The 72,089-nt window shown below is 37.0% G+C and overlaps 1 protein-coding gene across 2 annotated transcripts; it reads left to right on the top strand.

Annotated features, from left to right (window-relative positions):
• The first annotated feature begins 11,846 nt into the window (after positions 1-11,846).
• Positions 11,847-62,787, top strand: LOC113106314 (dachshund homolog 1-like). Of its 2 annotated transcripts, none has more exons than XM_026268088.1 (11): positions 11,847-12,841; positions 34,000-34,115; positions 38,058-38,183; positions 47,358-47,530; positions 48,374-48,509; positions 49,778-49,912; positions 57,474-57,619; positions 57,697-57,844; positions 60,766-60,885; positions 61,213-61,284; positions 61,900-62,787. In XM_026268088.1, the coding sequence occupies exons 1-11, from the start codon at positions 12,303-12,305 to the stop codon at positions 61,935-61,937; spliced, it is 1,749 nt and encodes a 582-aa protein (XP_026123873.1). In that variant the 5' UTR covers positions 11,847-12,302; the 3' UTR covers positions 61,938-62,787. The 2 variants fall into 2 exon arrangements, with proteins under 2 accessions (XP_026123873.1, XP_026123880.1); XM_026268095.1 differs by having other exon boundaries at positions 12,243-12,841; positions 60,766-60,909.
• Positions 62,788-72,089: the final 9,302 nt, after the last annotated feature.

Genomic DNA, 72,089 nt, shown 5'->3' with positions numbered 1-72,089 from the left:
TAAATGGCAGTATAAAAATAAAATAACTTATTTCACGATGCTGATCAACTGCGGGCGGCAGATCCTTTTCCTATTTGGCGCCTAAATTCTGGAAAAACCTACCTAACATTGTTCGGGAGGCAGACACACTCCTGCAGTTTAAATCTAGATTAAAGAACCATCTCTTTAACCTGGCTTACACATAACATACTAATATGCTTCTAATATCCAAATCCATTAAAGGATTTTTAGGCTGCCTTAATTAGGTAAACTGGAACCGGGAACACTTCCCATAACACCTGATGTACTTGCTACATCACTAGAAGAATGGCATCTACGCTAATCTCTGTCTGTTTCTCTCTTATTCTGAGGTCACCGTAGCCACCAGATCCAGTCTGTATCCAGATCAGAGGGTCACTGCAGTCACCCGGATCCAGTATGTATCCAGACCAGATGGTGGATCAGCACCTAGAAAGGACCTCTACATCCCTGAAAGACAGTGGAGACCAGGACAACTAGAGCCCCAGATACAGATCCCCTGTAAATACCTTGTCTCAGACGACCACCAGGACAAGACCACAGGAAACAGATGATTCTTCTGCACATTCTGACTTTTTCTCTGACATTTTGTTTAAAGCGCTATATAAATAAAGGTGACTTGACTTGACTTGATGCTGATCTATTCTAAAGTTAGTTCACACAAAAACGGTTTACTCACTCAGCGATCATATACAAAATCAATGTGAACAGAGAGCTTTAATCCAAGTCTTTTAAAGAGATATAATTGCCTTATATGATTAACAGATTTAATTTAGGCATTTATGTGAACGTTAATCAACACATGTATCATCAAATATGGTAGAAAGAAGCTAAAATGATGTGGAAGAAGAGGTTTAATACACCTGATCTGCCTTTTATTATTTTTGACATGCTCTATAAATGTCTAAATTATAAATTTGTTCATTATATAAAGCTATCGTAGTGGGTATTTTTCAGTAATGCCTTTTGTTATGCCATTATAGATGATGACAGGTGCCTGTTGTTATGAATGACTCAATGAATTGTTCACGCAAGTGATTCATTCATTAGAACTGTATTGATTGTGAAAATAGAGAAAGTATATGCCAGTATTGTATCTGAAATGTAGGTTTTGTAATATTAACTTATTTTTGATTGAGCTGTTGTGTAAATCCTGCTAAAACATCTTTACCCAGCCTAAGCTTTTTCTAAGGTTTAGCTGAACGACTGAAGACCAGATTAATCCAGTTAAAACCATTTTAAAACCATGTTTATTTATTTGAACTCTTTTTTTGGCTTTATTCAAAGTATTGTGAGATATCGTGTATCGAAACCAAATCGTGACATGAGGGTATACTGTCAAACCCCTATTAAACGAAAAAAAAAAAAAAATGAAATTAACCTGTTGGGTGCTTGCTGTTAAGATATGTTTCACTTTAAGTCAAGGAGTTTGTTTTTTAGAATAACCTATTCACTCTTTCCTCACGTATATTTAAAATTAAACTTGTTCATTTATAGTGACATGCTCAAAAAAGTTGAGTTTTCAACTCTTTGGGGAATATCTTGTTCTGCATAATTACCCAAATTTGATTGGAACTGAACTTGACTTCTTGAGATGACTTTTAATGAATGTAAATCAGGCATCTCACATCCCCACAATTAATTTGGTCTGTAACAAAAAAAAAAAAAAAAATCTTGTTAGAAAACAGAAAAAGAGTGTTAAAGCGCTGACAGAAGAATGCTGTCAGGCATCTCATCACCATGACTGGCACTCTAGAGATATTTTCCCCTCCCTGACTTTGATCATGGCAGTGATGTTCTAGAGGAAGCTGGAGTGAATTCCAATGTGGGCATCTCTTTAGCATACCTAAAGTAAATTGGGTGCCCCTCTTGGAACTTGGCTGAAAGTTTAAGCCTTAATTTCATGTGCATTCCTCAAGTAAACATATGTCCAATGTCCAAAACGAGGTCTCAGTGAAGAATGGGTGCATCAAATGTTTAGTCACACCCACAGTGAGGAAGAAAGGTCAGGTCACACAATAGTCTTTGATTAGTTTAATGGATAAAAGCTGCTGTGGATTTGTAGCTGTGATAAAAAATGCAAGCATGTAAATTAATCATAAAGGCATCTATTATAAACGAAAACCAAGTTGTCAAGTTCTCCAGAAGGCAGTAATTGATGGACAAGTTTAGTACCTTCAATAATTGATTAGTGTGATGCAGGTCCACAAATAGAAATGAAATAATTGTAAAACAAAACAAATATGTAAAACAATGTGTAAAACAGAACAATTCCCAAGTCTTCAAAAGAAACATATCAATCTTAATGGATGCAACAGGGACACACAGTAAATCTGTATCATATCAGTTCTACGCCAATATCTTAAAATTTATTTGACAACATTCTCTACAATATGATTTTTCTACATATTGGTATAGGCTGCCATATGATAAACACACAGCTTTGGGAAGTGCATGCTCATATCCAATATTTGTAGATATATTTTGAATTGGTTGTCAGCTTTTTGACTCAAAGGCCCACCGTCGTCCAACAGAATATTCATAGGTCCCCCTCCATATACACTACAATATTTCTTTGTAAACTTTTTTTATATTGAATTATATTATTGAATTAATTAACTTGATTAATAATATATTTTGAATTCTGTAAAGATACGTATATAAAACATATATATATATATATATATATATATATATATATATATATATATATATATATATATATATATATATATATATATATATATATATATTAATGTATAAATAATAATTTAATCAATCTCTCCCTAATAGTTTATATTTAACAACACTGCTGATTTAAAAATACCTTTAAAAGTATCATTATTAAAAATGAATCTTTGTTGTATTTTGCTTTTAGGAAGTTTAAATATTTCATTCGAAGGTGAAGAATAGGATTTTTAGCAGCGTGGTAAATTTATACAGTCAGATTATTCCCCTTTATCCTTGAAGCTGAGAACAAATCCATACATTCTAATCTAACGAAGGACACATTCAAAGCAGCTCCCCAAAACGCACATCCATCTTCAGGAAAACAGGACACTGGTGTTTCGGCAAAGCTTGAGTTATGACACCAAGCGCCAGTCCATTCTTTTCTGAAGGACCTTTGTGGAAATGGCATGATTAATCCATCAGGGGACGTGGCTATGCAGGATGTATATATGGCGTATGCATGGCAGGGGGAATCAAATTACAGGACTGTTGCAGGAAACATCCCAGCACAGTGCATTTGAAAGTGTGACAGCTTTAGCTGATGGATGTCACTGGTCTTACTAGGCTACTGGTGTGTGAATTGAGGCATTGACTCCCTCCCATTCTGTGTCCCACTCTGTGTCCTGTACATTGGTGTTAAATCTGACATGGGAGAAGAGAAAGTAAAACATGCATTTGTAGAGAGATAGATGCAAATGTGAGAGTGAGATTTGACTCAAGTGAATGTTCATGCTTATTAGCATTTGATGACGACCTCTTTGCATATCAATACAGTAGATGTATTAATTGACTGAATAGCGTAATTGAAACACCACTCAGATGAATTAATATAAGTCTGTGTATGTCCACAATGAATGGTCCTATTTTAAATGATATACACATGGTTGTCTCTCTTTATGCTGTTTTATAACAAAGTTCGGGAGGAACAGTCGCAGTTCATTAACCTGATTAACACAAGTGGAGACCAATCAGTAATCAACTCATGACAAGGTATAAATGACAGCAGAACCTATCTCTGTTCATTGACCGTTTTCAGCATCCCGGTTCGCGCTGTCTGTCTTCTCATCACAGACCCGATTTTCCTTCCAGCAAGGAGATCCATACCGGGGATTTTTTCAGAAATGCTACTTTTTCTGACACCCATGATCATTAAACACGGCAGTTGAGCACCATCAAACGTCATCGCGACAGTTGCTCTTCTCGCCAAACCACACGTCGTGGCCAATAGACCGTGCAAGCCGAGCTTACCTCGCTCGACACCACGCTCGATCCGATCAAGACCGGGCTCTCTTTGAGCGCTGGAATCGCAGCTCCAGCAGGCACCCAACCAGCCCGCTCCTCAGTTCCTACTGCAGCAGCAGCAGGCCTCTCTCACTTCCCGCCGCGGCTCAGCCCTTCACCGCGGCTTTTCCGGCCGAGGCGCAGTTTGAGGCCGCCTCCTCTAGCGGCACAGACCGTGCATCATAAATTAATACATTTTCAGGTGAAGACGCTAAATACAGGTTTTCGGCTAGAAAGTAGTGCGAGAGCCGCGTGGAGATTCGATCACATACGCATGTGGAATTTCAGATCCAAATTGAGTCTCGGATGCGTACAAATATTTACACTTCCACGATTAGACCGTGGGCGAACGCCCGACCGGATGTGATGTATTCTAATCCGATCTATCGGTGCGAGGTCAAAATTACCTATATCTTGTTAACTATTATTAAATGTATTTAAATTATAAATATTAGAAATAAAAAGGAAAATAATATATTACAATATATCACAATAATCGTAAGGGGGACCCTGTTAATTTTTACAAGCAGCATCTGAAAACATATTTTCTCTCTGTTATCTCGGTCAGTGTCATGTACTTGTCGAGGTACGGCCACGGCGACTCACTCCTCGGGATTAAATGTTCTCCGACCTCATCCTATGCCATCATTTCATCAAATAATTTTTTGCGTGACTGGCCAAGGAGTGGTACCATCCGGAGCAGAAGGTGGCGGTAATGCATCATAAAGATGATTGGTTGCTATCCACCTTAAACGCGAACAAGAGCGTCACTACTGATCCAGGATCAGCGATATTAGCAGTTGTATTTCCCGATTTGAGTTTGAGCTTCAGAAATGCTTGCGAAATGTAGCTTGTGTGGAAGCTACCGCACTACTTGGTAAAAGTAGCTTCGCTACTGAAAAGCTATTCGATTCAGAAAGTAGCGAAGCTACGACCAAGCTACTGAGAAATGTAGTCAAACTAGCTTCGCTGCTTGTAGCGACGCTACTGCCCAACACTGATTATTAATTTTACCATGTTGAACACGTCAAGGTAACAGTTGCTGCACGACCAGTATGCGACAATCGTTTCCAAATGCCGTGTGCTGTGGAAAGGAGGCTTAAAGTTGTTAAATGAGGCTATGACGTAGTCATCATCCACACGGAAATGTCCAAAGATATTACCTGCCTTACCGTGCACGTTTAAACCTCACTGAGGTTTTACAGACATAAGTTTCATTCAATTATTCTGGCAGGACCAATTTATTTAGGGGCATATTTCACCATCTACTGGCGTGATCACTACCCTCGTTTTGCCGCAGGACAGCAGTGTGAGTAAAATTCTGTTGTCTTTCTAGGACTGTAATATGAAAAGCATGCAAGTAAATATCTTTAGAATTGCTTGGAAGTGAATAGCACATAACTGCAATTAATGTTATTGCCATAATCATGTCTTGGTATGTTTTACAGACATAATGATATTCATTGTATAATGACATTCATAGTTTTCAGAAGCCTCTGTTTCCACAGTCTATACTACAACGTGAAACCAGTGTTCCAAATGTATCCATTAGGACTAGTGACGTGTCGTCCATGAACGAATCGTTCTTTTGAACAAATCTTTTAGCTGAACGAATCTTTTAGGTGAACGAATCGCTCATGTTATCCACTGACTCATATTTCTCGTTCAATGAAGTTTCTCCCTCCATAGCAGCGCGGCGCTATAAGCAGCGCATGCGCAGCTCAGTGAACCGGGTAACAACCATTTCATCCTGTCAAAGAATTACTCAACCTCGAGCCGATAGCCTTCGAGTATGAGGTGACAGAGTATGTGATTCGTTGAATGTAGTAACGAATACGCCCTTCAATGAACGAGTTTCATATGAGTCTGAACTAGATCTAGAGATCTTATCGTTCGTGAGTGAAATTACTGAACTGGCACACATGTCATTCGTGAACGAACTGAATGAACGGATACATGTCGTTCGTGAATGAAAATGAACTGGCACATAGCTTACCTTGTTCGTGAACGAAATTAGAGTAAACCGGGTTAGTCTGCTACTTAGCATGTCAATCTCGAAAATGCAAAGCGCAGTTATAGGTACAGTACTGTGCACATACGCTCGTTTTGATATTTAGCAACTCCACGTTTAATCCATAGACCGTAAAAGAAAGGTTTAATCCCCGATTTATGGATGTGAATTTATAATATACAAACTGTTTGACCAAACAATTAAAACGCTAATTAGGCAAGAAACCTTGTGCTTTGTTCATCTGAACAACTCAATTAGACTTTATATATTGAATGCGATTACACACACATTTTAATAAAGCCAGATCAGCTTTTGTAACAAGTGAACGCGTTCGTTGACTTAAGACATAATACACTCTTTTTTTTTTTTTCCGCCTGGTGGCACATTTTGCGTAAAACGAAGAAATCATCACTGGACGAATCTGAATGAATCATTTTGGTGAATGAACTGAAAATGAACGAATCTCTAGAAAGAATCATAATTTCCACCACTAATTAGTGCTGCAACGACGCGTCGACATCATCGTTTACGTCGACTACAAAATACATTGACGCGTGTGAAATGCGTGAACGCGTCACACTGTTTACATCTCGCATAATGGCATACTGCGAATAATAGAATGCAACTTTCTTCACAAACCGAGACCACTGTTATTAAAAGTATGAGAATACTTTAAACAGAGGACAAATAAAATGGCTCTTTGTTCCCTTTGCAAAACCGATATGGTGTACCACGGCAGCACAACTGCGATGAGCGAGCACCTCAGAGAAAACATCTAGGCGCTCTCCGGTGTCTCCATGCAGTTTAACTGGTTACCCTGTGATCTGGTGACCAACTTCCTGGTTCAGGTCTGATATTCTTGCGCTGCGGCATTCTGAAAAGTTGAGATATTTTCAACTCGATGCGGTGCGGACGCGCTGGAAAAAAAAAAAAAAAAAAAAAATAAAAAAAAAAAAAATAAATAAATAAATAAATAATAATAATAAAATAAATAAATAAATAAATATATATATTATACATATATTATCTGCTCTGTTTTCCCCCGCATGTCCAGCGAGCACAAGTTTGTCAGCAGACGCAGTAAATATTTATTCGTTTCCACTGCCCGTCCAGCGAGCACCAGTCTCTCAGCGGACGCAGTAAATATTTATCCGTTTCCACTGTCCGTCCAGCGAGCACCAGTCTCTCAGCGGACGCAGTAAATATTCATTCGTTTCCACTGTCCGTCCAGCGAGCACCAGTCTCTCAGCGGACGCAGTAAATATTCATTCGTTTCCACTGCCCGTCCAGCGAGCACCAGTCTCTCAGCGGACGCAGCAAATATTTATTCGTTTCCACTGTCCGTCCAGCGAGCACCAGTCTCTCAGCGGACGCAGCAAATATTCATTCGTTTCCACTGTCCGTCCAGCGAGCACCAGTCTCTCAGCGGACGCAGTAAATATTTATTCGTTTCCACTGCCCGTCCAGCGAGCACCAGTCTCTCAGCGGACGCAGTAAATATTTATTCGTTTCCACTGCCCGTCCAGCGAGCACCAGTCTCTCAGCGGACGCAGTAAATATTTATTCGTTTCCACTGCCCGTCCAGCGAGCACCAGTCTCTCAGCGGACGCAGCAAATATTTATTCGTTTCCACTGCCCGTCCAGCGAGCACCAGTCTCTCAGCGGACGCAGCAAATATTTATTCGTTTCCACTGCCCGTCCAGCGAGCACCAGTCTCTCAGCGGACGCAGCAAATATTTATTCGTTTCCACTGCCCGTCCAGCGAGCACCAGTCTCTCAGCGGACGCAGCAAATATTTATTCGTTTCCACTGCCCGTCCAGCGAGCACGAGTCTCTCAGCGGACGCAGTAAATATTTATTCGTTTCCACTGCCCGTCCAGCGAGCACCAGTCTCTCAGCGGACGCAGCAAATATTTATTCGTTTCCACTGCCCGTCCAGCGAGCACCAGTCTCTCAGCGGACGCAGCAAATATTTATTCGTTTCCACTGCCCGTCCAGCGAGCCTCAGTCTCTCAGCGGACGCAGCAAATATTTATTCGTTTCCACCGTCCGTCCAGCGAGCACCAGTCTCTCAGCGGACGCAGTAAATATTTATCCGTTTCCACTGCCCGTCCAGCGAGCACCAGTCTCTCAGCGGACGCAGTAAATATTTATTCGTTTCCACTGTCCGTCCAGCGAGCACCAGTCTCTCAGCGGACGCAGCAAATATTTATCCGTTTCCACTGTCCGTCCAGCGAGCACCAGTCTCTCAGCGGACGCAGTAAATATTTATTTGTTTCCACTGTCCGTCCAGCGAGCACCAGTCTCTCAGCGGACGCAGTAAATATTTATTCGTTTCCACTGCCCGTCCAGCGAGCACCAGTCTCTCAGCGGACGCAGTAAATATTTATTCGTTTCCACTGTCCGTCCAGCGAGCACCAGTCTCTCAGCGGACGCAGTAAATATTTATTTGTTTCCACTGTCCGTCCAGCGAGCACGAGTCTCTCAGCGGACGCAGTAAATATTTATTTGTTTCCACTGTCCGTCCAGCGAGCACCAGTCTCTCAGCGGACGCAGTAAATATTTATTTGTTTCCACTGTCCGTCCAGCGAGCACCAGTCTCTCAGCGGACACAGTAAATATTTATTTGTTTCCACTGTCCGTCCAGCGAGCACCAGTCTCTCAGCGGACGCAGTAAATATTGATCCGTTTCCACTGTCCGTCCAGCGAGCACCAGTCTCTCAGCGGACGCAGTAAATATTGATCCGTTTCCACTGTCCGTCCAGCGAGCACAAATCTCTCAGCGGACGCAGTAAATATCTATTTTCATTATTATTTTTCTTTCCTCTGTCTGTCCAGCTAGCCTCAGTCTCCCAGCGGACGCAGAAAATACCTATGTCTCTATCAGTCCGCGAGCACTAGTCTCACAGCGGACTCAATAACATCTATTTTTCCTCTGTTTGTCCAGTGGGCCTCAGTCTCCTAGCCTGGTAATACCAGACTCTGTCTACGAAGCAAAGTGAAGTAGCAGAGTCTGCAATGGCATAATAGAGAAGTGTTTTCTCTCTCGCTAGGGGGCACTTGTCTGAAGTTTAAAATCATTGGTTACCCGTAAGCCAATCAGATACGTTTAGTTATGACGTATGTTATGCGCCTGTACAGCCGCATCGAAGCACAGACATCATGCATCGAACTCAAATCTATGATTGCACTTCCACTGTAAATCTGTTGTTAAACACTCTTCTTGTTCTGGCTTCAGTTTGAAAAAGAGTTGAATGTTCTCCATAACAAAGCGAATTGCATCCCGTGTCTCGTTTCCCATTTCCGCGGTCGTTTCAGTTTTCGATTTCTCTAACCTACAATTTAAAACTCCGTGCTTAGCATCTACGTCACGGCTCTCAGCCCGCCCTCTGCTCGTTGATTGGCCCGGCTGTTTCCAGACCGGTGGCAAACCGAAAGCTCTGACGCTGTATCAGACTGAGTACAGAAGCGAAATAAAATTGAGCGGAAGTAGGAAGTCTGTCGTAGTCAGGCTATCAGTCTCCCAGCGGACACCGTAAATACCTATTTTTCCTCTGCCTGTCCAGCGAGCACTAGTCTCTCAGCGGACGCAGTATGCATCCATCTCTTCCTGTTCTTCGTCCAGCAAGCCCAGTCTTCCAGCGGACGCAGGGACATAATTCGTCTCCCATATCTGTCCAGCGAGCCTCAGTCTCCCAGCGGATGCAGTAATATCTATTAGTTTCCCCTGCCTGTCCAGCGAGCACTAGTCTCCCAGCGGACACAGAAATATCTATTGGTGTCCCATGTCTGTCCAGCGAGCGCTAGTCTCTCAGCGGACGCAGTAAATACCTATTCATTTCCTCTACCCGTCCAGCGAGCCTCAGTCTCCCAGTGGACGCAGGAATATAATTTGTTTCCTCTATCTGTCCAGCGAGCCTCAGCCTCCCAGAGGACACATTACGCATCTAGTCAATATATCATTACACCTCGCAGGCAGACGGTGGAGCTTGTCTTCCCGACATCGTAACCGCTTCTTCCTCAACTATTAACCAACAGGACCTGCCTGCTCCTCTACTTCTGCCAGAGGCATTGCGAGATCTCCTGGTCAACGACCATACTTCTAAAAACGTCAGCCCGCCAAATCTCTGCGTTTTGGGGGGTTCGTAGTCCGGCGGCTGTCCTTTTGCTCTCTTGTTTTGGGGGGAGTACTCTGGGTTCGGGCCACTTCCCGAGCTCGGAGCCCTCCACCCGGACAGCACGCCAAATACGCATAAACTTACGGTATTAATATACGTAGATGTGAACTCGTGAAATGCTGTTTTATAACAAAGTTCGGGAGGAACAGTCGCAGTTCATTAACCTGATTAACACAAGTGGAGACCAATCAGTAATCAACTCATGACAAGGTATAAATGACAGCAGAACCTATCTCTGTTCATTGACCGTTTTCAGCATCCCTCCTCCACCCCATTTCTCCTCACTTATAGATCCATCTACTCTTACCACAACCGGGGGGAGTACTCTGGGTTCGGGCCACTTCCCGAGCTCGGAGCCCTCCACCCGGACAGCACGCCAAATACGCATAAACTTACGGTATTAATATACGTAGATGTGAACTCGTGAAATACAGTACGGTCTGTAGTTGAACATATTGATCGCAGTTGTGCGAAGGATGTACATTATAACAAATGTTCTCTTTGCATTTACATTAGAGGAGTGACAAATGTGCCCGATCGATGAAGAGAAGGTCAGGGAATGGACTCTGGCCGCAGCTCTAATAGAGAAGTCAATGAGGAACCGCTGTAATCACTGTAGTGAATTCAATAAAGGAATGTGGAACTGAGGGATGCAGGCAGTTACTGCCAATTCCTTTAAAAGTAATAAGAAAACACCAGTGCTAAATTCCTCTCGAAATCCATAAAATGACTTTAAATTTAACAGTCATGAATATTGTAGAGATATGAATGCAAGGTTGTAACATGATAAAACAGAACACGGACAGATGACAAAGACCGTGAGGAATCAACATCAGCATGAAAGCAGGACTGAAGGTATAGGCTGATAACATTGTGTCTATAGATTTTCCTCTTCCATTGTCTGACTGAATTACACTTGTGTGAAATGTGCTGTGAAATCTCACTAAAACCAAGTGACAGACCTTGAGTGTTTGAGTCATAGCCATTTCAGATGAACTATTTCCACTTCCTAAATCCCTCACAATAGATGGCAGTATAAGCTTTATATCCTGTCTCTGCTATGCTCGACCTTAACAAAAATTTGGAAAATTCTTATTCTTTAAGCAATGTTGCAACTGCACACTAAGTTAAATGATTCTCTTTCCCAGTGTTGACCAGTCATATGCTGATACTCGTAATGTCCATAAGGGGATGACGTATAGTTGCTAAAGTCATTTCTTATTCAGATTTTCACCGTGCTTTCTAAGGCATATCAATTTTGTTAATACCATGTAATTAAAATATGTCAGTGCACTACAACGCTCGGGCTGTATTAATGACCGTGGAAATTGTTTTAATTAAATAGCCAATTATAGTAAAGCCCCAACCATGAGAACTGACATTTAAATGAGCTTTATTTAAATTGCCTTCAACATTGTTTCATCAGAACTTCTCACGCGGCGAATTAATGTGCATGTACAAAGCGCCGTTAACTATTGAAGTGCTGTTATTATTCATTTCAAGCATGAATTAATAGCTACAACATAAGTCTGTCCTTCCATAGACTTTGTGACTAGACTGTGACAACATATAAGTAAATAAATAAATAAATAAATAGAGCCTTTCACACAACGAATTTAACAGTCAATGGCTAAACAAACACGCCCTACTTGTGGTCTGTTGTTCTGTTTGTTTATCTTTACTGTGAGTATTATAAAAGGTACCTCGTTGCTCAACATCAGCAATAGCACGAGTTCTTGTGAAGTTCATTGTTCCAGATCTACCTGCTCTGAAAGAAAGCCACACACGCGCGCGCTGTGTCTCTTCCAAACTCTCTTTGTTTCTTGGCTCCTCCTCCGGACCACAATGTGACAGATTCAACTCGTCCGAGGCGAGCAGCTCAGCTCTTCACTTATTCCCACTGTCACTATCACGCTTTGATCGATGTCCTGACGCACAGACAACATCTCGGTTTTTTTTAGCCCCTTCATACCAAGCTGATTTTACTTTTCGATTAAAACGGAATTGTTTTGTTGTTTTATTAATTCTCCCGTGATTCATTACTTTTGTCCGATCACTTTCAAGAGATTTATTCAGTGCTGACCATGGCCACACCGGCTGCGCTGCTGCCCGCGACACCGATGTCCCACGCGTCTCCGATCTCGGTCGCCGCGGCGGTGAACTCCTCGACCCCGGCGACCCTCTCACCCTCTCCGTCCGTCACCCCATCCGGACCGAGCTTCTTCAGAACAGAACTGCTCTGCTCCGCGAGCCCGGGCATCCCCATCGGAAGTCTCCCGCACAAACCCGTGTATTCCACTCCTTCCCCAGTGGAGAACACCCCTCAAAACAACGAGTGTAAGATGGTCGAGGTCCGAGGCGCAAAGCTCGCGTCTTTCACTGTCAGCGGCAACGAGCTCATCTGCCTCCCGCAGGCGTTTGACCTGTTTCTCAAGCACCTGGTCGGTGGACTGCACACCGTATACACGAAACTCAAACGTCTGGAGATAACGCCCGTGGTGTGCAACGTGGAGCAGGTTCGCATCCTTCGTGGACTGGGCGCGATTCAGCCCGGAGTCAATCGCTGCAAACTCATATCGAGAAAAGACTTCGAGGTCCTCTATAACGACTGCACCAATGCAAGGTAAATGTAAGCCTTCTCGAAGCTACACGAGATCTATACTGTAAAGGATGCAGAAAAGAACTTTGAAAAGTTGCGCCAAACTAAAAAGAATTCAAGCACTGGGCACTATGCGGGTTTATTGAGCTCATATATTGCGCAGACGTTTCATAGACAAACTCATCTTTGCTGAGCACAGCACAATTATCTCTAGCCTTATGATCACAGTTTGGCCTTTGGTAATCATGCTCATATCAGGTCACTTTTATACTGGAATGCATCACATCGAACATACAGTATAGCCTACACTCACCTTTTTGGACACCATCAATCATGCAGTCAGAATAGGACTGAATGTAACTGTCTTTCTCTAAAATGTATCATGTGTGAACAAACACTTTTGTTTATAGATATGGAAGAGAGAGAGGGAGATCTGTCTGTTATCTCAACATTTAATGGGACCATTCCAGTTTTGTTAGGAGTTACACTGAATGTCAGCTCACAGGTTAGTCTGCAGTGGTCCCGTGGTCGGGTATCAGATGGACCACAAGTAGGCGATCACTTGTTAAACGTCATGTATATGGCTCACGTAGTTTCCGATTGCAGTTTTCACATGAAAAATACTTCAAATGTGTGGATGAACTCAAGGAATGTTAATACTGCTGTCTGAGTTATAACCTATAATGAATTTGCATGACTCAGTCACGTGGCATGATTAGGGTTATATCAGCCTAGATAGTTATTGAACCATATCATTTTAGACAACTAGTCATAAAAGCGCTATATTCTGTTGAGCTGTCATATGCAACTGACTCTGATGCCATAAAAGTTTGAATACTATGAAAACTTTGACACTTTATTACTGATAGCCTTTCCATAAGCTATATCGAGACTAATGTGGTATCGAAAATATCGCAAATGTATTATTTTTGTTTAGCTAGAAAATTGAACGTGCACAATATGCATTAGATTGACCAAATTAACTATGTTAGCAACTAGCTGTATAGGGTAGAACTTTTTTCCTGTCCATGTGATCAAACTCAAATGCTGCAAGACAAACTAATCAACAGCTTCTTCTCACTGCTGATGCTGCTCTCAAACAGGGCTGCGTTTCCTAAAATGATCATCTAAACCATTGCTGAGGCTGATGATAATATGGCTTAATGTTCCTGTTGCTCAGTGGTAGAGCATTGCGTTAGTAGCACTAAAGGTTGTGGGTTCGATTCCCAAGGAATACATGTTATTTATATATATATATATATATATATATATATATATATATATATATATATATATATATATATATATATATATATATATATGTGTGTGTGTGTGTGTGTATGTGCGTGTGTGTGTATTTGTAGGCCTACACGCTTTACAGTTGAAGAGAGTTAAAGTGAACAGAACAGTATGGGTTTACTTGTCTGTGATCAAATTAATGACACCAGTTCAGAGCTGTTTGCTTATTAAAGAGCGCATTTGGGCAGCCATTGGCACTGGTGAGGAGATGTTAAGCGCTTGTGACACAAGTTACTGGAACGAGATTAGAATCCCTGATTCCTGCCCGAGCGCTTGCTCCCCAGCGGAGTCTAATATAGAAATTGATTCTCCGCAGAAATTAATTAATTTTTCATATTGCCTAGAGCGGCAGTTTTAAAAGGGTACTCTCTAAAAGTCCTCCCGCCCTTTTTGTCACCACTTTGAATTATATCCTAATCGTATTAATTCTTTTTGCCTCAGGATTAATCAACAAATGTATAAATGCATTTTTATGCGTTATAAATTTGTATCAGAACCTATTTATACGTGAAGTAGACCATTCTCCTGACATCTAATTTGCTCATTTGTGCTCATTTTGTCGTGAAAAGGTGTTTTGAGAATCTAAACTCAGACCAACCCTAGTAAGAAGCTCAAAACCACTAATTTTAAATGTTCATATCTATATAATCTGTATCTATATATATATTTATATATCTATATATCTATAATGACTATTTAATCAATGTCTGGCCTCCTAATGTTTTAAATTTGGCAGAGCTGAATAGAGATCAGACTGCGTGGGCTAAATTCTTGGACGTCTGTCCCTTGAATTCTCTAAAGACGTAACTGAGAAGTTTAAATTGAGAGACTAAGGCCCGCACCCTCTTATGGCTAATTCTACTTTTAGCAAATTGGTGGCTAATTTCATTCTTATGGTTTGGTCATGTTTATCCCCAGCCCACTGATGGATGTGTTTAGCGGTGGACCTTCATAGATTTGTCTAAAATATGTGCGAATTCATATGAAATCTCAAGAATTATTATTTGTTTGTAGTTAGGATACAAAGGGTGGCTCTTTCGTTCAGAAATGACTCATGCTGAATCAAAGTTTGCCACTTTGACTCATCATGAGCAGATAAAAGGATTCTGCTCAACTGGCACATTAGCATTTTGTTATCGTTTTAGCAGAAACTAAACAGAAAAACCACCTCTCCACCACATGTTGTGGGGAGACTCAACGTTCTGTGTCCTTTCTTTGAGCTGTGCTGCTAATGTGATATTCATCAAATCTGACTACTTCCTCAGCACTTCTCTTTGTTGAAAAGATATGTCTTCTTTGACCGTCATCTAATCCATGAGCTTTTTCTGGCAGCCAGAAAAAAAAAATGCCCTATAGGTGCTGACTTGGTCTGTCTGCTTTACAGAGTCATTCATCACTCCAAGCGTTTCCTTTTATGACTAAGTTCTAACGAAACGCATCTTGTATCAGCATAAAACTAATAGTTGATTTACTGCAGCACTTCACAATGCTCAACAGAATGCGCAATCAGACTAAGTTTGAATGTCCATAAAAGGCCTTTTGGCTTGCTGTGTGTCTGGTTTCACTCTTAATAGTAAACACAATGCTTATGCTCTTACAATTAGCCTGCACTTTGTCAGCCTTTATTTACTGAATGATTTAGATTCGTAGAATCCCACTCACTTCCAGAAAGTCTTAAACGGACGTGATGTATCACGACTCATTGGCTTTGTGTTGTGACCTTCCTCTCAGAAACTCTCCGTCTGTGAAGTGGAGCTTATGCGGGTCTGTGTGTTCATTAAGTGTGTGCGTTTGTGAGAAACCAAGCAAGAAAGTGAGATGACAGACATAGCTTAGTGCAACTCTTTTGCGAATACTCTGCAAAAAATGGGTATTTGTGTCTTTGAAGATTTTCCTCTCACACAGTTCAAGTCGTGTGAATGCTCGGAGCGAGAGGAGTGTGTCAGTGTGTGTTCTCTTTCTCTGATCTTCAAATGGGAGATATTTTAAAGGCCATGGATTACAGTCAAAACAAATACCCATAGCAGCGGCACTGGCAAACCCTAGACAGCAAATTATCCACAGGCAATTGATGTCAGTGTGATTGCTTTCATTTAAAAATTCCCGTTATCTTGTTCTCACCCGCTGTTTTTCCCTCTTCTACATGCACATGTACACAAACACACTAACCTCAAACAGACGTCTCTCTCTCCATGTCTCTGTCTTCCCTTGACCTTCAGGTCCTTTCCAGCAGTAACACGAGCCTCTATCAGTCAGCGAGGTTTGATTCGGCCCTTCCACAGTGTGTTAGCGCGGAGTGAGTGATTACTGGGAGGAAAATAGAAGAGTGTGTGAATGTGCGACACAGAACCAGATCTGAAATCCATCCACACGTTTTTTTTTTCCTCTTGTGTTATGACGAAAGGTTTCGATTGCCACGCTTTCAAGGCTGCAGTATATTTTTAATCCTCTAATATCAATCATTACATACAGTATTGTTCAAAATAATAGCAGTACAATGTGACTAACCAGAATAATCAAGGTTTTTAGTATATTTTTTATTGCTACGTGGCAAACAAGTTACCAGTAGGTTCAGTAGATTGTCAGAAAACAAACAAGACCCAGCATTCATGATATGCACGCTCTTAAGGCTGTGCAATTGGGCAATTAGTTGAAAGGGGTGTGTTCAAAAGAATAGCAGTGTCTACCTTTGACTGTACAAACTCAAAACTATTTTGTACAAACATTTTTTTTTTCTGGGATTTAGCAATCCTGTGAATCACTAAACTGATATTTAGTTGTATGACCACAGTTTTTTAAAACTGCTTGACATCTGTGTGGCATGGAGTCAACCAACTTGTGGCACCTCTCAGCTGTTATTCCACTCCATGATTCTTTAACAACATTCCACAATTCATTCACATTTCTTGGTTTTGCTTCAGAAATAGCATTTTTGATATCACCCCACAAGTTCTCAATTGGATTAAGGTCTGGAGATTGGGCTGGCCACTCCATAACATTAATTTTGTTGGTTTGGAACCAAGACTTTACCCGTTTACTAGTGTGTTTTGGGTCATTGTCTTGTTGAAACAACCATTTCAAGGGCATGTCCTCTTCAGCATAGGGCAACATGACCTCTTCAAGTATTTTAACATATGCAAACTGATCCATGATCCCTGGTATGCGATAAATAGGCCCAACACCATAGTAGGAGAAACATGCCCATATCATGATGCTTGCACCTCCATGCTTCACTGTCTTCACTGTGTACTGTGGCTTGAATTCAGAGTTTGGGGGTCGTCTCACAAACTGCCTGTGGCCCTTGGACCCAAAAAGAACAATTTTACTCTCATCAGTCCACAAAATGTTCCTCCATTTCTCTTTAGGCCAGTTGATGTGTTCTTTGGCAAATTGTAACCTCTTCTGCACATGCCTTTTTTTTAACAGAGGGACTTTGCGGGGGATTCTTGAAAATAGATTAGCTTCACACAGACGTCTTCTAACTGTCACAGTACTTACAGGTAACTCCAGACTGTCTTTGATCATCCTGGAGGTGATCATTGGCTGAGCCTTTGCCATTCTGGTTATTCTTCTATCCATTTTGATGGTTGTCTTCCGTTTTCTTCCACGTCTCTCTGGTTTTGCTCTCCATTTTAAGGCATTGGAGATCATTTTAGCTGAACAGCCTATCATTTTTTGCACCTCTTTATAGGTTTTCCCCTCTCTAATCAACTTTTTAATCAAAGTACGCTGTTCTTCTGAACAATGTCTTGAACGACCCATTTTCCTCAGCTTTCAAATGCATGTTCAACAAGTGTTGGCTTCATCCTTAAATAGGGGCCACCTGATTCACACCCGTTTCTTCACAAAATTGATGACCTCAGTGATTGAATGCCACACTGCTATTTTTTTGAACACACCCCTTTCAACTAATTCAACTAATTGCCCAATTGCACAGCCTTAAGAGCGTGCATATCATGAATGCTGGGTCTCATTTGTTTTCTGAGAATCTACTGAACCTACTGGTAACTTGTTTGCCACGTAGCAATAAAAAAATATACGAAAAACCTTGATTATTCTGGTTAGTCACATTGTACTGCTATTATTTTGAACAATACTGTATGTCTGTGGAGTTTATGGTCGGCTCTTGTGCATGTGTGGTTGAAATAGATACCCTTTGTGTGTGTGTGTGTGTGTGTGTGTGTGTGTGTGTTCAGATCTCTCAAAGCTTTAGTGACTCTATTGGAAACCGCCGATGCAGCTGCCCAGACAGCTGATAGCTTTGTAGTGGCATGCTGTGAATCATAAAAGAAATGTGTTAGCGAACAAGGGCTTAAAATACTGTTGATGTCTTTATGGGGCTATTGTGTTTGCATGTGTCCATCTGCTGTTGTGTGTGCGAGTGTAAGACTGTGTGTTCTCAGAGATGAGGTGAATTGATGAGAGTTTGGAAAATATCACCTTACATGCATGCTGTGTTTGTTTTGATCCAGCCAAACAGAACGTAGGTAATAGAATGTTTAGTGAGATGCATATATATGTATATATATATATATATATATATTAAGTGTATATATTATATATATATATATATATATTAAGTATATATATATATATATATATTAAGTATATATATATATATATATATATTAAGTATATATATATATATATATATATATATATATATATATATATATATATATATATATAATATATATATATATATATATATAATGTAAATATATATATATATTGCTGGACAAGTGCCAACTATCTAAAAATGTATTCTTATTATACCAGTTCAAAGAAAGAACAAAAAATGAATATAAAATAGAAAAGTGAAAAGAAAGATATTAACATATTTTTCTTAAATAAACATTTGAGTGAAACCAAATTAATCAATATTATAGTTAGAAAAAAATAGAACAATATAATGATTTATTAATTAATAAATGATGATTAATTATTAATACATATTTTAATTATAAATAAGTTTTCATTATTAATTGATAAATATTATAAAATTTTTGGGCTGATGCACAACAGTACTTTTTATAACCTGAACCAAACTTAACACAAAAAGGTGAAACTATCATTTATTTTAATGCAATTTTTGACCCTGTCATATAGTTATGAGGTTCTGCAAGACTGCTCTCAATGATATCATTTCATGTTTTATATATTTTTTTCTGATTCTGCATGTTGGTTAGACTTTGTTTTAATAATTTTTTCAGCAGTTTAAAAAATAAAATAAAAAAACTTGCTCTCTCTATATAATATATTATTATTTATAAACATAACAAGTAAACCTATTTATATTTCTACATTTACTTATGTCTATATATTAGCAATTAATCAATTAATAATTCTTATAATTATAATACCATGCCAAGCTAATTAAATATAACGTTTTCTTTTCAAGAATTTCAATATTACATTTTAAATAATAATTTTAAATGAATATATATTTGAGATCTAAAGAGGAGATGATTAAATATAACAGTCTGGATATATGTGTATCTCTTTTATGTTGAACTGAGGTGTAAAGTTTAGTGGTATTATAATGATGATGGACAAGTGACATTCATATCAGCATAAAGCACCTCTTTATTGGGCATAAAGTTCAACATGGGGTTTCAGCACTTGATCTGTGGGAACTCCAGCTGCTGTTTATCACACACACACACACACACACACACATACACACACATACACACACACACACACACACACACACACACACACACACACACACACACACACACACACACACTGAAGTGTATAGTGTTAACACTTCAGTGTTCAGTGTAACCAGGTGCACACCCACTTGTGTTGGTCTTTAGGACATAATAGTGCTTAGGTCTTGTTTTCTTTTTTTTTTTTGCTGAGCAGGTGAAACTCACTGCAAAACAAATGATGGATTGCTCTGATAACAGCTGTTCTAGCAATGTTGCGCACAAGTTAAATATGATGTCTGTGGACTCAAGGGGCCTTAATCATAAAACACAAGCAGAAGATATCTCTGTGTAAACCGTAAGTAAAGTCATTTGCACACAAATTGTACCGAGGGATTTATCCTAGGGGCTTAATTGATCAAATTCTCATTCGGGGTCCTCAAAAAGACATTTTTTGGATTCATTAGCTGTTTGCATATGATGTGTTTAAGCATCTGATAGCTCTCTTGTGTATTCAGTGTAATGGTGGTGTAAGCAAAGCTCTGAAAGTTCCCCTGGTGTTTACAGAATGTTACAGAGCTAATGAAACACAGGAGGACATTAGAGATAGAGTAAACATGTCTTTTCAAATGGAGTGTGTGTTTGTGTACGGGTGTGGAGGGCAGAGGAAAGAATGTGTGTGTGTGAGTGTGTGTGTGTGTGTGTGTGTGTGATGGCCTCTGTGGGAAGGCGAGCCAGCATGGAAGAGAAGAGGACGTCAGGGGGAGATTTTAATTAAAGTATGAAATGAGAGGTCACGCGCTCTGACCCCTCCTCCACTCACTACACACACAAGGACATGCTATCTCTTTCTTACTTTCTCTATTCCTCTCTCTCTCATACACACTCAAGCAGTCTCTCTCTCTCTCTCTCTCTCTCTCTCTCTCTCTCAGCTTGATGAGTTTTCCATGAAAGGGTTTTTCATTAATTCCACCTCAGGGAGTCTCTCTGTTCTGACTCCCTCTGAAGCACATGGAAATCTAAAGTGTGTGTGTGTGTGTGTGTGTTTCTGTTTGTCATGGCCACCATGATGTTTTGACTCGGTCTGATTATTAACACACTGTTCTGGCTGTTTGATCATGAAGTTGCACACACAGACACACATGGTCGATGATCTTGTTGATGAGAGAGGATGATGGACAGGACAGAAATGGCTCGTTGGTTTCCTGTGTTTGCTTCATAATGGGACATTTGAAACATTGAATCACAGGAGGTTTAGGATTTTTTAATGCTGAAAACACCTGGAGATGGAAACACAGGAAGTGATCGAAACACCGTGAGCTTCAGTGTATTCAGAATGGTGCTGCTGATGTTGTTTTTCTTTATATGTAAGGCTATTAACCCCCATAAGCTCATTGGTAAAAAGTGTACCTACATTTTTGCAAAACTACAAAAACACTCCTACGTGTGTACATGCAATTCATTACAGTTTCCTGCTGAAATGAACACATAGATTATCAGTTAATAAAGATTTATTTTCTTGCACAATACTGTTATGACCTAAAAAAAAAAAAAAAACAGTTGAGTAGTGCTTTTTTGTAAATTAATATATGTGATGTCTACATATCTATACTGCTCGGTGATGTGTAACACAAGTCATGTGAAACTCAAATCATGATTAAAGAGCTCAGACTTGTAGAAGCAAACTATAATGGCATGGTTAATTTGACAAATGTTTTTTAATCTCATGTTTGCTATTGTTAACACTATTGGTTGGATTTAGGATAGGGTTTTTCAAACTGTTTGAATCTGATAATTAAGAATAAAACCTTACAAAAATATAAAGTTTTTTTTTTTTTTTTTTTTTTTTAATTGCACATTTTGGGACTGATGTGTAATAGAGATTTGCTCCCTTATCCCATATCACTATATGGAATGCAAAAAGCTTAATATCTCGAAACCTTGCAATCCTTACAGTAGGTGATTAAATTAGTTTGATTTCTTGTGTGATTTGACTTGATCACTTGATCATGCAACATTAAGATGTAGGTTTAGGGGTGAAGTTTCAAGCTTACTTTTTAAATTACAAATCATAAATCACATTGCATGAATTTGTAACTTTGTTACAAAAAAAATATATATATATTGTTTGTAATATTTTCTCATGAGATCAGGTTAGGTCTAAAGAGTCATATGAAACAAACTCAGAGTTGGGTTTCTGCATCAGTTCTGCAAGTAAGCGTGGAGTAGGAAAAAGGAAAAGCCAGAATGTTACTAACATTGCTAGAATGTTACAGGAAGTTCTTTTGCAACAGACGGACAACTATAAACTATAATAAACTATAATATAAATATTCATGCAGTGGTTCAGTACTCAACGTGTGAAAAATATGTTAAAAGATGTTAAAAAAAATGGTTCCTGTCCAACCTCCATGGTCTCTCCGAGTCCAGGTAACTAAAACAAAAACAAAAAAAAAATTGAGTGGTTTGATCCAAGTCTTGTGCATACGTGGCAGAAAAAGGCAGAATGGACAAGGACAGAGACCTCTCAGGTGTTTCTTAAAAATACCATTATTATTATTCTAGTATATTCCAGAATATTTGATACAATCAGAGCAGATTCACACAGTGACCTTTCCATTGCTGGACAAGCAAGTATTGAAAAGATTATGTGTGCTGGTGGCATGCTGTATTTCTCCACTGATGTCATAAAACTCATAGATATGCAAATGAGAACATTCATCCAGGGATTTCAAATCAACAGTGTGAAATCTCATGGTTAGCCCCAGGATTAATTACTAACCCATGTTAATGTATTAACAGTGTTTTAACAATTAGTATGGAAAGCGCACTTATGCTGTATTAGTTCAGCCTCTGGAAACACTTGCCAAACTTTCATTCAGCGGTTTTAGATGATTTTAGATTTTAGACTCTAGATTTTAGAGTCAGGCTCATTCACCTTTGTGCATGACATGACATGAAATATTCCTTCTTCGGGAACTCAATTGTCTATCAGTTGAAAGCCCATGCAATTAAACTTTCATGCATCAAAAAGTACAAAACTTTATAAAACTAATCTATATAAATCAAGTGTGCTATCCTAAATCTGTGAAGATACACAATTGCTTTATAAGATGAAGAGATATAATTTAGTCTTTAATTCACATGTATAAGCATTCATCAAAACACATACGCTTAGAGCATCAAATATGGTAAACACAGTGTTTCATGTGTGAGAACACTCACTGGATTATATGTTATATATGATTATTATATTCTGTATGATTATGCATGGTTCACTTAACTTTTTGTGCTTTTTAATGTGAGCAAGTTTTTGGTTTCAGGACTTAAATCTTTCCTACCAATGTCAGATTCTCATAATATAGATCCACATTTCCATGGTTAATCTCAATCTTATCAGAGAAATTGTCATTCTTGGCCATAGATCTACTGTAGGAAGTGAGAATCTGGAAAGAGTTGCAAAGCTTCATGATTAAGCAGTTTCAGCCCTCTGGCTTTGAAATTAATGAGATTCTTCAGTCCAAAATGTCAAAAACTAATTGAGATGTCCAGACCATGTGGAGAATATGGCAGGCTATGGCTGTATCTAGGTTTGTCAATCAATAATTTTAGAACCAATCAAAAACCAAGAAGCAACGCATTGTAAGTCTGTGCCGGTGTTTGTTTGTGATGTATCCAGGAGACATGGCATGTGGAATGCAGCTGTTTGTGAAGTGCATTGGTGAAGTGCATTGGTGAAGTGCATAGACTAAAACGCTGTATTAATTACAGTGGATTAGGTGGAGAGGAGAGGGGACAACCCGAAAGTCAGAGAGAGGGAAAAAAAGGTGGAAAATGCATGAACTGAAACAGAAATAAAACAAATAAAACAGTATAGACAAATATTGTAAAAAAAAATAAATAAATAAATAAAAAAACCCACTATATATATATATATATATATATATATATATATATATATATATATATATATATATATATATATATATATATATATATTATCTTACATTTTTAAACACTGAAAATTTAAAATATGAAAAAGTTAAAAATATTAATATCTCAGCCATAACAATGTAAAACCAAAAATTATGAAAACTGTGAAAACAATTTTACAACTCAGATAAAACAAGCTTCACATTTATTCTTTTAAATAATTTTTAAAAAATGTGTAAAAAATGCATATTCATCACCTTGATTTTTTTTAGAAAAGTCTAAATAGATTTTTGTGGTAATCATCTTTATGCCACAAATGCTGTTGAATGAACTTAACTTATATTCTGTGCTGGTGAAGAGAAGTAACCATTTGTGGGAAAACTCAGCTTAACAAGCTGTGAGCAAACAAATTGCATGGGAATGCAAAAAGAAAGTGAGCACTACTATGATGCTGCAAACTTTTTTTTCTCTCTCTTCCTGCTCTCCTTTTTCGATCTTCTTAGAGTTAACGCTTCTTTAAGTAGAACAGGATAATGCAGAAGTAACACATAAAGGTTTTGCCTAAAGCTTCCTTCACGCCTGTGACCTGATTAGTGTAGAGAGGACAGAGGAGGAAATTTTGCATCTCCCGAAAATGTGGAGAACAGACGAAAATAGAGATGGAGAGATCACAGTGAAACACATTGCTAAAAAAAAAGACAGAATGGATGCAGGAACGAGGAAAAGATTAACCTGCCTAATGGTTTAGTCGATTTCACCTCATGTTTTTACACAACTGTTCTCCTAAAGGGTCAAAAGAAAGTGGCAGTGCTTTCAAACCGTCCCCGCGAGAAGGTAAAGTTAACACACACACGGCCCATATCTGCCAAAAACTACTGAGAGAGAGAAAAGCGAATGATTTATACGCCAGCATGCGAAAATTACTATTTTTGTTGTGGACTTTTATTGTATGAAGGACAAAAGGATGAGAGGAGATGCAGTGATGTTAAATGACCTACATATATGCAGAAGATCTTAGATGATGTCCTATATAGAGGCGAGTACACAGCTCAGATACTGTCCCTATAAATGGCAGGTGTTACTGGCTTTTATTACTCTTGTTCCAGAGCACCATGTTATTCTGTGATGGAAACACACTCCAGTTTAGGACTCCAATAAACTCTCATTCTAATCTAGTGTAATGGTTTTTGATATGCAAATTTAACATGAACATTCTTAAACATGACTCAAGTTACAACTTCATAATTATTTTTATTTTTTTTAAATATCTTTTTACTAGTTGTCAGTGTAATTCTATCTCAGCGATTTTTGAGAGAGTATAGGGACGAAGTGCATGCACTTCACAGTGAATATTTACTGGCCTCTCTGCCATCTTATTCTTCTTCTTTTTTTTTTTTTTTTTTTTCTTTTTTTTTGGAAATATGCTCTTTTATCTCTGCTTGGTAAATCCTAAAGTTCTTAAAGCATTAACATGAAGGAAATACGGGCTTATGCAGGTCTGAAAATTCCTGTAGTAATCCAGAGAGGCAGCTTTATAACCCTCCGTCTGATGATAGGATGTCACCTGTCAGATCCCTGTTGGCTTCTTCTGTAATGAGAGACAATAATAACAGCAAATTAAAGAGGTGCCAGAACCTGAACAGGAGAAATAGACTTCCACAATTAACCTTTTAACATCTGCCAGAGATGAGATTGAACTCTTCCCTGGTTACAATATGATCAATTTGCCCTGTGAACTTACTTAAGTGATTCAATTCATAGCAGAAAGTAGTTTAATTATTCACTTGGTTGATAAGCTGTATCCTTTATTGTATTGTTAATAAATATTAGCTTTCTCTCTTTTCCCATGCTCAGATGTTAGTTGTTAGTTTCCATAAATATGGTGTACGTTTATAGCAGTAAAATCACAAGTGATATTTTTGAGATTTTTTTTAGAGATAAAATTAACTTTGTATAAAAAGCAGCTTGTTTTAAACACGTCTAACATCTGTATCCCCCTTAAAATAACCCATCCTTCAAGTGCTTGACCTTTTTAAAAAAAATGTATCCAAACGATTCAAATATGACCACTATATTTAAAATTTCTTTGTTGCAAAAAAATACTTTATCAAATTTAAAATAGCTCATTTTAACTACCAGAAAAAACATATTAAGAATTTTCCTGTTTCACAATTTTTTTTTGAGTTTCCTAAACTTGTCACACCCACGATCCTAACTTCATTTGGACTCTTTCTACATCAAGTAAACAATCTGTTTCCATTTTCCCTGTTACCCAAATTATTGGACAAAAAAATGCATGCAAAAATACAATTAAAATACATGCGATTCTGTTTAATTGTGATGTCCTCTTCTTCTTCTCCTTGTTCATCTTCCTTGATAAATCGCATCACACGAATCACACGTTCACACATGTTCCAAATTTGGTAACAAGGTGGCCAAATGTATCAAATTAAAACCTGATGTGAAGTAGAGAAAATAAAGCTGATAATATTTAGTCTGGACTCCCGAGGTCTATCAAAACTAGGTGAGCTTCAGCTTCCCCTGACATGTTTTTAAATAACCTTATAATGTCTTAAAAGCGAGACAAGGTGGTGTAATGGTTCACTTCATATGGTACATATTTACTAACATACAAGACGAGTCAACAGCTGCTAAATGACTCCGTTACACTCATCCTTTGCTCATCATTGATTTCCATCCCATGTGTGTCTGTTTACCTGCTTCACAATCCCACTGAAAACATGCATTCATTAAGTTCAGTTTAAAACATTTATTCGGTTTTTCAGACTATACTCTTTATTTTCACAGACTTTCCCATCAACACATTTGAGAGTATTTACATGATTCTCTGATTAATGTTTTTTTTTTTTTTAAATGACGGACTCTCATAGTTAATGAAGCTGTGGAGCTTAATTTAATCAATCTCTTTTTTTTTTATAATTGTGGATAATCTGTTATTAGTATAATATGAGTTTTTGTTTAGAATGTCATCAGGGTTGTAAAGGCCAGCTGGCTTGCTGAAGTCCGTCAAAGGGAATATTACAGTAACACACACAAACAACCCTAACTCACTCACTGACTGATCTTGTTGAAGTTTGTTGGTGTGGCTGTTTGTGTGTGAATGTGTAGGTCTGTTTGAGGAAGCAGTCTGTTTGTAAAATGTTTACAGTACTGCTTTTTTTCCATTGCTGTTATTTCCTGTGCATGTGGATATTTGTGTGTGTGCACGTATGCTTTGGGAACAGGAATGTTAAAGTTTCTGTGTGTGTGTGTGTGTGTGTGTATGTGTGTGTGTGTGTGTGTGTGTTTGGGACAGATGTTAAGTCTCTGTCTGTCTTTTTCTCTCCCCTTCGTTCTTCGTCTCCCTACTGGGGCCACAACACTTATTTACATTTCATTCATCACAGAGAGCCGCGGATAGAAACACAAACAGTGGACTATTTGGGTTCAGTCTTTCACTGCGATAAGGGCTTCAATTACGCCCCATCATGAAGGAACTTCCTGTTTGAGCCCAGAATAAAGGATGTTTGCTCTTATCCTTTCAGCTGGGCTTTTTTCATCAAAGAGCAGTTCCGTTTAAATGTTTTTGCATCTGTTTCAAGCTGTCTTCAATTCATATTACATGTTATATTACAAAGTCACATTTATTTCTATAGAACTTTATACAATACAGATTGTTTCAAAGCAGCTTCACAGTGAGAAAAAGGGAAATAACAGTGTTATTGTATAAAAATATATCAATTATGAAACAAATTCAATTGCAGCTGTAAAGCAGCTTTACTGAAGCAAAAATGGTAATATCTAACTGACCGGTGTCAAGTCTAATTTTGATTTAATATTGTTTGAACCAACCTAAATAGTATTTATTTATAATGTTATAAATTTATATCAACACAACAAAATTTTACTGGTTAAATCAGGTTGAAATATCTCTTTCAGGAAAGAGATATTTGCAGATTAGCATTTTTACAGTGCAACAGTCTAATTTTGCAGCGTAGTTTAGTTCGATGCTGATTCAGTTCAGTTCAATACATTGGATGCGTCAATGTTGCAAAGTTCATCAGTTATGAAATAAATTCAGACCATTGTCAAACCATTGTAAGACCATTCAAGTTGTAAATATTATTGTAAGGAATTTTACAAGAAAATACTATTTCAGCCGTTCTACATCAACATTTGAATGTTTACTTCACTGTGTTGCTTCCAGTTTCTTTGTAATTGTGAAATTTACTTGCAATTTCTGAGTGGAAATTGTTTCAACACCAATTGTTTCATTCTCCAGAGCATATCTATAGAAGACAATAGTGCGATTATTCATCTCAAATCAGATATAAGTCAGTTCAGTTAATAGTATTGACGCTGAAAAGGTCATCAGTTATGAAATAACTTCAAAGTCAGCTCTACAGAAGACAATAATGTCATTATCCGGCTCAATTCAGTTGAAGTTTTATACTCATCAGAAAGTATCAGTGGCGTCATACTGGTAATATTACTGAATATTAGTTGTGTTTTAAGCCCTAATTGAGCAAGTCTAAGATGACACTTATAGAAACTAGCAAGACACCCTTCATAATGCAAAAGGAGTGTATAAATTCATGTGAACTTATTTGACAAATAACTCTCTGCCTGATGAAATATACCTGTCAGAAAGAGTCCGTCTCTGCTAATGGGTAGACAAACACTTTTTCATTCTTCACTTCATTAACCCTGAATATTAATATGGTCATCCTGGCTTCTCCTTCTTTTTTGATTGGTTTATTTTCTCCAGCTTATCCCGATGACAGCTTTATAGTGAAACGGGTAGTTATTCTAAAGATAAGGGATTGAGGTATCTATCTCTCTTAGTTCCTTTTTTTCTGTTTGTGTAATCTAAAGTAATCAGTTTCCTCTGTAAAATACTGTACGTCCTGCTCTCTTATCTCTTAGTGCTGTGGACACAGATCATCACCGTTTAGATGAGTTCCTACTGAATGTTTGTCAGGGCAATACAGGAGAATTAGGACCCCCTCGTCATCCTCTAATTTTCTCTGTCCCCACCCCATTTTGTTTGTGGCAGTGGGCAGCCCTGAGGGGGTTGTGCCCCGTTCATACCCCAGTAATTGATGAATTGTATGTGGTATGCAAATGAGAATCCATAAATCTTATGAATGACAGCTTAATTTATGTGAGCTTTAATGAATGCAGGATTAGATTTTAATTAAATGTCCTCAAAGGCACCCTGAGTTGTACATTGCATTCTTGTTCTCTCTCTCTTTCTCTTTCCCCCTCTGACTCACTCTTTCATAGACTACCATGTTAATCTTAAGTCTTGTTTCCTGTGCACATCTGTCCTCTCAAATGAAGTATCTAGAAAAATTGCGGTGATAAAAAAAAACTCTTCGTTAAGGGGTCGTAGTTAATGAATCGTACAGGGAGAGAGAGAGAGTAAAAATTGTGCCTTATCTGCTGATCTCTCTTTGAATTTCTTGAGTCATTTCCGCTGCATGGCTTAACCACATTTAATCTGATTCCATCAGTATCAGTTTAATTAAAATATCGGCCCATTAGGAATTATTAAAAATGTCAGCCTGTTAGGCATTGAGCATGGCTGAAGGAAGAGAGAAGACAGTACTTCACCAGAGCTGTGTCATTGGCACTAGAGTTTGCTGTTATTGTGAACTGAATCTGACCAGTAGTGACGCAGCACAGAATATGATCATGTTTCCGTGGATATAAAACACAAAACTTTGTGGGTTTCAACTGGTTCTTGGTAAAGCTGACTGAGAAAGACCACAGAATGAAGTTCACCTGGATCTCATTTCCAGAAACATAGATGAGACGTCTGTGTGTGTGTGTGTGTGTGTGTGTGTGTGTGTGGTATGTGGTTTATGAGGACCAGAGCCAGACAGTAATGTAGTACATTTACTTGAGTACAGTACTTAAGTAAAATTTTGAGGGATCTGTACTTTACTGAGTATCATTTTTGGGGAGGATTCATGACTTTACTCAAGTACATTTGAGAGGCAAATATTGTACTCTTTACTCTGCTACATTTCTATCCATAACCATAAGTACCAGTTACTTCTTCTAAAAAAAAATGTAAAAAAAGGAAAAAAGAAAAATCTAGGAAACCATCAATTTGTTGTTTCCATCTCAAACGTGATTGGATTGTGCAGGCGCCACTGATTGCGACAGACTATCAGCAATCACCTTCAGCTTTCCGCCAGAGGCTTCATGACATTTGATTGAATTGAAGTGCAGTACACACACACACAGAGAGAGAGTTGTCACACAGAGGGCCCTATTTTAACGATCTAAATGCTAAGTGTAAAGCGCACGGCGCATGTGCACTAAGGGCATGTTAAAATACACTTTTGCTATTTTAACAACCGAAAAAAAAGCACCAGGATGCTTTTTTTTTTGGAATGGGTTGTCCCTATTCTCTTAATGAGTAATGGGCATAACATTCATCTCCCATTCCCTTTAAGAGCGAGATGAGCTCGTGCCTTGGTGGATCACAATTCACATGGCGGAATTTGTTGGTGGAAAAGCTGAACGATTCTCCACGATTCTCAAGCGAAGAAACCGATCTGCTCGTGTGCAAAGTTAAATCGCGTAAGCAGATCATCTACGGGACAAGCAGGAATCCACCAAAGCTCTGCGCAATGAGTCAGTTAATATATAAAGTGAAAGTGAAAGTGACGTGACATATGGACACAAGTATGTGACCCATACTCAGAATCCTTTTGTTTTTAATATTTGGCATGATTGTGTGATGCGCATCCCTGTGTGTAATAAGCAAAGTCAACTCGCACTGTAGACCCACCCAGAGCGCTCTTTAAATAACAAAAAAATATTGCGCAATTTACTTTACACTTTAGACCAGGTTTGAGTTGGTCTATGGGGCAGACTATTTTCAGCTCCTTAAAATAGCAGTGGGCCAGCAATGACCTGAACACACCTCTTTTTTAGACCAGCACGCCCATGGGCACACAAATGAGCTGAATTGTATTTTTCCTTCTTTGTACGCTGACCTAAACACAGCTGATTAGCTGATTTTCTTTAATCATTATTATTTTCTCTTCTATGCTGCGTGTATAACACGGTCGGGTTCAGAGATGTCAGGTTCAGAGGTGTCTGGTTTAGGTTTATTGATTTGATTGATATAAAAACAGAGAAACTCACATGTATATACAATTGTTAGCTGAATTTCCTTTTCTGATGTTACACATTAACGTAACTGAGTATTTGCTTTCTTGAGTATGCTGTGTGTTTGACACAGTCAGGTTCAAATGTGTGTGCAAAAAATCCATTAAAACTCTAGCAGAGGTTTGTCACAGCGTTGCCATTATGCTGTTGCCTTGTGGGCAAGTGAGAAATGTTAAATAAAGCAACATGGTAAAAAGATATAAATGACTTGATTTAACTTTCAATTCCTTTTACATTCTCCAAGGTATTAACATTAACATTTTTCACAACTCCATGTAGGATACTTCTGTACATAAATGTAAGCACTGTGCAGTAGTAATGCAATATTTAGAAAATGTACTCTTGTATTCTTGATACTCAAGTACTTTTACATAAGTAGACATCTGACTGTAGTGCATTTACTTGTACTTGAGTAAAATTTAGCAAGGGGTATCTGTACTTTTACTCAAGCAATGAAGCTGTGTACTCTGATGTGTCTGCCTCTGAAGAAGTCACACATGTGTATAATGACATGGGTACTACAACGAAAACATGGTTTATGAGGACACTTCCTATGTCCCCGTAAAACAGAAGGCTTTATAAACATACAAAACAGTGTTTTATGAAATTCATACATTGGCAGTAGTTTTCCGTGAGGAGTAGGTTTAGTTGTAGGGCGATAGAAAATATAGTTTGTACAAAAACTATATAAAAAATAAATTACGCCTACGGAGAGTCCCCATAAATCACAAATGCAAGAGTGTGTGAGAGAGAGGGAGAGAGAGAGAGAGAGAGAGAGAGAGAGAGAGAGAGAGAGCGCGTTCGTGAGAGTAATAAGATGAGTTTAAATAAAATCTGTTCTTGAATCATAACAGAACCTAGGTTTAAAAACGTGTACTATATTCTTAGAAATATACTCTTTGTATTCATGTTAATTTCATGCAATTTTGAAAAACCTTTATACAATTTCCCCCCAAAAAAATATTATAAATTAATGAATGTCATTAAGATTTTGTTGAGTCGTGTTTTTTTTTCCAAATATTAATAAGCTGTGAACCAGTTATTATAATATATATATATATATATATATATATATATATATATATATATATATATATATATATAATAATATATATATATATATATATATATATATATATATATATATAATAAGTAATAAAAATATTATGTCATACTACTTTGTTACTCATTAAGAATTCAAATTTTAATGAGGCTTTTTTTCTTGGTTTTGATATTATTACAGTAGGACAGTACATTTGTTTACTTATAGTCCCACAAAAAAAAAAAAAAAAAATTTAAATTCAGAAATTTCAAAAATGACATTACAGATTTAATTTGATCCCGTTTTTTAACATAAATAGATCCAGACAAATATATGAATTCATATACAGCAACAATCATCATGACTGTCAGACAAACACGCACCCATAGACTAGTCATATCTTCCATTTTGTGTGTGTGTGGGGGGGGGGGGGGGGGTGAGAGAACGGGGTGAGAAATAAACCTGTGATAATCCTCTCCCATTTCAAAGGTCAGGCGCTGTGATAAAATATCTATTTTGTTCATTTATTTACTCTCTGCAGTGGACCGATAAAGAAACAGTACAATTAGGGAATTGAGAGAGGGTGAATTTAAAAGGGCAAATGGTGGAGAGCTTAATATTTTATGAAGGATGATTGGTGCTCACGAGTACTGGGGGAGGTGTGAGCGGAGGATCTGCACAAAATAGAGGACTTTTTTTCTGGAATGCTCAGCAAAATCATAAAGAGCTTTTTTTTTTTTTTTAAGTAAATGCTTTCCGCTTGCTCAGTTGGTGTAGATAAAGATACACGAGGGTCAAAACAATCAGAAGTGCTCCATGTTGAGTCAAACTGTTTCCCTTCCCATTCAGACTCAATTAGGTGAGTCTAGATAAACACTTCAAGCTAATGCAGATGTTATTTGTGTGTGCTGCTGAGAGCCGTGGTTGATTTTAGTGCGTGTAAACTCAACAAATTTAAATTGCACATGAATGAGCAGGAGCAGGTAACAAGGTGAGCAGCATGCATTATACATGAGCAAAAAATCGGCTGATTATGGAAAAGGGAGATGAGTCTACTGTCTGATCTAATTAGAGAGCGAGAAAAAGAGAAGGGTGGGGTACAAGAGATTGTCCTTGAGAGCATTTACTGATCCATGCTAGTATGCAGAGTAGATTTAGTCCAACTCTGAACAGAAATGTTTGTGTATGAGTGTGTGCGAGCCATGCCTTGATTTAAAATAAAAAGATTTAAACTGGGGCTAGTTTGTCACACTTTTGTACTGCAAGCAGTAAAAAAAAAAAAAAAAAAATATATATATATATATGTATATATGTATATATATATATATATATATATATATATATATACAGTATAGAGAAGGTCAGTTTGTGTATAAACCTTGGCTATAGGGAGTAAAAATATATAGTTAATTGAACACAAGTTGTTATTTATGTCAACAGGACCTTTTCAGCAGAATCACTACACCAAAATATAAAATAAAAGACAAAAAGAATCTAAAATTCTATTTATTTATTTTTTTTTTTGAAAATAAGGACAAGAAATACAAAGAAATAACAAGTAACACTGAAATAGTATTTTCCTGTAGGTCGAACTCCAATAAACAACTTTCAAAATATTTGTATAGTGTATGCCAGAATGGTTTTTATTATTAATTATCCATTGCTTATCAAAGTTAAATATGACAGATAAATCAGATGAGGCTGGAATTTTAGTTCAGAAAACAGAATTTTATTTAAATTTTTTGTACAGTAGTAGTAGTATTTAAGAACATTTGGGTGTTTGAAACCTCTGCTTAAGAAAAACTCACATTTGAGTAAATGGACATTTGAGAACATATAGTTGCTGAGATATAGCACTTGTGACAATTAGCCTTAGGCCTACTTGGAAGTTTCTAATCTTTCTGTACCTTGTCTATACTTCGGGTGCGTGACATGATGCAGCAAAACTACAACGGTCCCATTATAATCAACAAAACTGTCTACACTGCAACTTCCAACTGGCTTCTAAACTTGTTGCATGTAACCGAATGGAAAAGGTTGTCTAACATTTGGTGTTCATCTTTCAGCTCCAGACCTGGCAGACCTCCTAAACGAACCCAGAGCATGACCTCACCCGAGAGCCCTCATGTCCTGTCCCACTCCGTCTCTGGACTCATGTCCTCAGGAATGATGTCTCACACTGGTAAGAAAATGAGGAAGTTCTCCTACCTCACAGTTACTGCCAGAACAAACAAACCTCATTCTTTCTCAAATGAGCAAAGCAGATTTTAAGAGGATCAAATCAGGATTTGTAATTAAAAGTGAAAGGAGAATAGGAAAAGGAACTAGTCAGTTAATGGTTTAACTGAAGAATTACTCTGTATCCTAACCAGACGTCATGTGATAAGATACCAGCGACAAGCAGTTTGTCTGTCCACATTAGTCACGACCAATCAGAAGAGCATGTGGGCGGAGTCTCTGTGCAAGTATACTGCTGTCTCACAATTGCAACAAAATGGACAAGTACATAATCAAATCAAAGTAAAACTTTTTACCATTATTCAAAATACATGCTCATTGACTGATACAATATTTTTCTCAGAATACACTCAATTGTTTGCATATTGTTAGAACTCAATTGTTTCAATAGTTATTCATAGTTATAGTTATACTAGTTTTCATCAATCAAATCAATAGTTCAATAGTTATTTTCAATATCTGAGGCTTTATTTCAGAGATTAGCAGAAGTGTGTTTCTACCTCACTAGCATCACCAAATGGAACTGAAATAATAGTGAGAAAAAGAGTGACTGTTTTCAAATAGGTTTCCCAAACACTGCAATTGGTTAGTTAAACTGATAGCCCCACCCACACACACGCTATTGGTTGAGCCATTGTTGCTATGCTGGACTGAACAGGATGCTCTTTTTTTCTGACAGTTTTACAGAGCCACAGTGTTTAAACGTTTTGGGGGAGAATCAGCCTGCAAATGGCTTAAGAATTTAAGAATATTTTGACATAAAACTAACTTCAGTTTTCTTCACCTTTTTAATTCAGCTGCTTGAAATGGTGCTTATTTCCACAGACCAGTTGCATCCTGCTAGATTTCTGTGTCAGTCACTTTAAACAGCACTTATCTGAAGTGACGCGAATAAACAATCTGACTCATGCTGTGCTGTAGAAAAGCCCAAAGTCAACAAAACACAGCTACTGTTTCCACACTCACAATGCAGGTTTGCCTGAGGTAGTATGTAACCTCATCTTGCCAACTCTAATTTGCCCTTTATTGTGTTGTGATATTATGATTAAAACCTTTTAGATTTTGCCTGAAGATATGTTCACCTCGGCCTCTGTGGTGTCAGCTCTCCTCTTTCTTAAAAGAGTGTCGTTTAATGCAGGAAAACTTCTGTCCATCCTGCATCCTGAAGCTAAATGCATCGACTTCTAAGCTGCCCTTCTCTTTGTGTAAGTGCGTGCGCAGTCTGCTGGTTATGACTTCTCAAAGAGAGCCTGAAAAGGGCTGCGCATTTGTACTCATTTAGAAAGAGCAGGTGATGGAGAGAGAAAGAGTAAGAGGGAGAAAGATAATGCTCAATAGCACAGGCCTCTTTTATCTTCAGCAGAGGTCACACTATCAGTGTCAGCCACAGAGATGGGAACTCAAAGGCCACTAGGGAGATAGAGAAAAAGAGAGAGAGGACAGTTTTTTCCCTCTTTGAGTGGATTGCAGGCCGAGAGTGGGGAATGCTTTGATATTGTCCTCTTCACAGGCTGAATAGGGACCTTGGCTTTCATGCTCTGATCTTGACATTTAGTGAAAGCATTTGGAGAGCAACTGAGAGAGTGCGAAAAAAAAAAACACCCCGCTCCTAAAGCTCACTGCCAGAGCTTGCCTCATATTTGCACATAACTGTTGTGCATTGCAGCTAAATGCTAGTGCATGAAAGCTAAATTTGAGAGCGGTTTGCCCAGACTAGAGCGCAGACTTTAAAAGGATACACCTTAGACGCATCAGAACTGGAAGGATATCACAAAGTCAGTGTTTGGGATGAAAAGGCATATTTTCTTCTGAATAATTCTGTTAGTCTGTATGAATAAATAAGTCAAGCCAACATCATCTGTCTTACTTTAACCAACCTACAGTGGCATGTTTAGATAGTAGTGTAGAGATCTGCATTTTGGTTGCTCTCACATCACAAAATGAGCAGCTTCAGTTTTGTCATAAAAATAGTACTAGATCTTAAACATTTGGGTTGCACATGCATATATTTCTATCATTTAATAAATCCCCCAAAACAAAACATATACAAGAAACAAGCAGTGTGGAGGAATGTGGCTACTGCTTTTATTAGATAGTTTGCACCTCACCTGTTGCAACCTACAGGTGAATAGGGAATTAACAAAATCCTTGTGCATAATTCCTTTTAAAAATTTTCCAAGTTAATATTGCGTTACAGACACCCCCCAAAATCTGCATATTCAAAATGTGTACGATTATGAGCACCCCTCATGTTTCGTCAAGTCACCTTTATTTATATAGTGCTTTAAACAAAATACATTGCGTTAAAGCAACTGAACAACATTCATTAGGAAAATAATGTCAAATGTAAAATTTTGTCAATAATGTAAAATGACAGTTGAAGGCACTTCATCAATGAATTCAGTGATGTCATCTCTGTTCAGTTTAAATAGTGTAAGAAACCAGGCCTGGTCCTCTCTCGTCCGTCACTGTCGTCACTCCAGTTTTATATCCTTCCATCTCCTCCGTGGGACTTGAGACCGGTGGGTCGAGCAGGTGTCGCTCATTTCCAATCATTCCACTGGCCTCGCTCCTGTTCCCACGTCTCTCGGCCCCGCCCCACTCGTCACAGTGACCCCAACTAAGCAAGCCAGAGGCGACGGCAGCAAGGAACCAAAACTCCATCGGTGACAGAATGGTGAAAAAATCTTGGGAGAAACCAGGCTCAGTTGAGGGGCCAGTTCTCCTCTGACCAGATGAAACCAGTTTAATTCCAGGCTGCAGCAAAGTCAGATTGTGCAGAAAAATCATCTGTTTCCTGTGTAAAATTAAAAAAGTAAGACACGCATGTATGATGGAATTCAGAAGGAAAGTGCTGAAAAACACAAATTTGGATGAAAAGCCTATTTAATGAAGGCTTTGGCAAATGTGATGTGTACACTAGTGTGGATATAAAAATATTTTTTTGTAAGCATTTCTACTATAGATTGTAGATTTAAAAAAAGTCTGTACAATTTATTCTAATGATATTAATTTCAACATATAATACATTTTAACATTTCAAATTGTGTACATTATTAGATTAATAAATATATAAATTACTTTTTCAATTAATTTTTATATGTTCTTTTTTTTTGGCTCCAGAAAGTTAATTACATGGATAAAAAGCTACATTCCAAAAACATTTTCACTGTTCCCAAGGGGGCTATATTAGAGTGATCTCAATCTTAAAACAGCTTGCCTTCATTTTGCCTTACTGAGATCTTTTTAAAGCTAGAAGAGGAAAGAGAGGAGTAGCATGTAACAATTACAAGTTGCGTGCGCTAGAAGCAGCTCTCTGTGCAATGAAGGGAAGCTAATCTAATTTTAATTGAATTATAATGTGTACACACACACACACACACAGTTAACAAGGGTTATTGGAGACTTGTGACAGTGGGCAGCTGCCAGGCAGCCTGGATTATCAGCGAATGACAGAAGAGCAAATCTCAACTTTCAGATGTCACCTGGTTCAGCTGATCCAGGACCTGCTCTTCAAAGCTGGTGTCTGATGGTAGTTAGATGGAAATATTAGTCAATCGACTGATTGCAGAGCAGTGTCATGAGCTAGAGAGTAAGTTTAGCTTTGGGGTGACTCTATGGGTAATAATAGACCTGTTGTTATCATCTAATGTTACAGTGCCAGTGTGTTCTTCTATCAAATTCAATTATGGGATGTGAAATATTCATAATTGCTTTCACAAAAGCATTTGAATGAGGCACATTTATGGAAAAGCGGTGAGGTCAATCTGTTAACAATTATTCATATCCACATATTCTCACAAGATTTAAGCAGTTGAAGTGAAAAGAAACAGAATGATTATGAATGAACACATTTTCTTTCCCTCTCTGTTTAATACTCTGACAGGCCTGACAGCTGCCACACTCGCTGAAGCCATGAAGAAGAAGATCAAATTGGAGGTGATGAATAGTTACCATGGCAATAATAACCACGGCACAGACTCTGAGAATGGTGACATCACCTCCAGCATGGGTACGTGTCAGTTCCTCTCTTAAACTGAAGCTCATATGTCAAGCCATCCGAAATGCTCATGCCCTAAGAATCCTGGTCCAACACTTAATACTTTTTTATATCAGATATCTTCTGGGAACAGTGTTTAGATAAGTATTTAAATGTAATCCACACTATCCTTACAATTACACAACACACACACACACACAACAGACAGCAATGAGAAAATAGCAGTATATTGCATCAGGTATGCAACTTGCCATTCGTGTTTTTTTTTCATGTCTTTCCTTCTCCGATTTAAGTTAACAAATAAACCTGAAAAGATTTCCAGCCCCAGAAAACACTCACCTATTATGTAATTGACATGAACCAGTAGCAGTTTGAAGATGTTTAACAGTCAGCGCAAATGTTTTCTGGAAAGTTGCTATTTTAAACCACTAAAACTCCAAAACACCATTTGTTTTTTGACAGATTTAGTTTGAAATGAGGTTGATTTCACTTGAAGCATATTGAGTTGCCTTTTCATGCAACATTTATTATTTCATGTTTCAATGAGATGTATAATTTCTGAATGTACAGAAACGTCTCATTTCCAAAGCAGTGATTTGATTCAGGCAGGTTTTGTGAACACTTCCTGTCTGGCACTGGTTGGCACAACAGGAAGTCATGGCCCCAAACTCGTTGTCATTGGTTGTGCCAATAGTGCCATGTTGGGACACTCAAAAATACAGTACAATTTTTTTCCAACCCAATATGAATTACTTACACATATAGTTAGCTATGTGCATTAAACTTGGATTTAAAAGCTTTTAAAAGTAAAAAGTTACATATAGCAAAAGAGAGAACTTGCCATTATTCTATGATGCGGTGCTTATTTTCTAGAAAATATCCATTGATGCAGTGCTTATTTTTCAGAAACTGTGCATTACAAGCAGATTTAAGCAATAAAACACCATGAAAATGAGGTTGTGACCTTTCTGAAGGGAAAAAGTGAAAACAGAGGCCAAGATGTCACATCGAGAGGGAGAAGTGTGAATAAGATTAGCCAGGTTTTACCCAAAAAATGCTAATAAGAAGGAGCTTTTTTATCTTCAGCAATTTAGAGTGAGAATAACCTTGAGTGTGGACTCTTGATGTGGAATATTAATTCAGCTGAAGGGAGACCAGTCTTTCCTTTAACGTTCTTTCCATCTTCAAAATGTCTGTCTCTTTCCATCTACCAGGTTCTGTGGCCTGTCATTTTAATACTCACACAATGACAGTCTGAAGTGACATATCTGAAAACATCAGTCTCTGATGCCTGTGTTTTGATCCTGAACCCTCATCCACTGGTCATATGATTATTTACATTTGACCAACACAAACTCTTCCCAGAATAGCACTCACAGTCTGAGAAATGTGATGCGTTCAAACTAAACCCAGAAGATTGAACAGATCTGCAGGGATGTGCGGCATGTGTGAGGCCGGCTAGACAGATACAGCAGTGTTAGAGAGGAACTCCAGTGGCAATGGTCCAGTTGGTGATTGGGACACTGTTTTTAGCAACTCCCCCTCTACCCTGATTATCAGGATATGAGCTCATCTCTGGTTAAATAGAGGTTCTTATAACAGCTGTGCCCCCGAGCAGGAAGCGGAGGGCTCTGGATATAGTCACACCGTCCTTTCAAGGAGGAATTTGGAGAGGATGTATCTTGTTGATGCTAAGTTGGTGAAAGACAGCATGCAGGTAGTTAAAAGCAGTTATGTGTATTGTATACAATCATAAACTCACACAACACGAGGGCTTTTTTAAAGATATGTAATCTCAGCAGGTTTGCTTCAGAAAACTGATTTTACATTAGAGTTAGAGTGGTGACACAAAACCAAAAAAGTTCTTATAATCAACATTGAAATTCATTAATGTATTTAAAATACCAATATTTATTCATGTTCTTTTATCAATGGTAATTTATTAACATTACCATGAAAACTCAAAAAACTTAAATTAAGTATTTGGTCTCTTGAGATTAGATTTTTCTTTCATTAGCTAATAATTTAATGCAGTTGGGATTCAAACTTGCTGTAAGGCAACAATGCTACCCATTGAGCCACAACTAATTCACATATAAACCTATTTATTTTGTTACTCTAACTATGAATAATATAAAGGGATTGGAAAATTGGAAGAGAAGAGAAGAGGTAAAGATGGAGGACGTCAAGTCAAGAAATATTTCGTGATCTCCATTGCTGCAGTTCCACGAGCACATCTTGTCTTTTAGAGCCTGTCTCTTACTCTCATGGGACTGAGCTGACAGATAAGCCGACTTCCCCAAAAATTGTAATGGAAAAAAAATGGGATTCCTGTAGAAACATAATCAGGAAAAACTGCATGATAAAAGAAGAACAGTTAATGAAGTGAAACATTTTCCGCCTTTTTCCTTTTAATTCCTATAACATCCTTTTAGAATCAGCATAAAAATGAAGTGTGAATAAAGGAAATTCTCAGAGGAGTCACTGAACAAAAGATGACTTCTCTGGAGTGGTGCAAACTTTTCTCAAAACTCTCCACTGGTGGAAAGGAATGCTTTAGTGCGGAGTAATTAACAGCTTCATAATTGCCTCAGCATTGCAGACAACAAATTCCATGTAAACATTGATCAACACACATAGATAGAACTCATCAAATATGGAAAACAGAAACTATACTGAGCTTTCTTGATGTGAGAACCATTGAGGTTTGTTGTCATGCGTCAACTAAGCATGTTTTATATCAAATATGAACACGTGAGATTCGGTTTATATTTGCTATACACTCCCAGAATTTTTTTTAGAAATTAAAAAAGTTAATATAAAGCAATAAAGGGTTGCTGGAGGAGAGTGACTAAATGATGACAGATTTTTCTCTAGATTCTCTCTTACTTTTAGTACATTGGAAATAGTCTTATATTATTCTCATGCAGCATCAGAAAGCACAGATGTAGACAAAAAGACTTAAGGTTCTGAGATCGAGACCAAGGCCATGTCTCAAGACCAAAACTTCAACTGAGCTGTAGGTATAAAAGAACGGTGCATTTTACTGCATTTGTGTCACAAACGTTTTATCCATTACTGCAAAATGCATAATTAGATATGGTATTGAATCATAAGTGAATGGGGATGTAGTGTCATCTCTAATAAAACTTTTTTTTTCCTTTAGGGGTTGAATTTAGGCTTTTATTTTCATAACGAAGCTGCTGTATGGAACAGTGACCTTTAGGAAAAAGGGCTGAATCATGAGACAGAGAAGACTCCTACATTGAGTGAGGACTTTTTATAATTAGAGTTTCATAGAAATTGGTGTGAAAGCAAAGGGAGATACTTTTCACAGAGTTTGTTTAGTAGAATTGAGTTGTTCTCTCCGAAATATGCTCGTGAACTCTTGGACAGCCTTAAGGAAATACAATGTTTGGTGGCAGCTAACTGGAATTAAAAAGGTATGTGTCATTTCTACACAGCCAGTGAAGAAGTCCCTCCTTAAAGTCATGCCATTGGTTGACCTTTTGTTGCAAAGTTCAGCATAGCATAGCCCTGTTAGACCCTGCTTGTAGACTTTACTTTAAAATATAAAATGTAGAGATTATAAGCCAAAACATGTTTACAGACCCACAAATACACCACCATTCAAAAGTTTTTTTTTTTCTTTCTTTTTTTATCAAAGAAATATGCAAGAGAAGAAGAAGTGAATATAAATTATTCCTGTGACCGCAAAGCTGTATTTTCAGCAGCCATTGCTCCAGTCTCCGATCAGGGTCACATGATCCTTCAGAAATCATTCTAATATGCTAAGTTAAAGCAACATTTTAACATTAAAAATGAAAGCAGTGTGCTGTGGAAACTGATATACTTGAATACAAGTCATCCTCCATACATCTCAACTTCCCATTTAAAACGAATAATAACAGGTGTTAATAAAAATACACACAAGTGCAATTTTTGTTTTAGTTTATTATGTATTGATTAAAATTATATGCTGAGTTACATTGATATATTTCCCTAATATATATGCATTTTCATTAAAATGACCACACACATATTTAATTAGTCTGTGTTTGTTCTTTAATAAAGTCTGTGCATGTTTTCTCTCTCTCTCTCTCTCTCTCTCTCTCTCTTTTGGATTACACAGAGCAGATGCCTGATGCTCACTGTAAACACAAGTAATCACAAGCAGCTGTGGGTGGCAAAAGTGTGTGTGTCTGTGTGATGTTCTCTGTCTTGAGCACTCAATAATTCTGCTGCGTGTTCCTCTAACCAGACAAACAGTGGGAGTGTGGGATAGCACCATAGTTCAACACACTGCCTCTTAACACTTCCTTCTCCAGTTCTGCTCCAAGCAGATCTTATTTTCTGTAGTAAGAAGTCATTTTGAGCTCAATTTATTTCTATTCTCAGCCACAGATCATCTCATCTCTTGCAGCCAAAGACTGAAAATCACATCCTCACAGGTTCTTTTTCATCCACGTATCAAAATATCTGCTCCTTCATTAACTTTACCCAAACCTTTCAAGGGCCTCACCACATAACTCCTTATTCCATCTCTCTCTTTTTTTATCCCTTTCTCTTTCCCACTGCAGTTGTTGTTGCTTGTTTTGTGATCTTTCCACAAGGGAAGTAATTTAACAGTAAGCACATGGAGGCATCATTAATTTCATCTAAAAGAGAAATGAGGCTTCCGGTTTTCCATAATCCCCTCCCCCACTCCCTGCTGACGGGAATGTGGAAATCACTCCATGGTGTCTAACCACTACAAAGACCAGAGCTAAATGCACAGACTAAACACCTAGACCACAGCTGTTTACTGGCAACCGCACCTTTGTCTGGGAAATAATGCTTGTCTATCGCTACTGTTTTATATACGGCTGTCAGGCTAGAACACGTTAAATGCCTTTAATGGGGAAATTGAGAAAACATAGTCTTATCGTAGGTTAGAAATTAATCAGAGATATTGTAGTGTTTGAGAAATCGAAATATACACTGGGATCAGCGCTATAGAAATGTTTCCCACATGTATGTGTCACAGATAGAGTCTCTTGCTTTCATGGCACATGACTTCCTTTCATGGCACAAAAAACATTTATGACTGAGATTAAAGCAGCAATAAAGAGGAAAAGGTTTCCTGTAGAACTAGGAAAATCAGAAGCCTCATTTCTGTGTATAATCTAACTTTGGATTTTTTTTTTTTTATTTCTGTTGCATAGGCAAACTCAAAAGAAAACATTGAAATTTATACAAATGAGTGATGTGACATTCAGCCAAATATGGTGACTCATACTCAGAATTTGTGCTCTGCATTTAACCCATCCGAAGTGCACACACACACACAGCAGTGAATTTACACACACCGTGAACACACACCCGGAGCAGTGGGAAGCCATTTATGCTGCAGCGCCTGGGGAGCAGTTGGGGGTTTGATGCCTTGCTCAAGGGCACCTAAGACGTGGTAACGCACAGTTAGGAGTCAAACTCTCTAACCACTAGGCCACGACTTCTTGAATCAAGTGAAATGATATATCCTCACTCTCTTCACTTCAAAGCTTCATCTGCTGCGCCAAAGGGATCTGCCCTTATGTTGTTAAAATGTGTTATTTAAGACATTCATAATAGATAAATAAAGCAAGATTCCTTGTTTGAAATATATACGACATGTATGATTTATTTAAACTGAAAAGTTAAAATATAAATTATTACAACAGATGTAAAGGGGGAGGAGAATCAGGTATTTTGATGAGAAAAACTTTTGCAAAAGAAGCACCTGTGTCCTTGCTCATGACTCCTCTGGAAGCCTCCTCACTCCCGAACCTCGCCTCCTCGTGGTGCAATTAGAGAATTAAGATGTCCTTCAAGATGGTTGAGCTTGTTCGGTTTCCGGGTCATAGGATGGAGGACACAGGTGCAAAGAAACGAGAAGGGATATTGAGAAGTACCCCATGTTTTATATGACTAGTCCAGGCCAAGTCCAAATGCTCCTGAAAATATTATCTTAGACTCTTGAGTTCAGTTTTGTCCAAACTCCAGTATACAACAGTAACTTTTGATGTGGGACAGGCCATAATAAATAATTTAAGGACACCTTTGATGTGTTTAAAACTTGCTGGTTTCATTTTCATTTAATTTTATTTCAGATAATAGTCTATCTAATATATCTATTCTATCTCACTATATATATATATATATATATATATATATATATATATATATATATATATATATATATATTAGGGCCGGGACTTTAATGCCTTAATTGAGATTAATTAATTACACAAAAAATAACGCGTTAATTAAGATTAATTAGTTACAAACGTTTCTCACTGGATGAGTTTCGGCGGACCGATTATACTGAAGCACCAACTAGCGTTCGCAACATGGTTAGCAATCGCATATCACCGCAGCACATCGAACCTCAAGTATCACCTCAACGCAAAACATATACTGTAGCAGCTAGCGTGGACTTTACACTTTATGTTGAACTATGTATTATTTTGTTGGTGCAACTGGCAGTTTATGTTGAACTCTTTATTGTTTTGGCCAAGGTTATTGAGAGTTGGACTTAGTATGTTATGGCCTCTGAAGCAACAGAGAGATGTTTTCTAATAGTCAGTGTTTCCAATGTTCTGAATGTAATTGACAGTATTGTGTTTTACTTAAAAAACACTTTACAGAAGGTTCCAGCACCTATAAGCTACCAGAATTTCTGAAATGTACTATTTCTAAATTGTTTCTAAATATGCTATTGCTACACTTAATGGCAAAAATTGCACTGGTCTGCTAGACTTGGTTGAACAAAAATAAAAAATATTTTGTTGCTTAAGCTTATGCATTCAGTCATTATTCAGTGGTATACTATAAATCCATGTGAAAAAAAAATTACTTCTCACTGTTCTCAGGTCAAATATTTATACGCCATTAAAATGCGATTAATTTCGATTAATTAATTACAAAGCCTCTAATTAATTAGATTAATTTTTTTAATCGAGTCCCGGCCCTAATATATATATATATATATTTATTTATTTATTTATTGTCTCTAATGCTTTAAAAAAGTTCAGGAAACCAGAGTGTATCATGTTCATGGACTGTGCCATAATCAAAGACGTAAAGACATTGTTTGAACTGATTCCTCATTTAGTCATAACAATATCATGTCATAATCAGCGTGTAACAATCTTCACATTGAGTCTAGCAGCAGGCTACATTATATATTTTTTGTTGCTGCATTTGAATTCTTTCCAGGTGTTGTGTTGTGTTTTGTTGTTCTCCACACTATTTTAACCAAAATTTGTGCCCACATTTGTACCAAGATCCCTGTTGTGTTTGGATCCATCCAGCCGAGTACTTGGCTCCTTCCCAGCCCTGTCATTAGACTTCTTTTGTTTCCTTTCCTCAGCGTTCACTTGTTTTGTTTCTCCTTTTTTATGAAACGCTAAATATTTATACAATTTGCAACTTCCTGTCAAAATCATTTACACTGCCACAATAGCTCGGGCTCAAGCGCACAATGGCAACTGCTGCGGGCGGATATTTCAAAATGGCGTGTTTCCAGTTTCTTTTAGCCTTGGGCTCTTTTGTTTTAGGTAAATAAAGATTGAAAGCTCTTCATGAGTAATATCGGCCACCATGTGTTTCAGAAACAGGCCTCAGTGGTACTGCGGCATTAGCAGACGCTAGCGGATCATATTGTTATTCTTTTTCGTAGGCCCCTTGAGATACGGCTGAAGAGTGACGGATGTTGATGCATTTGGCTGAGTTCCAGTCTCATTCAAAAGTGTCTTTTTGGATGGGGAGGGGGTTTAGTGTTTCCTTGCCACTTTGGCCCTTTCTCGAATGTGCTTAGAAGGCCAGATATTGCTCCTATCAGCATTTTCTAGTGTAATATGGCAGTTTAAATTCCACTTGAAAAGGCGAATGCGCGGATGGCACTGTCATTTTAACTTTAAGAATATTAGTGATGCCTAGCGAAGAAGACGGAGCAGCTTGCATGTGTTTGGCATGTGCTTCTGCTTGGCTCAGATCCCTTTTCCATCCAAACATCAATCTCCTCAGCACTCAATGACTCTTTTTGATCTCCCATTCACTTCCTTTCTGTCACCTGATCACTGTGACTGATCTGCATGTCATCTTTTTTTATTCGCTCCTTTCCCTTTCTCTTAGTCTCTGACTAAAAATGTCATGACGAAAGGAAGGAGAACTTTCAATTGCAAGTGGCCCTTCAAGTCTCTGTGGCAGAGAGGTGACCTCTGACCCCCAGAGCTGCCTGGCATTTGGTTGAAAAGCAGAGGGAGATTGAAGGTCTTGAAAACGATCGCCTCCAAAGGGCTCATCATCTCCTGGCCTTCCTTCTCATCATGACTCCGCTACTGCCAAGAGTATCAACCCTAGTGAATCCATTACCACAAGGCCAACACAGTTCAGGAGCATCTCTTGGCGACTGATGGGAAATGAAAAAATCTTTGAGAGAAACTGTCGAAATGTCCTCTCTCTCTCTTTAATCCTTCGCTTTCAAAGTGGCGGTGGTATATGGGCGGCCGTAGAGTGGCTGACTGTAACCTTACGCCCCGACCTGTTCAGTTGTTAGAGGATCCATTTCCTTTTTTCTGCTGTTATTCCTCTCTGGGGAATATCCACTCACATTCCTATAAAGCATAACACTGTTAGTGTGCTGCGAGGGATTGGATCAGCACACTAAAACAAGCAAAACTCCGGTCACACAACAGCCGTATGTACTGCAGTCTAGCTGTCGCATAGCTTGTTGTGCTACAGATAGAGTGTGTGGTTTAATTTATCACGGGGTTGTTATGTATGAAGACGTTTGCAGCAGTCTGAGAAGCAGCTAATTGCTTTGAGGTACAGACTCCAGCAGCTTTAGTTATATCCGTAGGCATGCTGTGCCATAATGGCACATCTTTAAAGAAAGCTCTAACAAAGCAGAAACTAATGAAATTTCATAACGTGAAGCATCATAATTTGGAACTATTTACAAGATGTTTTCCTTTACAGTGAGATGAGTGTTTCTTAATATCCTCAGACTGTTGGTGCAGCATGTGTTATTTTAATGAGTTTGAATTTTTTTTTTTCAGTGCAATAAAGCTTTTATATAGAAATATGTATTAGATTATGCAGTAGTTATGTGTGATTAATTAAAGTATCATTGTTTTGTGTGTGTTCCAATGCTTTCTTGTACAGGTTTGGAACTTCCGTTCATGATGATGCCACACCCCTTGATCCCTGTTAGTCTGCCTCCTGCCTCGGTCGCCATGGCGATGAACCAGATGAACCATCTCAGCACTATTGCCAATATGGCAGCTGCCGTTCAGGTCCAGAGTGCCCCGTCCAGAATGGTGACATCAGTTATAAAGGTACAAAGACACAAACTGTGCATACAGTTCTTAAGAAGATTTAAAGAGAACGTTTACCCAAAAATGAACATTCAGTCATAAACTACATTAATTAGCTGCATATTGTTCATTTATTTACTTAATATCAACATGTATTTTGGAAGAATATACATGTATATGACATATATTGTAAACACTACAATATTCAATGCTGTATTACTTATGGGCTTTAATATATATATATATATATATATATATATATATATATATATGTGTGTGTGTGTGTGTGTGTGTGTGTGTGTGTGTGTGTGTGTGTGTGTGTGACTAATTTTGATCAAAATATTTTTTATGTATTCCACAAAATAAATTACAAAAAACAAAAAAACATTCTTGTTTGGAATGAATAAAGATTCCATTTGTTAACTACAGCATTAACTAACATTAATTAAGAACGGGCAATAGATTTGTTCATCTTTCTTGATGTTAGTTAATAAAAATACAACTGTTTCTCCATGTTTGCTCATGTCCATTAAATTGCCTTAATATATGCAACTTTTGATTTGAATAATGTATTAGTAAATGTTGGAATCATCATGAACTAAGATTAATAAATGCTTTGGATATATTTCTCATTGTTAGTTTGTAAACTAATGTAGTTAACTAAAGTTAACAAATGGAAACCCAGATTTTTAATGTTTTGAGTGAACTATTCTTCTTTATTTATTCTTCATACAGTGTATTTTTTTAGAACAATGTTTACATTTCTCAACAGAGAAAGTTTTTCTGTAATAATTAAGAATGCATTATAATTGGATTAAAACTTTGATAGATTATGATGACTAATGTGTGTGTGTTCACTCTCAGGAGCGAGTTCCAGACAGCCCATCACCTGTACCCTCTTTAGATGATGGCCGCAGGACAGGGAGCCACTTATCCTCCAGACAGAGCAGCAGCGTGTCCAGCTCTCCTGCCCACACAGAGAGCTCTTCTGACCGGCCACGTACGTCTGCTTGACCACATACAAGTCTTGACTTTTGTTTTATGTCTCCCTGTCTTATTACAAAGTCTACGTTGCATGCAATTTCAATAGTTTAGTTGTTATCAGTGTCATGTCAGCTGTGATAATATGTATACTTTTACATTTTCATTTCTCTCTGTATCCTCCCAATATGGCTTAAACCAAACTTACTATTTCAGCAGAGTTTGGTCCCTGAGCACTTAGCACTGTGCTCTCACGATAATGTGAAACTACACATATAACCTTACAAATGTGCTTTTATTAAGAATAAGGTGATATCACAGAATCTACTAAAAGCAAAGCCATCAGAGCAGTTCATGTGCATTGCTTTAACCGGAACTAAAACTATGCAATTACAGATAATGCTCTCTCCTTTTTTCAGTCTATTATCAGACACATTATAAATCTTACCCAAGATATCAGATATCAGATGCGTGATATAATTTGGGAAGCAGTATGTGTTTTAAATCCTATTTTTGACAAAACTGAAGTTTCAATCTTGTAATCGTTTTTAAGGCTTTTTGAGACTGCTTCTATATTATCTACCTGTATTTTGTTAAGAGATTTTAAAGCTTGTTCAGAACAAGATATCCTTTATGTTGGACATGAGTGAAACTTTTATTATTGAATCAAAAACATCCCAGACTATTCAAAGGTTTGGCATTGCTATGATTCTTTTGATGTTTTTGAAAGAAGTTGTATGCAAGGCAAGACCCTATTTATTTCATCACAAATAGTATTGAAAACAACTACACTATACTATTCTGAAATAATATTATAATTTAAAATAACTGTTATCTACAGTATTTGAATATATTGTAGTTCCTGGGAATGTGTTGTATTCCTGGGATGCCGAGTTGAATTTTCAGCATCATAACTCAAGTCATCAGTGTCTCATGATCCTTCATAACTGATTTGATCCTCAAGAAACATTTCTTGTTATTAACAATGTTGAAAACTGCTTAATATTTTTGTGGAAATATATAAAAACATTATACATGTATTTGCTCTTACTGTGGATCAAAGTAATTCAACCTTTCAAAATATGATATAAAAAAACAAACATTTGAATGCTATTGTACATCTTCACAAATCATATACAGTAAATTCAAAACTGCATAGAACAAATTTAATAACAATTTTATTTTATTATATATACTATAATGGAACATTTGGCTTCACAGGTCAAGCTTTCGTATCTGTGTTCCTTGTTTGTAAAATCGGTTTATATTCCCTTCCTTTCTCTTTAGATTTACATCAGAATGGTCTTTCTCTTGGCCACGCCTTGTTAGGCCTGTCTCCAAGTGCACCACCAGGACCGAAAGAGGGGGATCTGGCAACCCACGACACAGGCCATGAAACAAAGAGGGCTTCTACAGAAAAAGGTTAGATGTTATATCCTATTTCTAATATTCTTTTATTAAAAGATGCCATGAGATGTCAGAGTTTACAAACATTATATTTTGCTGTAATAAATCAAACCTTAATATGGCTTGTATACGCGGTTTATTTAAAAAATAAAACTGATTCCTGATTTACTGCTTTTACAGATAGTATGCATTAGAAAATAATTACTTGGGTACCTTCTGTCTGAGACTGGTGAACAACCCAGGTTATAACAGATTAAACCGTACGCAAGTGCTTATTTCAGAAGCAAAAACCCAAGTCCATTGCATTACAGTTCAACAAGGTCAAAAGGTTTAGCAATGACTGCACTTTTACTGTTCTTCTGTTTTATAAAAACATGTTTAGAATTACATAACAGGAGAAAGATGTCATGGAAAACGCAAGCACTTTTCCCAAACAGATTTCAAATTGTTTCTAATATTTTTTTTCCTTCAGCTTAGCAGATCATTTATCAGAAGTGGTTTAGATTGACTGCAGGAAATGATCGCTGATTCCGCTGATGTGTCGCCTAATACTCAGTATATTTGATTTTCGGTCTTTATGTGTGTATTCTGAGAAATTAGTGAATAGTCTCGCTCACAGTTCTGTGAAAATTTTTCATTGAGGTAGAAATGGCACAGTAGTGGGGCTAAATTAGTTAGCGATTTGCAGAGCGTGAAATAATGAGCAAGACCCCCAACCAACTCCCTTACCCTGGCCCTCCTGGAGGGGTAATTTTCCTAATAACCTCCCAGAACCCTTGTTTGGTTTTTGCATGTGAAGGCTTTCATTAGGCTAATGAGGACTTTGCAAGGACGAGTAGTCAGCACAATTTCCTCATTGTGCCGTGGAGAGACAGTGCACCCGAAATCAGAAAGGGGGGGCTTCCATGTGACTGAGCACAGCCTTTCAGGATTTTGCGAAATTGTGAAGATCACACAGGTGCTAAAACCCTACATAAAACAAAGGATTTGAACCAATGATACCACTACAAATAAGGTGGTGGTGAGGATGATGATGAGATATATTATGACCAGGAAGGTCTATATACCCTATCGTTCAAAAGTTTGAGGTTGGTAATTTATTTAGATAGTTATTTTTAACAAATGAATGCATTATTTCATCAATAGTGACAGTAAAGACATTTGTATTGAAGCAAAAGGTTTCTATTTCAAATAAATGCTGTTGTTTGTCAAAGAAAGCTGAAAATCACTAAATCAGCATGGATTATGTGACACTGTAGACCGCCGTAATGGCTGCTGAAAATTCAGCTTTAGCCCGATTCAGACGATTATTGTTTCTCATGGGGACCAAAGTGATTTCCAACACTTGCAGGGGTTAGTCTGTGATTTTATTGTTGTCTGAATTCACAATGCTGTTGTTTTTCTCCCACCGCCCACGTAAAAATCCCCGGCCGAATTACGAATAAATGTTTTTTTGACAAACACCAAGGTCGTGTGATAATTAAAGTGCTGTCCAAAGCCACATCTCTGAGTTCACAAGAAGACATCGATTTAAAATTCAATGTTTAAATCCTTTTTGACCACTGTTGAACACCGCGTACATATTTATTATGAAATGGTAAAAATGATGGAAAGTATTTACAAGGCCAATATTTCATAACTGCTACACCACAGCGAGTGGGAGCTGTTAAAAACGAAAAGAAGCAAAGCATGTAAACATTTGAAATGGGCCACAGGAAATCACAGGCGTACATTAGTCAGAATGTCAGTAGTCAGTCAGAAAACATTTAAATTGTTAAATTGACTTTTACTATATTTTTGATCAAATAAATACAACCTTGGTGAGCAGAAGAGACTACTTTTAGAAAACACGGAAAAACTTACTGACCCCAATGTCTTGAACTGCAGTGACCAGTATATCACAAAAGGCTCACTGTCATAAAAACTCCTGTCCTTTAACAAGTTTTGATTTTGGAAGTTAGCCCCTTGGCACAATTCCAGGCCTGTTGAGCACTTGTGAAGTTTCATCTCGAATTTTATGCCTGCCAATTTTATGAAACTTCAAAAATCAGTGGCTCTCCCTTTGTAGTGCATCATTCTAGACTCTCAGTCACCACCAGGACACCTTTACCAGTCACTAGACTGAAGGATAAATTCCACCTTCATGTTCCAGAAATTAATCTTTAGGGGCAGCGCTGAAAGTGTGAAGATCAAAAGTTGTATCTCTTCTTTATGGCTTGTCAAAGACAGAAGAGTTCAAAGACGAGTCCTTTATCCGCCTCGGAGCTTTTCAACCTTCATTCATTCTCCGCTCGCTCTCTTATGCTGACTGTGGAGGGCTTTAGCAGTGGATGCAGAAGTTCATTAGCCTAGGGAATCCACAACAAGAGGGGGACAAAAGTGACCTTGGTTGAGGAGATGCATTTATGATCTAACAGGCTGCCAGTATTTTTTGCTGGAAAGCAAGTGCACACATCCTAATAATTCAATGGAGGATCAATCAGATTTGAAGGCACAGGGAGAGCTGGAGAAGAGAAAAGAGAGTAGTGCTAACTCAGCACTGATTGTCCCTCCGGGGCACCGTAGTTCAGTGGCACGGCGCAAGCTTCCTCCCACTGAGTGCTCCGGCGGCCAGCACTAATCACATTCCAGCAGACACCATGCTTTTAGGAACCCTAAAGGAGAGGGGAGGGAGGGAGGAAGATGAACAAAGAGAGGGAGATCGGCAGTGAGGGGAGCTGACAGTGAGCGAGAGCCAGTGGAAGCCGGAGACCGATGGTTTTTCCTCTTTGAAACACCTTGAATGTGACAGAGGCATCTCTCTTCTGCCAAGAAGTGAAGATCAGATAGTGTGAGATTAAGATGCTTTGGTCAGCTAAGTGAATCCGTAGAGATAAGGGAGGGGTGAGTAAATCTAATCAGACCTTATCAGGCACAAGGGAAGGTGAGATTTTGAGAACCTACTTGTTTAAATGGATCTTAAGGTATGTATATACTTTATAGTATGGGCAAAGAGCTGAGCAGAGCTTTTTAATGCATTTTTTTTTTAAGTGAAGGACATTCAAGAGCAAAAAGACAAGAGATGCTTATGGTTTTTGGGGTTAAATGAAGAGAATGTATATAAAGAAATGGGACGTACAGAAAGAAATGGATACAGACAGAATTGTAGACTGAATGAAAGACTGGAAAGAGAAAGGCAGTGAGGTTGAGGATTCAGGTTTAGGAACTTCACCCCCATGTCATTCCAAATCTGTGACTTACTGTCCTCCATAAATGGAGAAATGTTCCATGCAGCTACGAAAGGATGTGGATTGAAAAAGAAAATATCTTTGCATCATAGGAATAAAATAGATTTTACAATATATTTACTTAAAAAAAACAGTTATTTTAGATTCTAAAAATATTTCTCAATATTACTGTATTTTTGACTAAAGTGAGTTTCTTTCAAACACATTAAAATATCTTACAGACACCAAACTTCTGATTTATTTAAATTTTTTGTATGCATTGACTCTATAATAACTTTGTGCAAGGAACAGACCAAAGTTTAAACTGTTCTTTACTGAAAACGCATGACATGCAAGGAAAAATGTCAACAACAAATCCCGTGGTTTATTAATCACAATCTCCGGTTTACTTTCCAAACAAGGTTACAACAAAAAAAAACTTATACCAACTTAAAAGCTGTACCATTTGCATGTGATCGAAGAAACTGTTGATCTCCACCCTCTAACTCCATTTTCTCAAACAATGCTGCTTCCCTATTAACACCTGTGTGCCCTAATGACACATAAGGGAGGAGGAGCAAATCCATTCACATGACTTATTAGTGCAAAATATGAAAAGGTTTCCTCATATTTAAATCATAATGTTTAAATCATATATTTAAGCACAAAATAAATTAGAGTTCATCAAAAATTTTGAAATGGCTCCTGCAAATGGCTTAAATGAATCATTTGTATATGACTATTTATTCATTCAATTCTTCACTTTAGTTCAATTGTGGCAACAGCGTACTAAATAATTAAATGGTTTTAGGTGAACCATGCCCACATTGCACTAATTCGTTTCACTCATTTTAATTTAGTTAAATCATGATTTAACTAATAATCTGCAAACTGATAACTAATAACTGATAATTAACAAACTGCTCCAGGTGTGTGTCTATGGTGTGTGTGTGTGCACTTTGGATGGGATAAATGAGCACTAATTCTGAACATGAGTCACCATACCTGGCCACATGTCTCAATCACTTTCACTTTCACTTTATTTATATACAGTTTTTGTTTGTTTTAATTAGTTTTAGTACAGTTTTCACATGAACCATGTACATTTTCAAAACTCAAGAATCCAAACTGATCACACTTGTAACACTGCTAGTCAATCTTTTAAAACCTAACCTAACATAGTAATTGACATAAAATTGACGTTTTTAATTCGTGTCCACAATGTGTGTTATTATGTTGTGTTGTCTGTTTTTTTCCAGTGACATATAGTGACATATTTTGCTTCTGAAATGCTTTTTCTGAGGACAAATTTGTAATTGCTGTTTAATTCCACAAAATCGGGCCTATACAGTCAGTTCACTTGATAATGCCATGGAAGGGTGCAGTGAACTAATTTAAGGGACAGTCCCTCTGGAGAAACCTGCAGTTAAGTGCTTGGCTCACGAGAACACGCCTTGCCTGAGCTTTAACACTTACATCACACAATAACAAATGTAATAAACAATGACTTTTAACATTGATTTTGAAGTTGTTCTTTTGATGCAGACTTGTTACAGCAGTTCAATCATTTTGAACTTGCATGCCCTATCATACAGTTTGTAATTGTAATGCCAATGCCATATGGCAGTACAGTATTATGCTAATAGATATCAGCTGTGTTAGAACAGAAAGTCACCTTTCTCTGGCTTCCCTGCTGACACTTTTTATTAGCATACACAGGGCTGGTTATTACCACTACAGAACTATGGATACCTGCGTAAACCGCATGCTTTAAAACAGCCTAACAAAATGAACAGAGCCCATCTGGTCTCACTGTGCAAATGTATTAAAACAGCTTTGATACTGTAGGTAAAATAGTGGAGCCCTATGCTAAAGAAATAGACTAAGAATTTAAATGTATTTTACTTAAAAAACCCTATATATAAACATTATGGCAGCAGCTATTTATATAAGGTGTAAACACATGTAAATCGTGTAAACAGTGGTAAATACTGTTCAAACCATGTATAAATAGCAATAAATAGCATCTTGTTTACTCAAATGATTAGAAAGTGACAGTAAATATTTGTACTTTGTACCAAAAATGCAAATTAATGCTTTTTATCCCCCCAAGAAATATCAAGCTACATAACTGTTGTCAACTGTAATAATATTAGAAAATATTTCTTGATCAGCAAATCAGCATAGTAAGATGATTTCTGTAGGATCGTGTTGGAATAAAGTGCATTTTAAACTATATTTCAAATAGGAAATAGTTATTTTAAATTGTAATAAAATGAAACAATATTACTGTATTTACTGTATTTTTAATCAAATGAATGCAGCCTTGATGTGCATAAGAGACTTCTCACTAAGAATCCCACTGACCCCAATAATAAATAAATATATATATATATATATATATATATATATATATATATATATATATATATATATATATATATATATATATATATATATATATATATATATGAACATTTATAGGCAGAGTTAATAAAAATAGCCACAGTTGCCTACATGTACTTTTAAATAGGCTACCCTGCCAACTATTATTTGGAAATAAGGAAAAAATACAAGTGCATCTAATTGAATATCAGACTGTAATTTTCCACCACATTAAGATAGAAATCAAAAATTAAAACATTAAATGATGTGTGATTCATAAAGATTAGACCAAGGCTAATTAAAGATTAAAATCATATTGGTAAAGTGGCAGAGATGAGAGGAGGAGCGAGATGAAGTTGCCCGATCGAGACGCACTCTGGTGTATCTGTTAGTTCTGGATGGTAGCAGGAGGCCCCGTACATTAGCAAACTCTTTGAAGTGAGTGACAATGACAAGATCAAGGCTTCAGCTTGATCAAAAACTACGTTTATTGGTACTCTGTATCTCAGCCTCTTCCTGTGCTTCAAGTGCTTTGGTCAGTGTTCTCAGGGTTTTCTTCTTTCTAAGCTATCTGATGACATGGGATTGTTGTTATTGTGACAAAGGGATACACAAGAAAGTTGGTTGGAGAATCCTTTATATCTCAGCTTTATATCTATATCAAATATTTATATCAAAATATATCTAATTTGTAATTTTCTTAATATAAGAATGGGGTAGGAGTTTATAAGATTTTTTTTCTTCATCTTACTCCTGTTCTTCTTGTCATGGAATGTATTTTTGTGTGTTTGTTGGATTGTTGTTGTGGTATTTTGTGTTGCATTACCATGAAAAGAGAATAAATAAATGAAATGAAAAATATCTCATTCATAATATTGACCAATATCGCACATAAACACACAGTGCTGTTCATTTTTCTGATCATATTTTAAGCCTTATGAATGTCCTAATACTTCAGTGACTAAAACCTGAAAACAGATTTGGAGTCATTAGATAGTGGGAGGATCTGGTGTGGCTTAAGTTATACCAGATTCACTTCCTCTGAGACCACAAAAATGAACCAGAACCAGTGTGTAGTGGCTGATTGAAACTAAGCTGATTTAACTGAAGACTGTGCCGATTCTCCTCCGATGAATGGACTGACATTTAAAGAAAGAAATCTACGTGGAGTGCACAAGAAGCAAAGTAGCATTGCTGTGTAACGACCTTGAATCATTATGACTCTAGTGTTCTGCTCTCAAGACTCCTGGATAAAAGACTGAGCACTGGATGTGAGGATGTGAAGTATCTGTGTGAGTTCAGAGAAGGACTAAAAACATGCTTAGAAAATGAAAAAACCTGCAAACATGTTTGAATGAATCGCAGTTTCCAAATATCCACACATTTTTTAATCTTTGTGAATAAAAATGACTCTTCTAGCTCACCAAGGCTGCAAGGAACAGTAATTTTGTGAAATATTACAATTTAAGATAACTGTTATATTGTAATATATTTTGAAATGTAGTTAATTCCGGTGATGCAAAGCGGACTTTTGAGCATCCTCTACTCCAGTCTTCAGTGTCACACGATACTAAAATGCTGATTTTGCTGCTCAAGAAACATTTCTTGTTATTAATGTTGAAAACAGTTGTGCTGCTTTACAATTTTTGGGGGATTTTTCAAGATTCATTCATTAATAGAAAGTTCAAAAGACAGCATTTATTTAGAATATAAATATTTTGTATATTTAATGATCAATTAATTGTGTCCTTGTTCAATAAAAGTAAGCAAAAGTATTCAAATTAAAAAATCTTACTGACCCAAGATATGTGAACAGTCATACAACCATATATATATATATATATATATATATATATATATATATATATATATATATATATATATATATTTTTTAATTGTATTTTAAATGTTTTTATTATTATTATTACTATAGAATGTTTAAAATGTTTTATTAATGTGCTGTTTTCTCTTTCCTTTTATGACAGAAGAAAATGTCCTTTACACCCCGACATCTCGAGACAGCTATGAGCGAGTGTCTCATTCTGGGCCAACATTACCCCCAGGATTCCCTGCTTCACTGCTCTTTCCTGAGGGCCTGTCCTCCATAGAAACCCTCCTCACCAACATACAGGTATATTACAAAAGTTATAAACAAATATTTAGCGTAATGATCCCCACTGCAAATCTGAAGCTTTTTTCCCCTTTCAGGGTCTGTTAAAGGTGGCTATCGATAATGCACGGGCGCAAGAGAAGCAGGTCCAGCTGGAGCGCACAGAGCTGAAGATGGAGCTGTACAGAGAGCGAGAGCTGCGAGAGACTCTGGAGAGGCAGCTCTGCGTCGAGCAGAAAAACAGAGGTGATTATTAGCTAATCTCAGCCAGTCTGCACACCCAGACCCCTGCTCAGGTCAGATCTGAGTGTCTCAGTCAGCACATGTACACTACCAAGGCTTGGGGTCATTCTATTAACTCCTAATTTGACGCTTGTTAATAGTTAGTAAAGTAAGGTTGTTAAGTTTAGGTATGGGGGAGGGATCTAAAATATGCTCATCCAGAATAAGCCATTAATATGTGCTTTATAAGTACTAATAAAGAGCCAATATGCTACTAATATGCATCCTAATGAGCAACTAGTTAACAGTGAGAACTGGACCTTAATAAGATTAAGTGTCACCAAAAATCTTACTAACACCAAAATTTTGAACAGTAGTGTATGTTATCAAGATGTTTTTTTTCTGATCAGCAATATATTGTTATCCCATATCCCATTTTAAGAAGTTAGTTTATATTTAAAGGAACCCAAAAATGGCTTTACTTTGGTTTTGCTTTGTCATTTTGACAGTGGTTGTCATTATGAACATTTGATGACTGGCAAGAACTGTGAAACAGTTCTTCAAAAATGTCTACTGTTGTGTTCCAACAGCGTATGGGTTTGGAACAACAAGAAGATGAATAATAACTGAGCTTTTGCTTTTGAGTGAACTGTTCCTTTAACATTTAGACTGTAGGCAGAATGTATGTTTTTTTTGTTGTTGTTGTTGTCACGTCTATTCATTTGTTTAATAAAAAATTAATTAATATTAATTTATTTAAATGAAAAATATTATTTATGCATACTGTACAGTGAAAATGTTTACATAAAACGGTGACAAAAAAGGCAGAAAAACCCCCCAGAAAATATAGAAGAACATGACTATTTGTCAAGGTCCATATGTTTCCTCTATTAAATCTGATCATTTGACCTTTTTATGACTATGAAAAGCTAGTTCAGGTTGTAGCATGTCATGTGGTGCAGCTTCCAAAAATATAATATTTATCAATCAATAATTCATGATATTTGAGGAATTTTTTTTTTTCATATTTAAATGATTCAAATGATTAAGATGTGAGGATTCGCATGCATTCAGGGTGTAAGACAAAAGCTATTTTCTTTATCATGGGCAATCTTTTTTGTCCGTGTTTGCTAGATGTTTGTGCAAAACAGAACACAATGATTTGGCAACATACATGTGCTATCAGCAAGTTTTAACGTGCATTATGTGTGACTAATGATTGACAGATGTCTGCAAGATAAGCTGTTGCAGATTTAGTGATTCCACTCAAACCTAAGGATTTAATAGGAAAACAGGTGTGTGCTGTCACATTTGAAATTTGATATGCATCGAAAGAAGAGCTCATCTTCAGTTACATGTAATGTTGTCAGCCCACTTCACAAAAACAAGTTAAACAAGTTCTCACATCTAACTGTCCGCCACTTGAGCTTTCACATCCCGTTTACTCACAAATAAATTTGCACACAATTTAATCTCTTAATCTTCTGTTCTCCAGAATGTACATACAATTGAAGTCTAGATAAATCGGAAACCTCATAGAAAGCCGGCATAAAACGGTGGAATCGTTAAAGAAGGTGACAGGGCAACATGCATCATTAATGAATGTTGTTTAATTAGAGAGCTCCTCATCTCGAATTCTCCTGTCGCCCGCACTGTGCTACTGCAAATTCAGCACTTTCCTTCCGCTGCACACACACACACACACACACACACACACACACACATACACACACACACACACACTGTGAATTACCCTTTGTAATTACAAGTACATATTATGATATTAGTGTGAATGATTTATTTTCAGTGTAAACAGAATTTCCATGTTAATATTCGCGGCATCACATTTGATGAGGATAATGAATCTCCTGCATAATTCATCAAGTCAACTGGCTCTTCCATTAGTGAGAGATGTCTTTATACTCCAGCCAACTGACTTCGAATCGGTTTCTGAGTTTCACACCTAGTGGTTAGAGAGAAGAGGAAGAACAAGGTTGGTCCTAGATCACTCACGGAGGACAGATTCACATCTAACAAACAGAAAGCATTTTTTTTTGCTGACTGTGCTGTCTGAATTAAACTCCTACTGCAAACTGGAAAAATGAACATGCTCCACTGGGCTACAGCCTAGTTTCACTTTAGATGTGCATACCAGAAAGACTGAATAAAGGCATGTGGAACAGCTTTTCATTGTTTGCTATAATTGCTGTTTGCTGTGATGTGGGATTTGATGTAATAATATTTCAATTATCCAGTAGCATGAAGTTTAACGCAATAGCTATACAAGAAATAGTAGATATAATACTACAAAACACACTACTAACGTTTCAAGATTTTTTTTTTAACTAAGTTAATGCTTTTATTCAAGTATTTTAGTTTGTATTTTAACTGAAGACATTCATAACATTTCAAAACTTTTTTTTTTTTTTAAATAAACACTGTACGTTCTGGTATTCATCAAAAAAAGTGTTGTGGTTTCCACAAAAGACATGAAGCAGCACCATTTTCAACAATGATGATAATAAGGAATGATTCTTAAACAAAAAAAGCACATTAGACTATTTTCTGAAGGATCATGTGACACATGACACACTATTTTCCTAATTAATGCTTTACAGCTGCTTTAGCACGATCTGTATTGTTAAAAGCGCTGTATAAATAAAGGTGATTGACTCTGAAGACTGGAGTGATGGCTGCTTTGCATCACAGGAATAAAGTACACTTTTACAACATATTACAACAGAGAACAGTTTGGCTTAAAATTGTAATGATATTTCCCTTTTTACTGTATTTCTGCTCAAATAAATGCAGCCTTTGCATAAGAGATGTTCTTTAAAAACATTTTATAAAATCTTACCCATTCCAAAGTTTTGAACAGTATTTACATTCCTTATAGTTATAAAACTTATTATTGTTCTTTTTTCCTCCATATGTGCTTTTGTCAGCACTCATCCAGAAGCGTCTGAAGAAAGAGAAGAAGACCAAGAGGAAACTGCAGGAGGCTCTGGAGGTGGAGTCCAAGAGAAGAGACCAGGCCGAGCAGAATCTGCAGCGGACGTCCTGCGGTGAGAGATCACCCACTCGAAGCGGTTAGAAAACACACCACACGACCAGCACCCTGAAGGGGATGCTCCGAATTCTAAGTGTCTGTCTAGAAAAATAAAGGATGTAAAAGTTTAACATCTGGGTTATAATTTGAAACATAACCAGCTATGTTCAAATGACAGCTGGTACTGAATCATTTAATGATTTAGTTTGTTTAAACTGATAAACAGTACTGTACACCGTAAAATGTGTTTTATTGGTATTTGAAGAGTAAAAACAGACACTTAATTAAAGTTAAAGTGACAAATAATTCCTAACCCCGCTTGTAACTGTTTTCATGTTAACAGACCCTCCTCAACAGGAAATGGAGACAAACAATAACAGCAGCAGCAAAACAGACACTGACAGAACAATACAAGGTGCAGATGTCTTTTCATGTTCCCTCACATTGTTTCTTCATGGATCTATATTTAAATGTGTTTTCCCCTGTAATCTTCAAAGTCTTGAAGGAAACGACCACCGCAGATGGATACCATCGAGAGCTGGTGTCCATTATATCATCCATTGAGTTCTGTTGTTTGATAGTGTACATGATCATCTAAACAGAGCCCTGATGTGTTCAAATATTAACCCTTTAAAACATTCTTAGTGAAATTAAATTAAATTACACTGATACAAAAAGAAAAACAAAATGAAAGAAAGACAGGATAAAGACAAAAAAGGGCGAGCAGTAATTAATGGCTCCCTTAATTGTCCTCATGAAATATTTGCATGGGCGTAATTTACATAATCGACATTTTGTAATTAATCTTTCATAGGGTTTGCTTTCTCTTTTCGTCTTGGTTGAGAGAACAGCGAGGAGCGAGGGCTCTTTTTTTATGTTTTTGACATTTATTCAAATCTCTTCTCCTTTAACAATCCTTTCATCTCCCTCTCAGTCCGTACACGGCAGAACATTATGTATTTGTCCGTTCATTATACGCTGCTCGGGACATCAGTCAAGCTCCATTCATACCCTTTATTTTTCTCCACAGATGGAAGACTCTTTCTAAAGTCCACAATGATGTACTGAAGAATGAAGACAAGGAGTAAATGCATTCATACTGTATAGAAGAGCCTGTAGTCAATTGCCTGGTAAATAACGTCTGCATTTCTGCTGGAGGACGGATGGAAGACAATGAGGCAGTTTTATAGGCTGATGTCAGTGTGTTGCAGCACAAGGACTTGACAAGATTATTATGCCCATTGAAAGTCAGCATTCAGTTGAATAAAGCCCGAGTCCTCATGAGACACACATCTGGCTGAAGGAACAGGTTTCCAGGGGGCTTTTGGCAACACTGAGAAATTAAAAACATTTTATAAAGCATTTCAATTTGCCTGACTACACTGACTGATGAAATATTCAAATCAGATCACTTTTTGCCCTTCTACCATTTCACATTTTACATCAGTTTCAAAACATCATTTCATTTTCAAGGGAGGGGTCTGAAGAAAGATTTGAATTTGATTTACAGTAGTTATTTATCAACTATAAACACTGCATTAAAATGTGTATTGTGTATCTGTCTGTTATTTCAATAAGAAGGTAGCTGTCCATATTTTTATTTTTCATTGTTGTACCATAACAGATATGTTGATATCATCAAATATGTACATAAAAGTTTAGACATGTTACTGTGCATTGTACGCTGTAGATCTAGGAAATCAATACAAACATTTTTAAGAAGATTTCTTGCATCTAAGTTATTTTTTGTTCAGTTGCCGTTTAATATCCTACTCGACATGGAGAGCATGCTGGCGTGTCGTTACTTCTGTCCTGTCCATCTGAAACACAATAAAGATTTTTCCCACATGCTTTACAAGGGAGACGTTTGAAAACTGACTGACTGATGCTTGTTTTGTGTGACTTCTCTAGAAAAACTAAATCAAAGTAGTTTGAAGACATTTTACTTTACTGTATTTTATATATATTTTTGTATTATTTATTTATTAATATTTTACTTGCAAAAACTGAAAGACACTTGTTCTCAGAGCTTTTTTATTTAATTTTAATGTAATTTATTTAATTTTAGACTGTATATATATATATATATATATATATATATATATATATATATATATATATATATATATAATTTTTATTTGTTATTTTCCTTTCAAGACCAAAAGATAATCTGATTCTTGTACTTTTTTTACCATTTTATTTTATTTTATTTTATGTAACTTCCAAGGCAGAAAGCCATACGGACAGACACTTTCTTTTTTCTCAAGAGCACATGCACAAAAATGAGTTGACGCAGCATTTAGCCAATCACTCAAGCTGTACTGTTTAGCGGTACTCTCTCTCTTTCTCTCTCTCTCTCTCTCTCTCTGAACATAATAAGAAGTCAGGAGAGATGAATAATTGACTGATTGTTGCATTATTCAAGCCCCTATTGTGGAAAAAAGCCCAGTCTCTGGCACATTTCAGGTCTCTCTGGCATATTGAATATGAGGTTAAAGTTTCAATCAACCTTGAAAGGGAGAGGCATTTTTCATCGGCTAGCTGGCGTATCAAGTTGATGCACTCAGAGTTAGTGTACAGTTCTGTCCAGACATTACTTTATCTGCTATACATATACTAAAATTGACAACACTAGACCAAAAAAATGCATTATCGGCTCTCTCTGACAGGACTGGTAATATATTTATTGTGGAGATCCTTAAACCTGAGACTGGCAAGTTTGAAATTGCACTCAATTGCAGTTATATACGATAACACTAGTTGTTTCCCCCTATACGGTGATCACTTGTATCTATTTCTATACATCTCACATTCCTGTTTGAGTCTGTTAGGAGCCACAATGAGTTTAACAAGACAGATCCAGGGCCTGTTGAATGGCTCATCGCAGTCTGTAATAGATCCAGCCACGTCGGAGTAGTGTAAATGTAATGTAATCAGAGAGAGCCTGTTGTACATTAGCACAGACAGCGCTAGAGGTGCAGGACAAGTTGTCCAAATGAGTGTTAGAGCAGGATGAGAGGATGAGAGCTGTGAACAGGTAATGAAAGGGCAAGAGAGTAGCGCTCAGCTTTTCAAACCTTTCACTATCATTACTAATTCAGCTTGCTCCTTCTCGCTCCTAATGAGAGAGAGAGCTGGGGAAAGGGAGAATGGTGCGGGATAATGTGCCGTGAAATTGACTCATTCGCAAGAGGAGGAAAGGGAGAGAGATCACCTTTTGATTTTAAACTGCCCTGTGAGGAAATGATGGTGAATTTAGAGATCCTGAAAAAAAGAGTGGACTGTTTATTTAGTTCAGCCTTTCTTCATGACAGAGGAAGAAGGGATGAAGGTAACAGCCCCAAAACGCCTCTGGACACTTAAGCCACATTAAAAAAATGACTAATGACTTTGCATTATCAAAATAGCAAACTGGTGCAAACATCTAAAGGAAAACACTTCAGAAAAATGTGTGTTTGGTTTCAAATTATTGAAGAAACGTGTTCTAATTAAGAAACAAATCATTACACTTTGTAAAATATCAATATTTAATTTAACTTTAAAAACTGGATCAATTAAAAGTTTTATCTTGTAAAACAATTCGTTTGAATTAATACATACCATAATAAATAATACATGCTATAAAATTATTTTGTTCATTGTTAGATCCTGATACTGATGATCCATTAACAAACGATAAAACCTGAACCTTATATGGTACATTTTTACTGGTAATGACAAAATGACACTTGATTTGATATATTGTATCAGATAGAATAACATTAGTCCAAAAATACTATATATTATCTCAGCTGTCATTTAAACTACACATTTAAGTATATATATATATATATATATATATATATATATATATATATATATATATATATAGGTCTGTGTAAGTACAGTACACATCTGAAATCATATGCCAACAATATTATTAGTGAATGATATAAAAAAGTTGTTTTTTTTCCTGCAAACTTCCAACAAGCTGAATCAAAATGATTTTAATAAGACAAAACAAGCATTAAAAAACCTAAGCTCAAGATTTGTTTTAAATATTAAATCAGCCCCTCAACAATTCCTTCTTTCATTCAATGAATGAACTCAATTCACGTGAAAACACCTCGAGGATGCCTAACTGATTGAGATTTCCTAAGTGATTTCTAGACCTGGAAAAGTCATGAAAGGCATTTTTATAATAAATACATCATTAGATTTGCTTAGCTCTAAATTGGGTAGAAATTGTGAAAAAAAAAAAAAAAACATTTTCCTTAATCCTTGTCCTGTAAATCATGAAACAAACTGATAATTCATGTATATGCACTGGTTAAAAAGAGTGGGAACCGTGAAGAACATCCAGCTCTTAAAACATCCAAAATCATGCAACTAAATTTACTGTGATGCCTTTGCATGTTGTTATGGACAGCGGGGAGCCTTGGAGTCAAAAAGGTTGAGAACAAATCGTATAGTAGCCTGACACTAAAAAAAGTTTGATGAATTTTTAAACAATAGTCAACAATAGTGCTGTATTCACCTGACACATAAAAACAAGGCACAGTCAAAGTCAAAATATATCGACAGACAAACTTGAGTGTGTGCCCGTGACTGTTGGCACAATGTGCAATAAATAAGGAAGTGAGAAATGTCATCATCCCAGTCCAGGCACCTCCTCTTATATATCCCTTTATGACATATTTTAGTCCCACTTTAATGGTGGTCCTTTTGTGTCCAAAATGTATCAAAAACATCTTGGGACAAGGTTTCCACACTGACAGTTGTCATTGTAAGACAGTTAGCAACTCCGTTTCTTTCTCCAAGTTCGCATCAGAAACTAAGGTGTGTGTGTGTTTGGGGAGGGGGATGCTTACCGGTTGGTCAATTGCATGTAAGATCTAAATTACAAGAGTTTTTTTGTAAGTCTAAGTCATCTCTCATATTCCCTTTTGCTGTAAGGACTGTGTATAATGAGAATGTATTGTTTTGTTTGGTCAGTTTTTTTTTGCCATTGCCTTTTGCTTTTTTGTCATTGTCTCTAGATGTGTGTGAGTGTGCGTGTGCTTTCACTCAAGCTGTCTGACAGGGGCACTGGCTGCTTGAGAGGACTTATGTCCCTTCGCTGGACTTCTGACAGCTGGATTGGCTTGTTTTCCCTCCCTCTCCCCGGGGGCTTCACTGTCAGCTCTATACTCAGGCAGATTGTGAAGAGAGAGATTAATGGACAATGAGGATGGCCGAAAGGGAGAGACATTGAGAGAGGGAGAAGAGAAGAAAGGACGAGAGGAGGCCAACTGCCATCTGCTCATTTCCTTTTAATGGACAAAGTAAACAGCAGGAGACAGTGCTGCCGACAAATCTGGATTTTATTTATTACATGAACACACGCTCTAATTTGTTGAGGTTGACAAAGACAGAAACATGGCTACTATTTCTTCTATTCAGGTCTTTTACCCTCAATACGTCTGATCTTTTTTTTTTCTTTATAGAAACACATGTGATTTGGTCAGTGTCTGTCTGGCTTTCAGGTTAAATGTTAGTTGGTTCAGTTAATAAGTTTCGTATTCAGTGAATCTGAATCTGATGTAGATCTGATGTTATATACAATTATTTACTTCTAGTAAAAGATCAGGGCTGTTTCTCCTCTTTATGACTCTAATGGCCCTGTCACCACCGCCTGTGAAAGCCATACTTTCTTTTTAAATTTCATATTGTAAAGCCTATGAATACAGCCATGGAAAAATCTAAATAGTTTTGTTTAGCATAAGCAGCTAATCGCTAAATAAGAGAGGGGAAAATCAAAGACGTAAGGAACTAATCCAAAAGGCCTAATAGCTTTTAATACTAAAATGATAGAAATGGTGAACAGAATAAAACAAGGTGTTAACTGATGAATTCAAGACTGATTTCTTCAACTCAAATGTGAGATTTGACTGCTCTGAGATGATGATCGAAGAGCAGTTTGTACTTCTACAAAGTCCTTGCATGACAGACCCATGAAATCCAGGCCGGTCAGCGTTTCCTTCCCATCATCTCGTTACAGGTTATATCCTCTCTAAATGATACAGTCCTGTAATGGACTATGACATGATTGAATTGATGCTAAAGCAGTAACAGGGAAATAATGTATGTTGTAATGTTAATGTTTTATTTGTGGCCAAATTAGCAGAGACCTTTAGTGCTTGAAGTACCTTAATGTAGGCTATTCATTGTTTAATATTGTTCAGCTTATGAAAAAAAAATTCTAATGAAGAAGCCCTGTTGAAAAAAGCTGCATATTATATATTAAACAGCTGGTTTAAGATGGTCCTGAGCTGGAGCTAGTTGCTTAGGACCAGCTCATGACCAGCTTAAACCAGCTGCCATGCTTCAGTATATGCTGTTCTTTTCAAAAGGGAGAAGAGAACTTGCATTTTGAAATATCTAGGGCCTAGAGCTAGTTTACACAATACATTGTATAAATACGTTTCATCTTTGTATTCTTTCACGTTAAAATCAATATACCGTCTAACCTGACAAAGGTCTATTGTGGCACGTTTTTTTTTTTTTTTTTTTTTTTACTTATTACCTCAAAAGTGGGCATGCTTGCTAGTACAGATTAGCTTTTTCTTACACTTTTCAGACAACTGAATCACCCCAGGAACCTCCATGATCGCTTGGGGAAAGCTGGGACACAGAAGCCGGATGTCTTCTATCATCTTTATTGGTCATGACTGCTGTGTCTTATTTCATTTCATCTTATGAAAACCAGCAACTCCCCACAAACATCGCCACCGCCAGCCTATGCAACATGTCTAAAACACCCAACAGATGGCCAATACACAAACTCATTTATCTCAAAGCCAGCAGTGGGGAACAAACAAAAGTATTTGACTTAATGTAGCAGCTTGACGTTGACTTGCAGCTGAGATTTCAAACCGGCTCAAATGAAAGATGGCTTGTTTTCATTAATTCTCCAGCAGAGAAAGCTTTTGTTTGTGAAATTGAAGCCAGACGATAGCACTGATCATTTATCAGAAGCCATAAATTCATTCATGATCGGAAACTATTTAAAGACACATTGGCTCCATTTCTTGCATAATGGGGTTGCTACCTCTTCCACATTCATTCAATCATACAGTTCAAAGTGACAGACAACCTCACAACCTTTATGAATCTTGGTTTAGTAAAAATGGTGTTTTATTTATTATATATATATATATATATATATATATATATATATATATATATATATATATATATATATAATAAATAAAACACCATTTTTACTAAACCAAGATCCGTATATATATATATATATATATATATATATATTTTTTTTTTTTTTTTTTTTTTTTTTTTGCTATTACCACGATACAATTGCTCGAAGTTTCGGTAATCATAACTCGGGCCAGTCAATCAAATCAGTTGTCTGTGCTGCCACCATGTGGTCATAAATCCTCAGTGCAGTAGAACTGAATCTGTATACTGTGGGATAAAACTTTGTCTAGACCAGCCAGGGGTAGCCAAGATCGGTCCTAGAGAGCGGCAGTCCTGCAGAGTTCAGCTTCAACCCTAATCAAACACACCTGAACAAGGTTGAAACTGAACTCTGCAGGACTGCAGCTCTCCAGGACCTAACTTGCCTACCCCTGGTCTAGGGCCAATAAAATATTTATTCCACTTATTTACATTTCATCTCATTAAATAATTCTCCTCTGAAAGTGAAAAGAAATAAATATTAATCATCATCATCATCATCTCAGATTTTAATTTTTTATTTCTAAACACAATAAAAAATAAAAAATCTCAGTATGATGCAGCATCTAAAGAAAACTCTCAACCATAAAATGGTGATTTATTTTGCACAATTAGTCAAAAAAACCTAATTTCACTCCCATATTTATGTATTTCAAATTAAAGTTTGTTAAGGAATCTATAACTTAACCTTAAATTGTGTACATTTATGTCAAGTACAAAGATTTTTGTTGTTACAACCTAAGCTGGGACATTTTTTTTCATGAATTTATAGTAATAAATATAGTTAGTAATGCTATGTTACTATTACTTTCTTGTATTACAACAGAAACAACAGTTAGTTTAAATATGACTATCAGAATTAATCCTATAGTGGGTTACAAACATAACGGCACTCTAGATTCCCACTTTTTAAAAAACATAGTTCCAGGATAAGCTATAGGCTAAATGTTATTTATCATTCAAATAGACCATTGTAATCAAATATAAAACCATGGATGATTATGAACATTTCCATGGTTCAAAATGACTAAATAAATGTCATGATTTTTATTTTTTTTAAATGAAAAACAATTGGCTAAAACGAATTATGATGACATAAAAAGTTGAATCTTTGACATAATAAATCATATTTGTGAGATGAAATGAGATGTGGTGAAACACAGTTTCAATCCTTCACCTGTCATTCAGATTAAAGCCTGCCTTCCCCCAATAACGATCTTCACACATCATCTTTGCCTTCAAAACCTTTTGCTTCTGGCTCATGATGCACGACAGGAAGTGCTGCTGCCGCCGATTAAAAACTTGGGGGTGGGGGTGAAAACAGGCTTTCATGGGAAGTGACAGTTGCTCTGTGAAAATCACCACAGTAACCATACTTTCCTAGATATAACGTTACATAAAAAAAGTTTGTTTCATAATGGAAACCGATTTGGAGAAATGTAGCAAAAACACCACTTGCTCACCAGTGGATCCTCTGCAGTGAATGGGTGCCGTCAGAATGAGAGTCCAAACAGCTTAATAAAACCTTCCACACACTCCACTCCATCAATTAAAAAAGTTGCATGTCTGTAAAAAACGAATCCATCTTTATGTTTTTAACATCTTAAACATTATTATGGACATTTGAAGTCAAAATGTGTATTTGTATTTGGTTTTTAGACATAAAACAGTATATCTGACTGAACTGGTGTACTCTCATAATCACGAACAAATTTTGATGTGTGCATTCAGCATTGTGTGTGGATTAAGAATGTTTGCCCTATTATTAAATAACTTGTATTGTTATAATTAGAAATAATAATACAATATTCATAATGCATGTTTTCTTGCATTAAAATAATTACTGATTTGATCAATTGTGGCAAAAACTTGAAGTCAAAAAATAAACAATTGTTTCTGCATATTGGTGAAAGATGCATCAAAATGATCAGATTGGTCGTAAAAGAGCATTATCAGTAATTCTCTAACCCAAGCTCCATCTGGATAATTTTCACATTTAACCAATCATTTTATTGGATTGATATTGTATTATATTAGTAATTAATAGGATTATTAAAAAAATTTCTAAACACAATTATTGTGTGTGTGAGATCCATGGCTCTCTTGTAGTTCTGGAGGCTGGGGCTTGGACCTGAAAGACACTTTCTGCAGAAGTTTGCTTATCTACAGTTTTCGGATCTTTGAGAGAAGATTTGGCAGCCACAGCTTTGCTGCAAGTGTGAATAGCAAAATATGTCTTCCTGTTTTTGTTGTTTTGTGTTTTTTGTCCCACAGTGTATTTGTTAAATATATATTACATTGCAAAATGTATTCTAGACGAGTGACCTTTTCAATACACTGTGTTTATGAAGTACTGACACAAAATGCTTCTGCTTTGTTATACAATAGACCAGTGGTTCTCAAATCCAATTGTCGTTTACCACCACTCTGTACATTTTGTGTGTCTCTCTTATCACTACAGACGTTTGATCTGTTTGACCGTAAGTAAACTTCAACAGATTTCCCCCTGCTCAGGGAGAAGGGAGCAGTGAACACTGGGATCCTGTCAGTCAGAACACAGTTCATGCATGGAGCTCACTTCTAACAAACTTACGTGTGTTAAATAAAAGAGATTTGCAAAATATGCAGAGCAGTGTTACACGAGGACTGGAATTGAGAACCACTGCCATAGACAATGACAAGAAAATTATTTAAATAATTTTAGCATTAAATCATTTAAGATTTTCACCCATTTTCCAAAAAAAGAAAAAAAAACATTCTCTACATAAAATTGTAGAGCATATAAAAAAGAAAAAAGGATGTAGCCTATATAATTTCAGGATAAATGTGATATTCCAAAACACCATTATATAATGCTGCACACACCGACCAGTTTAAGATAAGGTGCATGAAGGTCACATGGAAACTTGAAACGCCTTCATCTTATCTGGAAATCAGATGACTACATTTTTAAGCTGTTTAAGAGCATGAGGTGATGCTCTTCAGCCTTGTATTTATGATGTATATCCTGTTAAAATGCTATAAACATAAAAAAAAAAAAAAATGAAATCGAAAGCCATTTCATGTTACCAAACATTTCCTATGCCTGCCTTCTCTACATTTAAACGCTGATGATTTGTTGTTGTTGTTGTTGTTAAAATCCCATGATGTAATATATATATATGATATTCCAGAAAACATATATATATATATATATATATATATATATATATATATATATATATATATATATATATATATATATATATATATATATAAAACATTGTCATATTTTTGATTATGATGTTTAGTCCCTTCCTCTTCAGAGCATGGATTCTCTCTGCTTTTGTGGACTTGCTGCTGACTCTTCGCTTCATGTTTGAACTTAAAGTGGATGTTGCTCCAGCTGGACTGTGAGTTTCTATACCATTTTCACAACAGTTCTTTACAAAATGTTAGATGTTTTCAACAGTTAAGCCACATGCATTGACTGTATGCTGCAAGCACGGGATGTATTGCTGTACATTCCTGCAACACTTCATGTATTTCAAAGTGCAGCATCAACTTCCCTTTTTGTCATTGTCTTTTAGATTAACGTCCTTTTCTCATTGTATCGTTGTGAAAGTATTCTTTACTAACATTAGAACAACATTTCCCCAATATATGAAAGCAATATATGTTGAAATGGCAAGGTCTTATGAAAGTAAAGTACCCTTTAATTTCAAGTCATTTCCTTTGAACTACTAGCTTTCAGACTCTTGTTAATGAGAGACTGGCATTGATGGTTTCCTTTTTTGATGAGAACATTTGCTTTTTTGATAATCTTGCCCTCTATCTAAGACTTCATGCACCAGTCGATGCATTAAAACTTTGATAAAATCCACAACGTGGACAAAGTGTCATCAACTCTTGACATGACTTTTGATATCTTGGTTGGTTCCTCACACATTTACTTTTTTTTCACAATTAAATCAGCTGTTTGATAGTTCAACTACTTTATTCACAATTTTCAAAACTTGAAGAATG

The sequence above is a fragment of the Carassius auratus genome, chromosome 1 (genome assembly GCF_003368295.1).
Source record: "Carassius auratus strain Wakin chromosome 1, ASM336829v1, whole genome shotgun sequence".
NCBI classification, from domain to species: Eukaryota; Metazoa; Chordata; class Actinopteri; order Cypriniformes; family Cyprinidae; genus Carassius; species Carassius auratus.
This window is presented reverse-complemented; position numbering and strand designations above follow the sequence as displayed.

Coding starts and splice junctions, on each gene's coding strand:
- LOC113106314 (XM_026268095.1), top strand. CDS start 12,303: ATGGCCACACCGGCTGCGCTGCTGCCCGCGACACCGATGTCCCACGCG. Junction 38,184..47,357: donor TGACATCACCTCCAGCATGG/GTACGTGTCAGT, acceptor TTTCTTGTACAG/GTTTGGAACTTCCGTTCATG. Junction 49,913..57,473: donor GAGGGCTTCTACAGAAAAAG/GTTAGATGTTAT, acceptor CTTTTATGACAG/AAGAAAATGTCCTTTACACC.